Genomic DNA, 68,625 nt, shown 5'->3' on the forward strand with positions numbered 1-68,625 from the left:
TAATGAGTTTCTATTATTTATTGTGTAAGTTCTTTAAAAAAAAAAAAAAAAAAAAAAAGACAAACCCTCATATCTTCCCCTTCTAGATTTTCAACCCACGAAAGTGCGGCCCATGCCATTGTTTCGGTGAACGGCACTACAATTGAAGGACATGTTGTTAAATGCTATTGGGGTAAAGAATCTCCTGATATGACTAAAAACTTCCAACAGGTAATTCGATTTTTCACAGCACTTTTTAAGGTTTCCATCTTACATATCTACATAAAAGCTTTAGAAACTCTGTAAAATAAACAAACAGAAAATAAAGCATATAGCTGCTTTCAGTTTATTTTTATTAATGCTTTTTCGAAAGTGATTATTTTGCGGTATTAACTGAATCTTAATACTTTCTTTCCACAGGTGTCACCACCCCAATAAACTTAGACAATGATAAATAACAGAGTCCTATTCACATAAGGGTGCTTACTTAGTTTTTCTCTTCCTTGTCTCCCACTTTCTTCAAATACTGTGTTTCTTACTTACTTCCTAAAATGGTGATTTGTTTTTTCCTAGGTCGACTATAGTCAGTGGGGGCAGTGGAGCCAGGTTTATGGAAACCCACAACAGTATGGACAGTATATGGCAAACGGGTGGCAAGTACCACCTTACGGAGTATACGGGCAACCGTGGAACCAGCAAGGATTTGGAGTAGAGTAAGTTGTCTGGGTTTTTCCAGTGTGGAAACTGATACAGTTTTGACAAAAGAAATCAAAAATGTGTTTTTCTAGGGGGAAATCTATTTAAAGTAAATTCATCAAGCTATTCATCATGGTGTTACAGAAACCTTACGAAAAGTGATTTATAGTGCTAAAAATTTGCTTTTTATTACCTAGGTGAAAGGTGAGGTTGTGGTAACGTTTGATGCTTTCTACTGTCTCTATAAGCTGTTGGTAGAATTTCATTTACATTTCTAATCTATTTTATCATTTATTTTTGCATGGAAAGGGTCTTTGTCTAGATGTGTTTAGAAATTTAATGACTTGTGTCTGTTGGCTTGCGGGAGAAGTCTACAAGATTTATGTGGTACAAAGTAGCTTGCGTTTTTTTCCTTTGTTCATAGAGTAGGTTGGTCCTTTGCACGTTTCTCCCCAGGCCAGCCCAGATCTTTATTTTTACTGGTTCCTTCTTCCTTCTCTTTCCAACATGAATTTTGTGATTTTTAAATTTCTTATATTGATGTACAATGTGTGCAATACATGATAGGTAGGTGATTTTTCATTTTTTAAAAATCAGTTTTGAAATGTTCTTCAGAGAAGTCATTGTGTTGTGATTACGTTAACCAAAAATTTAAGACTATTGTTGGGATACGTATTGTACATGTGTGGATGCGTGTCATTTGTTTCTTCGCCCTTTGTTGTGGGTGTGTTGATTTCTTGTTGTCTATTCTATGATGGGGCTCTGCTTGTTTTTGTATAAATGGGTGGATAATATTTTCTTCGTGTTTGCTCAAGATTTTTTTTTTCCCCCCCAAGTCAATCACCTTCTGCTGCTTGGATGGGTGGATTTGGTGCTCAGCCTCCCCAAGGACAAGCTCCTCCCCCTGTAATACCTCCTCCTAACCAAGCTGGATATGGTATGGCAAGTTACCAAACACAGTGAGCTGGGACTCTAAACAAAATTGTAATTCATGATAGCTTCAGTTTCCTGTGACACTCTGAAGACATGAAAGTAGACATCGGAAAATGAAAATATTTATTTTAAAAATTGAAATGTTTGGAACCTTTAGCACAGCTTTGCTTTGGTGAAGGACACATGTCTTCTAGTTCTGCCTTTTTAAGTTTTTGTTCATGATGGATATGAACATGATTTTTCTTTGTGTACAAAAACTAAAATAAAGTCAATAAAGACAATTCTGACTACAAATTTTGATATAATAGGAGAAATGGGTAATACATTTTGATTCTTAGATACTATTCCATTTTTATCTTGCTGTTCAGTATTTTAACTCACTGTGTTTTTAAAAGAGCAAAAAAAGGGAGGATCGTGGAAAACTGGGAATCACATATAAGTTCATCCTGAACCTTGATACTCCCCTCCCTCCCCCTGAGGTGGACCACATTTGAAGTCAGCAGAAAAAAGTGTGATACTGAGAAGAAATTGCATGATTTTGGAGTCGCTTTGGAGGAAATAACCTTATGCCTAAAGAAACTGAAGCCAGACTGATAAAGGAATTTTACAAACTAAATAAGGAACAGCATTATCTGAGTTACTTGAGCGAATGTTGGTGGTCCACATAAAGACATGTTTTTAAACCTTTAAAAAGTGTTGATTATTAAAACTGTAGTAAATTACATTTCATTTTGGGGGAAATTCCAAGTATGGTGTTTGTATTAAAGTCAGACAGTCATACTTGTGCTTTTACATAAAGTTTAAATGATATACATTGTAAATATTGAATAACTACAGTGTTTAAAAAGCATGCTTCACCATAGAAGTAGCAGCAATGTAATTATTTGAAGTAACACTTAACACACTCCACTGCATTGAATGCCGTGGACTGATAAGAATGTTTAAGACTGACACTTCCAAGGTTGGCTACTATGTAAAATTAAAATTATACAAATTACTATACAGAAAAAGCCTTAATTTTAATTTCATACAAATCTTTGATGCATTAGTACATTTTAAAATGTCATTGGAAATCAGATTTCTTTTTTTTTTTTTTTTTCCTTTACATCACTTGGTATGTAAATACCTTGATTAAAACCTTGTAAACCTATTCCAGGGTTCCTATAAGTTGTATAGTACAAGTGTTTTTAAAAAAAAAAAAAAATCTTGGGGTGTTTTTTAAAATTAGATCTATTTTGCCCGAGAATTTTTTTAACAAGATTGCTAAAACATCTTATTTAGACAGTTTGATGTACCAATTTATAATTGGATATTCAGCTTAAGGTAGTACACAGAGTTGTGACTTTTATTTTTATTTAACGTTTTTCTTGTGGGTAGTGTGCATGGGATGGCGAGCCTGATCAGAGGCTGAGTTGCACGTGTGCAGAGTTTGTAAATGAACCACTTGGGTAGATGGAGAAGACAGAAGTTTGCTTCAGAGGTATTTTTCTGGCTATGTGGATAAAATCTGCCTCAAATTTCTCTCCTAACAAGAATGTACAAGAAAAAATCCTATGTATTCGAATTCTGACAGCTAGAGGGTGCAAATGTTTAGGGCAGTGTATTTGAAATGTTGCTTTGAAGCCTGGGCACCAAAATGAGAAAACCCTTACCAGAGTAAGATGCAATTAATACCCACAAAGCACGATTTTTTAAACGTCTAAGGTCTTAACAGTCAGCTTTAAAATAATGATGGGTTTATAAATTGGTGACTACAATAATTTTGGTATTATTCTTCCCCCATTTAGGAAAACAGATGTATTAAACATGAATATTTGCGGGGTCTGAAATTCATCTTCAGGCCAGGTTTTTTTACGGCACTTTAGTTTTAACCACAGGAGTCCTCTGTGATCCTCTTCTGTACAAAAGTTACCCTTATTTCTTTGTTTATGGCTAGTGTCCTTGGGGGATGTTATGGTAAAGTTACTTTATATTTTATAAGGAGAACACTCAAATTATATCAATTATGCCTCCTCGTTTAAAATTTCTTGAATATATGTGAAACTTGAACAACTAACGACTTTTTTTTTTTTTATATATCAATATTCTCAGTTTGCCTTTTTTGGTCTGCCAATAGATTAAGTAGCTGACTGTGGTAGCAGCGAACTATAGCTGCAGTGTTTTCCTGGTGGTTCTAGGATTTCATAAGATGATCCAAGCTAGTTCTAGCGCCATAGAAAACCTATTTCTAAAGTGTCCTTCGTCTCAATCTGAAACAAAGATTTCATGATCAGCTCAGTTAATGGAAGTTATTTCATATTAAATGGTTTTTAAAATACAAAGCTACTTATCCAAATGAAACGCACCATTTAAAAATTCAACTGTCAAGCTAACACAGACTCAAGTCTATTTTATAACAAAGTGAAGTCAGTGCTATCTTGATCAATTTAAGCCTAAGAATCGTTGCCTTTTCCATGTTCATTAAAAACAACAGCAGAGATTCTTTGGCATGCGAGAAAATGTTTCTTACTAATATTTCGAGATTTATTTTGGTGATGTGTTTCTGACTGCCATCTTTGCTCTAATAATCTCTTTATTAGTATTTCCCCCATACCATTCCCACGTGATTTTTATGTCTGCTGGCAGTGAGAGGCTAAAATGACTGGCCAACGTAAGCCAAAGCTGTAAACCACAGTTGAAGTAAGTCTTTCAATAAAGACTAGACTGTCTGATAAGTGGTTTTTTTCTTATTGTCGTTTATTACTTAAGTATTCCTTCCAGGCTGCCATGAAATAAGCAATTTTGTTTTATTAGTAAGGTATGTGGAATAAACATTTATTATTCAGGATCTGTTGCTATGTTCTGTGTGTCAAAAGTCCATTAGCTTTGTTGAATTAAAAAAATTTTTTAATTAAAATTTAATTTCTGGATATGGAACAGCAGAAATTTGCATCCTTCTAAAAAAGTATGCTCTACTGAATATTAATATAGTAAAATTTCATTAATTTAGAGTTCCCAGATCATGGAAACCCATTGTTTTACCACAGCTAGGTTGATCTTTGGTAGTATCTGTGAGTAAAGTTTGCACTCAACAAACAAAAAAATAGGAAAAGAATTTATCCTGAGACTTTTCTAGCTGGTGTGCCCAAATTAAATCTTCCTATTTGTTAAAAATCAGCATTTGGACTTCAGCTTAAAACATTTTGAACTTTGAAATTGCATTTTTAGTATGCATTGGAAAGCTGCAAAATGATTTAGACTTTAGTTTAGCCTTCTGTTAAGTGGTCCAAATGAGAAGGTTTTGTTAAATACAAATTCTGCTGTGTATAGTAGAGAAGTGTCCTACTTATGTGTCCAAATAGGTTACTATGAATTAGATTGCCATCTATTCTATTTTGAAACAAGGAAATTATGTGAATAATTACAACTTCAACAAATGTGTTAATAAGTACAGGTTGATAGGAAATCGGGGCTCCAGTCTATTTAAATGGATCTGCTGTGACAGTTAGTATGGAGGCTAGAAACTGATTCACAAGGTGAATTATTACTTTGTGTAAATATCTCTTTGCGGGGCAAGAATGATTTTTGGTTTTTAAACCCTAAATGTGAAAGAAGTTCAGTTTATATCTAGGAAATAGGGGAGGGGTGGGGAATTATATATAGTGGGTTTTTTTGTAATCTTGGGCAAAAGAGGGTGCTACTGGTAATCGACTTTTTGATCGTTAGGATTTTGTTGGAGGGAAGAGAGCTTAATCCACACAGGGTTCACAGTTTGGTTTTTAAACAAGAATGTCCATGAAAGTCACAGTTTCTGACAAAAGGTATGTATCAAATAAATGATTTCCTTGATGTTCTAACTCAGTTTAATACAGATACTGAATTTTAACTTTTCCAGATTGTTGTGTTTTTTGCAATTCAGCATTGTTTTGCTGGAGTGTTCCACTGGGAAAGTGATCCCCATATTCTAATATTTTGAAGTCAGCTTGGAAAGTCTACCAGACGAATGTAGCTGGAGAGCCGTCTGCTGGCAGGCAAGCAGCCCGGTGGGAAGTAAGCTCTTGCAATGGAGCTGTCCACTTGGTCTTGTAGCTGGACTCAGCTTGCCTGCAGATCTCCTGTTTTCACTCTGCTTCGTTCTGGTGAACCGATGAGCATTTGCAAAGAGCCTAATTCCCAGCTGATACTGGAAACTTGCATTTTTAAGGTAACCCAGGTTCTGCTATAAACCATTCAAAATCATAACTTGTGCAACTGTGATTTTTTCGCCTCTGTTCTTTCTTCCTTGGGTTTTGGTATACCAATGAAGAGAAGTCCAAAACCATCTGAACAAAATGGGCATATGAAGTATGTAGCCAGATGCAGCGCTGCCTGTTCTGAGAGGTGATACGTTGTATATGTTTTAAATTTTCATAGTTCATTTTACTGGGTAAGAGTTCGGAGTTGAATTGTTTGGTATGGGGTTTATATGATTACTTTTGCTCACAGAAGTAAAAGTAATTCATAAATCTTAACCTACCTAAACAAGATTGAGAATGGCCATGTAATCTTAGTTTGCTTTTTTTTGGAGAAGACTAAACTTGTAAAAACATTAGTTTCCTTTGACTAGGTTGTATTTTAGCCTGTGGCCCTGCTCAGCCTTGGTTATCTGTTTAATGAGAATTTGGACCTGGAAAGGGGTGGTGCCAAGGATAAAGAAGGGGGCAAAGGTCGTTGATGTGGGAACAGACCGGCCCCAGGCAGGTGTAGCAAACCTTGGTGATCAGGGCTTCAGTGCTGCTATTTCATGTTTCTTAATTTAAGATGACATGCACATATCACCAGGAAGACTAGGACACTTAGCAGGTCCTTGAAAATAAAATATTACCAACACCTTTGTCTTATTTACTGACCCTGGTCTTTTTTTTTTTCCAGTTTCCTTTAATAACGTGTATCTATTAATGTATCTAGAAGGCTCTTAGAACGTTGGGCAGATGCTGTGATTCCAAATACTGCCTTTGAGCATTTTCAGTAAAATGAGATTAAGATAGGATTCAAAATCCACATTTAGTTTATTATAACCAGGAATCTTTTATTTTTAAAAATGTTCAGCATTTCCAGATTGCTTTGCTACTTTTGTATCTTTGGTTCTGTCATCCTCCACTAGAATGTAAGCTCCGTGGGGGCAGGGATTTTCTTTCGGTGATGACCCAAAGCCTAGGACTTACAGATCAGTGCTTGGCACATACTAGATGTTAAGTAAATGTTGAATGCCATGACTATGATGGAGGAAGTGAAGGTAAACATATTTTAGTCTACCTTTTAAAAGCAGAACACCGGGCACCAGGGTGGCTCAGGGGGTTAAAGCCTCTGCCTTCGGCTCGGGTCATGGTCCCAGAATCCTGGGATCGAGCCCCTCATTGGGCTCTCTGCTCAGCAGGGAGGCTGGCTGCTTCTCGCTCTCTCTCTGCCTACTTGTGATCTTTGTCTGTCAAATAAATAAATGTAAAAATCTTAAAAAAAAAAAAACAAAAACAGAACACCACCTGGTGTTCTGCTGAACTAGAACTTGATCAGAATCAAGTGGGTGCTTGTCAAAATGCAGATTCTGAGGATCCGTAGTTGTGGATGAAGGTAATCTGAAATCAGGTTAATTGGTGTGGATTCCTTTTTTCCTCTTCTAACTCTTGTCCAGGAAAGAAGTCCCTGTTGCCATAGTCACACGTTTTCAGAAAAAAAAAAAAAAATGGTTTGGGGGGAGTGTATCATCTTTGCAATTGCTACCCACTATAGCTTGTCAAGCATCTTTGAAAAGTGATTAGGATGTACCCCTTCTGCTAATTCCCTGGGGTGCACCAGGTAGGAATCATAGCTGCCCCTGCATAGCGCGCTTTCAGGAATGTGAGTGATAACTGGGCCGTGGGGCCAGATAGCTTGGGGAGGATTACTTCTTTAGGAAGAGGGGCTATCAGCAAGGCAGGAATTGGGTTTCTGGACAGGCACCATTGGAGTGTAACAGACAACCTGGAAATAGCCATGGGAAGTGACACAGATAAGATTCTTAAAGTGGCAATTATATATATAGCACATAGACTAGATCTAAAGTCAGTGTGTGCCTCAGTGTATTTACTGATTAAACTGGTTAGAGCAGAAGGCAGTTTCTTTGTTGGTTAAGTGAGGATGAGAAGACAACTTACAAAAGACTTGTACAGTGTTGGAAACCAGTTCACCTGAACAGGTACTGGTCTTTCATGGCCTGGTGTCTGCCACGCAGCGCACAATTAAAATGGTGTCTTGGTTAAAGTTTGGTTTGCCCTTCAGTCCTGAAGGGTGAATATTTATTGAAGACTTTGTATTCTTTGGTTAACTCTTAAATGTTCTCTGAATCTAGCTCTTCTATCAAAGAGAAAGGTTTTAAATATTCATAGCTAGAAATTACTTCCATTTACTCACAGATACTTACAGTCTCACCCTAGTCTCCTACCTCTTTCAAGCAAATGCTTTGTTTTGACGTTAGATTTGCTGATGATTTTGTTAGACTTACTAGGCTGGTGACAGAATGCAAAAATGGAAATAACAAAAAGCCTGTCAGTTTATAGCTCTTGTCTGCACCCATCCCTGTCCTCCCCCACCGCCCGCCCAGTCCGGCCACCGCCCTTCATCTGCAACCCTGCAGGACCGAGTATGTATCCGAGCATTCCGCGGAGGAGTACACCTGTGTGCCCAGCTCCACTCACAAAGTGAACTCCGTCACACGTCACACGGTGGCAGGAGATCGGGCAACAATGTTGCCAGCGCCCAGAAGCCTGCCTGCTCTTCTGGCTAACGCCACTCCTCCCCTGACATAACTGGTAGCCTGATTTCTGTGACCATGGATCAGTTTGCCTTTTTTTCAAACTATATAAATACAAAGCTAAGCAGTTTATATCCTTTTGTATCTGATTTACTTAATGCTCTGAGTTGTCGCATGCCCAGCTTTCAATGCTGTCTGTAGTGTTGTGTGAATGGGTGCCGCGGTCTATCCATTCTACTCTTCGTTAAACATTTGGCTTTCCATTTGGTATTTACGTATAGTGCTGTAATGAATTTTTATAAATGTCTTGGGGAACAGAGGTACTCATTTCTGTTGAGTCTATATCTAGGGATGAAATTTGGCCTTCTACCGTGTGTGTCTGATGGGTTTCAGAAGATGCTGCCCCGCATCTCCCAAAATGGTTACATTAGTTTGCACTTGGACGCAGTGTATGAAAATTCCACTTAATCCCCACGTTGCCAACAGTAGATAACATCGGTTTTTATTTTAACTGTTCTAGTATCTTTCCTAAGTTTTGGGGTTTTTTTCTTCTTTCCTAAGAACAGCCAGTCACAACAGCCAGCGTGACTTTTTAATTTTTAATTTAGTTTACTGTTCTGTAGGTAATTCTTAAGCATGATACCTATTTCAAAAGATAAAAAGGTACACAGTAAAAACTTCCTCCCACTCCTCTCTCCTAGCCATACTATCTAGTTCCCATTTCAAGAAGCATAGTGTTACCGGTCTCTGGTATTTTTCTAGAGATATCCATTTATATATTAACGTTAATTTTCCCCTTCCTCCAGAAACGATAACATGTTGTATACACTGTTCCGCACCTTTCTTTATTCACATAACAAATCTTAGAGCTTATTCTATAACAGTTGCACTATTATTTTTTTTTAAACTCCTATTAACATGAATCTTGAAAATGCCTCAGTAACTTCGCATTGCACTTAGCATGAAATCCCAAGTGCTTCACAGGCTTCCCAGCTCTGCAGGACCAGCTGCTGCCTCTCCATCCAGCTTCCGCCACCCCTCCACCCTCCTCTCGGCTAGCAGGCTCCAGGCTCCAGTCGCCCTGCCTGTCTTTCACTTCCTGTATTCCCGGAGGTGGGAGGGCTCCAGGGAGGGCCCTGGCATATACCTTCTTAACCTAGAAGGTGCATCTACCACCACCTACCTGGCTGTTTACATCAGCCTATCATTGTTCTCAGAAGTCTGACAACGCCTGAGCCCTACATGTAATTTAAGGGTCCTTCATTTTTGCTTTCATTATCCCTGTATTTTTTTCTTTATGATCCTTGAGATTCTAGACATGTATTTATGTGATTATTTGATTAATGATATTCTACTAGATTATAAATTCCACAGGGGTAGAGATTTTATCTCATTTACCACTCATGGTGCCTATGTGCTTAATGAATAGTTGAGTGAATAAATGGATTTATAGGAGGTTAATTTGTAAACTAATACGAAGGGCTTAATGGCAAATAATAAAGTAGGACTCGGACAGAAGGGAGAAATAGGTGCTTGTGTACATTTGGAATAGCAGTCTGATGGTTAGAATAAATGAAGCAGTACAGGCCATTCTATTTTCCAAGACATAGTTGCTGTGCCTCCCACCTGCTGCTTAGGAATCTCCCAAAGTCTGGGGGGCCACTGGTAGCCTAAGAGGCTGCTGCTGGTGGTGGGAGCCGCAGTTCTTAGCTGTTCCGGGGAACAGGAAAGTCCCCTTCTTCCTAAGAGCTCCCATCGCTGTTCCCGAAGGTGCTGTTGCCAGTGACTGGGAGGGAAATCCCTGAGGGTGGCCAGTGCAGGACAACACCTTCCTTTCTGCCCTGCTCTGCCATTGGCAGCCCTTCCTGTGTTTACTGGTGAATGGGTCCTTCCTTGTCTTCCCGATGGACTAGAATAAGGCAGGGGTTCAAGAGAAGTTGAAGTCTAAAATTAACAAAAAGATTTTAAAGTTAAAATTTTTAAAAGTTCTGGGAACAATGATTCAATCAATGATGTGCACTTTTAAATATTTGAAAAGTTTTGGACAACTGTTTCCAAGTTCTTTCAACATTCAGTAACTTAACTGAAACCAAAAACTTTTCCATGGATATAAAAAGTATATCTGTGTGTGTGTGTGTGTGTGTAAGTGTTACTGTAAAGGGAACCCCACCCCCAAAACTAATAGGTGTTGGTGACACTGTGGAGAAAGTAGAACCTTGTGTGCTGCTGGAGATATAACAAGGGTCCGGCCACTGGGGGAAATAGCATGGAATGTTGTCGAAAATTAAACCCAGAATTATCGTAAGATCCAGCAATTCTATGTCCGGGTGTATGTCCAAAAAAGGGCAGATTTTTGGAGAAAGTGTTGTATACCTATGTTTATAGCTGCGCTGTTCACAAAAGCCAAGACGGAGAAGCTCCTCATGTACATCACCGCGTGAATGGAGACACAGAATATATATCCACACATGGGCCAGCTCTCAGCCTGGAATGGCAGGGACTTCTGACTCGCTGTGACCTGCATGAACCTTGAAGATCTTAACTAAATGAAGTAAGCCACTCTACTTTTTTTTTTAAGATTTTATTTATTTATTTGACAGGCAGAGAGGCAGGCAGAGAGTGGGGAGTGGGGAGAAGGCTCCCCGCTGAGCAGAGAGCCCGATGCGGGGCTCGATCCCAGTACTCTGGGATCATGACTTGAGCTGAAGGCAGAGGCTTTAACCCACTGAGCCACCCAAGCATCCCAAGCCGCTCACTTTAAAAAGACAAACACTGAACGATACTACTTACATGAGGTTTCTAAGGTAGTCAGATTCAAAACAGCAAATCATAGAATGGTGGTTACCAGGGCTGTCGTTTCTGATTGGCAGGATTAATTGTTCTGGAGATCTGTTTCACAACCATGGGAACGGGCACCATATACAATTATGCTGAACTGTATACTTAGAAATAGCCACGATGGGGCACCTGGGTGGCTCAGTTGGTTAAGTGTCTGCCTTCAGCTCAGGTCATGATCCTGGAGTCCTGGGATCAAGTCCCGCATCGGGCTCCTGGCTCCATGGGGAGTCTGCTTCTCCCTCTGACCTTCTCCGCTCTCGTGTTCTCTCTCAAATAAATAAATAAAATCTTTATTTAAAAAATGGCTGCGATGGTAAATTTTATGTTGTGTATTTTCACCACAGTAGAAGTACATGATTTTTAAATCGTATAGATCACATTTAAAAGTAATAAGCCCGAAAACAACTCCTGCCTGAGGCTAGTTACTTATCTTTCAGGTTCGTCCACTGCTTACCACATCTGGGTCTCCATGCAAAATTTATCCAACTTTTCTTTTGTTAGGCGACTGTTCTTAGATATTTTTCCTCTTGAGAAATACTATTCTTCCACATCTTTGCCTTTATATTAACTGCCCGTTTTATATGACAGAATTTAGACATTTGACATTAGGGAGAGTTACAATCTCAGCTAGTCACCAGCTTATTAGTGAATTTCCTCTTAAATTGCCTTACGGTGGCTTTAATCTGGCATTTTTAATCCAAAATATATCCATATCTAAAATATAATGTATCAAAAACACTAGACCTGAAGAAAGAAGGTGGGTCCATTACCAGGAAGTTCCAAATGTCTGCAAAATGTACCAGATAACAATCTTTATTCCTCAACTGCCCTGTATCTGTTTAGCCTGTAAAGTCACGAATGGTATGTTTGCACTTGGAGAATTTACTGCTGTTTATGTTAAGGGTGAAAAAACTCTCTGGTGACCATGACTAAAAAAGGTTGAGGGTAGTGGTGGCTGAGAACAGACTTGGCCTCAGCTGGACAAGATCGTGCGAGGTTGTAAATGATGCCTGGCAACAAATTTTACCTGTATCTATAAATCCCTTCAAAATATGGACTGGAGCCAAAAGGGCACTTTTATAGCCTATTATGTAAATGTGTGGGACTTAGAGTTATTAAAGAAAGTGTTTTGGTATTTATGACTGGAAGCATATGAAATGAAGTACCGTTAATGGGTTCTCTTGGTTTTTTTTTTTTTTTTTGGTCGATCCTGGCTATCTAATGATGCTAAGAATGAAGCTAAGAACCAGACATTTGTGGTATTTGCCTCCCCATACAGGTAACTCCTCCTTATGGAAAGATCTTTGGGCTTAAACTTTGGGTCTGATGATTGTCAGACCTCTGTGTGGAATTAATGCCTGCCCTTGAGAGATGAAAGCTGTACAGAGGTCTCTAAAATGCATTTAGCTGTGGGTTGCTGTCTCAGGTGGGAGAGTATGAAATGCTTGATCTCAGGGTCACAAGTTCGAGACCCACTTTGGTTGTAAGAGATTGCTTAAAAAAAAAAACCCACTTTAAAAAATGCATTTAGCAGCTGTGCCAACAAACCTCACTGCTTTTCAGCTTGCCTACATGCCCATTTAAGTATGTATATATGTACATACATATTCATACATGTTCACACACCTATATACACACACACATATTTTTCCACCCCAATATATTAAAAATCTTGAGTTATGGCTTTGTATATTATTTCAGCTTTTTTTCCTCCAGTGTGCAAAAATTCACATGTAACACTGATAAAAAAAATACCAAGTTTGTGAGCCTAAGAACACGGTCATCAATTCCGGAGAACTTGGTGAATGTATTATCTAGAAAGCAGTGATTCAAGAAAGTTTCCATTGAGCTAAAATTTAAGCAAGAACAATATGATTTATAGTCCCTGAGTTTTTGTCAGATGGTTTTCTTAGATATTTACTACCTTTTCTGATGTATTTTTTACAGCCACATATAAAGCAGTTATTAAATAGCTTTTTGGTCAAACTTGGTGGCTGGGCAAAAGGTACTAGGAAATTGCAAATGGGAGCAGTTTAACAAGTGATCTATCTTTTGAAGATGGCTTTCTAATTACCTTGGTTGGGTTTTATGATTTAAAAAAGCATTTTAAAGAGTTTTAGAGATTAATTTATAAGCATAGATGAATAACCAGAAGACAGAATAAAAATCATTAAAACTTCTGCATTTTTTAAAAATTTTATTTATTTATTTGACAGGCAGAGATCACAAGTACGTGGAGATGCAGGCAGAGAGAGAGGAGGAAGCAGGCTCTCTGCTGAGCAGAGAGCCCGATGCGGGGCTCGATCCCAGGATCCTGGGATCATGACCTGAGCCGAAGGCAGAGGCTTTAACCCACTGAGCCACCCAGGTGCCCCAAACTTCTGCATTTTTAAAATATCAATTAGACTTGGGTTTAAAATGATTAAAAAAATTTTTTTTATTGAATTCTGTCTTATGGGGCTGATTAATTCACAAAGTATCCATTGTTTTTATTGAGTAGTAAGGAACATTTGTAGGTATATTGTATGATGGCCACAAAATTTAGTAATGTAACTTTCTGCTTTTGTAAAGTGAATCTCTTTTAACCATGCCAGATTTCATATATCCAAGATGTGAAATATGTCACATTTTGGGGCTCGGCCTATAAGGCACACCGGTCAGTTGCGCAGCGATCTTCCAGCTCTGTCTCCTGTCCGCACCTTGGCCCCTCACTGTCCTCTCACACGCCCCAGTCCACAGGTCTTCACCACATAGCTTTTGGCCATTTCCCACAATTGCAAGATAGGTCCTTACGGTGGCTTCAATCTGGCATTTTTAATGTTCACGATAATGTTTAGTGTTCACGATGAGAAATACCCAGCAGCATATGACATCCCAAAGGAGAAGTTTTTGAAAAGGTCTCAGCAGGGACGGCTACCCAGTCGCCTCTGCAGGGTGTCTGTGATCACACTGAATGGGTTGTGTGTTGGCAGTGCAATTGTTCAGGAACCCCAGAACAGTCTTACGGTCCGGTCATGCCTTACATGAGTGTGTGGAGGCGTGCACCCATGCACTTTTGTTGTTTCTATTGTTTGCTTTTCAGAGGACGTTTTTGAATCTAGATTGGAAGGAAGGTCCAGGTTAAGAACTCTGGATTCTTTAACATTTAAAAAGAACACCCGTGTATAGTGTTCCAAAGTAGACACCTGGAACAGGGATTTTTTTAAATCATTTTTTCCTGGGTGGGAGGCAGTCGTGCAAAGAGCACTAGAAGCCAAGAGACCTGAAGTCCAACCCTCCTCTTGCCCCTGGACCTAGGACATCGAGCTGTTCTCCAGACCTCCTGGACCCGGTTTCTACATTTATCAACTCCCCATCACCCTGTTAGTCAAGATTGAATGAAAATATGTGTGAATGTGCTTTTTAACCCATGAAGAGCTACAATTGACTTGCAGTTAGTTGGTGGTCTAGCTGCCCGCAGAGACGGTCTAGAATTGAGGACCCTCTGAGTGCTTGCTCAATGAGAAGCGCCTTTCAAAGAGCATTTAGAATGGAGCTGAGCGTATAGTAAAGGCTCCCATCTTTGGTGCAGCATATCTTCCAGTAGCTTTCCAAGGAGTCTGATGACTGTTCAAGTTCTGAACTTTTGTATGTGATCTGTCTTGGATCTTTGTAAATTAAACAATTTTGTTGAGATATTATTTGTATACATAGAGTTCACCTAATTGAACATACAATTAAATGATTTTTGCTGTATTTACAGAGTTGTGCAACCATCACCCTAATCTAATTTTAGGACTTTTTCATGATCCCCCCAAAGCAAGCTTGTACTTATCAGCAGCCCCTGCCCACTCTCTCCTTGCTTTGGGTTTAGGTAACCACTGATCTTTTCCTTCTCTACCAATGTGCCTATTTTAGACTTGATATAAATGGGATTATATGATGAATGCTATTCTGTGATGGTTCTTTCACCCAGTGCAACACTTTTTGTTTTGTTTTGTTTTGTTTTGTTTTGTTTTGGTTCATCTGTGTTGTAGCACGCATTAGAACGTCATTCCTTTTTATTGCCAAATAATACTCTAGTGTAAGGATATGGCACAGTTTATCCGTTTGTCAGTTGATGTGCATTTGGGTTGTTTCTACTTTGGGGCTTTTAACCATCATGTTGCTATGAGGGTGCCTGGGTGGCTCGGTCAGTTGAGCGTCTGCCTTCAGCTCAGGCTCTCTCTCCTCTCAAATAAATAAATAAAATTTTAAAAAAAATGTTGCTATGAACATTCAGGTACAAGTTTTAGTGTGGACACTTATTTTATTTCTTCTGAGTGTAGGATAGTAAGAAGTAGAATTTCTGAGTTAATGGTTTCTGCATTCCCATCAGCTGTCAGTTTGGTTGAAATCTCTCTTCCATTATTGCCTCCTTTCCCATACACCTTGTCCAGGTGGGTTTGTACCTTACTATAAAAATATACCTTGTGTTTAGCAGCTTCTCTGTCATCTGACTGGGGATTTGGGAGAGAGGGTGTAAGGATTCTCTCGGGTCCGGACGCCTGGGTGGCTCAGTGGTTAAGCATCTGCCTTCAGCTCAGGTCATGATCCCGGGGTCCAGGATTGAGTCCCACATCCCGATCCTTGCTCAGCAGGGAGCCTGCTTTCCAACCCCCCCCGCCCCAACCCGGCTTGCCTTTTCCTGTGCTTGTCTTCTCTATCTCTGACAAATAAATAAATAAAATCTTAAAAAAAAAAAAAGGATTCTTTTGGGTATCAACACATTTCATTGAGTGATCCTTGTGTGACAGGCCCCCGTTCAGGAGCTGGGACTCCAGGGAGAATGCAAGGTAGGGGGAATGCAGGGGCCCCTGTGGAGAAACAGCAAACATAACAACTAGAATGCGCTGTGCTAGAAGGTGCTACATGCTCTGCGGAGCCCCACGGCGGGGATGGAGGAAAGGGGCCGCGGAAGCACCGGAGGTGGGCTTGCCAGCTTAAACACGGGCGAAGTAACTTCTGGATAAAGACCTGAAGCCACAGAGGGAGTGTGACATGCACACTGGGCGCGGGGGTGGGGGAGTGTTCCAGGTTCCAGACAGAGGGACTAGCCAGTGCAGAGGTCATGAGGTCGGAGCTGCGGGGGTGTTTGCGGGGTAAGGAGGTGAGGTGGGAGCAGATGAGCTGCGGGGCAGAGGAAGACCCGGAGAGGGGTTCAGAGGGGACTGGAGGTCTTGGCCACGTGGGGCCTGCTCCGTCTTTATCCTGTGGGCTTTCTCCTGGGACAACGGGGCCCCAGAGCAGTCTGAGCAGAGGGTTGATATGCGGAGACTTCCCGTGTGTCAGTGCCCCCTCCGGGCGCTGGGTCTCCCGCAGACCGCGCAAGGCAGAGGCCGGGCCTGTGGGCAGCTGCTGCCCGTGGCCAGGCCGCAGGTGGTGCCGTGGACCGGAGGGAAACCGTGAGCGCGCGGACTAACGCGTTCAGTCCCAACCGCAGGACGCCTCGAAGGAGGACATGGGAGGTACGAGGAAAACAATGATCAGAAACGACTCCCAGTTTCTTAGTCTGAGCAGCCGAGACGCGGAGCCGCCCGGAACAGAGGAGGCGGCTGGAGGGGGCCGGCGTGGGGCAGCCGCGGAGGCTCCACTCCCGACACGCTCGGTCCGAAGGGGCCATCAGGCATCGGAGAAGATCGCAGGCCGGCCAGCCCCGGCTGGAGAAGGAAGCGTGTTCTGCGGTGTCCAGATGGGATTTCGTAGGGACTTCGGGGACTGTTGTGTCATATAGGTCCATCAGTTGTAACAAACGTACCGCTCGGGGGGGAGGTGGCTGTGGGGGGCTGTGCATGTTGGGCGGCAAGAAGCACATGGGAACTCTTCTGTATGTTCTGTTCAATTTTGCTATAAACCTAAAACTGCTCCCCCAAAAGTCTATTTTTGGGGTGCGTAGGTGGCTCAGTGGGTTAAAGCCTCTGCCTTCGACTCAGGTCATGATCTCAGGACCCTTGGATCAAGCCCCTCATCGGGCTCTCTGCTCAGCAGGGAGCCTGCTTCCTCCTCTCTCTGCCGGCCTCTCTGCCTATTTGTGATCTCTCTCGCTGTCAAATAAATAAAAATTTTTTAAAGCCTATTTTTAAAAAATGGTATCAAAAGGCTTTAGACTTGAGATGGTCAGGGGAGTAAGCGTGCAAAAGAAGAGCTCCAAAGACTGAGTGTGCAGCGCCCACTTGTATGAAGGAAGGGTGGGGGGGGGCGCAGGTAGCAAATGTGGCAGAAAGAAAACTAAGAGAGGGGTTCAAGAGGCCGGAGTCGGCGGGAGTGTGTGTGTGTGTGTGTGTGTGTGTGTGTGTGTGGAGAACGGGCTCAAATCTCTCAGGAGACCTAGTAGCACATTGTCTCCAAAGTTCTCTGGGCCTCAGTTTCTTTTCTTTCTTAAAAAAAAAAAAAAAAAAATTTATTTGACAGAGAGAGCACACAGCGGGTTGGGGGGGTGGGGGAGGAGGGCAGCAGGAAAAGGGAGATGGAGAAGCAGGCTCCCCACAGAGCAGAGTCCTGCTTCGATTTGGGGGCTCCATCCCAGGACCCTGGGATCATGGCCTGAGCTGAAGGCAGATGCTTAACTGACTGAGCTATCCAGGCGCCCCAGGCCTGTCTCCTGATCTGCAGGGTAGTATGCTGACCTCTGGCTGTGCTATGCCATGAATGTGTGAGTTGAAGTGCAAGGGAGATCAAAGATGGGAAAGGCCATTGGTGTCTGCTTGCTCCCTCCATGGAAATGCAGAGTTTAAAGACAGCAAAACTCATGTTGTAAAAATGTGGGTTTAAATATTGGTGGATTAAACCCCATAGAGATTTTGACCAGTTTCCAACCACTGATTATTGGTGGATTAAACACCATAGAAATTTTGCAAAACTGGAAAATGTAAAAATGAAAATTAAAACCACTGCTTATCCCATCTAGATACAAATGCTAGTAACATTTTGGTATAGTTTTCTGAAAGATTTCTATACATAAATCAACTATATTTCCTCTCCTTGCCCACTGAAAAATTCCTGTATATGTTTCCTGAAAAAACAAAATCAGTTTTTACAACTGGAAATATCCCATCATAGGAATATATTGTCCCTTAGTCACTCCATTAATGAGTACATATAGAATTATACACAGCACCCATGAAAGAAGAGTCCGGATGTTCAACAGTACCCAGAAATCTTTGCCTCTCTTAGTCTTTCTTTGGGATAAATGACTAGTTGTGGAAGTATTCACTGGTCAGGGGGGTATAAACATTTTGAAAGCTTTTATACATGTTGCCAAAAATGTATCCTAACATACCTGCCTCTCTTGGCTTCTGAAGAGGTTGTAACAATTTACTTGCTTCCTTTCTCTGTGCCTGTCAGTTGCATCACTGTTCCCAACCCCCTGCAGATTCCTCATATTTTCTTTTAAAAATGCCACTTCTCACTGCACATAGGATAAAGTTTATTTAAGCAGCACTGTAAGGGGGAGCAAGAGTAATTCAGATTCCAGTACATTTTTGTGAGCTTACATGTGCAGGGCACCTTGCCAGGTGACTTTCATGTTTATTGCTAGTAAACACCACACCCTTAGAATGTGAGTGGCATCCTTTCCTTGTCCAGTCCCGTGAGGCTGTTTGAAGACACTCAGCTAGGCTGCTCTATGCCCAGGACTGGTACCCAGGTTTCTTGACTCCAACTCAGGCCACTTCTTTATCTTACACTGGGCTAGAATATTCTTTATGAATGACTCTAAAATACAACATATATAATAAAGTATTAGAAATTCTATAATATATTCAGAGCTCAGTAATTTTTAGAAGTTTTGAGTAGAACAAAAAATATTGAACTTTGAAGTCAATGATCCCTCTGACATCCTAGGCTCTTTCTCCTGGCCAGGCTGAATACAGATTTTTCAACAAAAGATGGAATCAACAGGGGTAGGAAGAGGCCAAGCTGCCTGTCCTCTTCCTGTCCAGGTTGGTTATCATCATTTGAGAAGGCCTGAGATGAGCCACACAGAGTAAGTGCTGCTGCCCGGGTGGTGGGCAGTGTCAGCCCACATGCAAACCCCAGGCAGAACTTAATCATGTGTGTGTGTGTGTGTGTGTGTGTGTGTGTTTTCTTTTGGCAAACTTTAGAAACCATGAAGCTCTATATTTGTATATTTGGTCTTTTACACAGTGCCTGTTGAAAACTGGCTTTTGGATCTTTAGACACTTAGATATTTAAAGCAACTTTACTGAGACAGTCTCTTAACCTTCCAAAACAGAAATTTAAAACTGTGTACATTAAACCTTGACCCTGGTCTTTATTTTTGAACTCACTATCTGATACGCTAACAAGATTGCGAGAGTGGCTTGAAGCTGTGCTATTTCCCCCTTATTTTAAGCCCGGCTGCCTTCTTAGTTCCGGAGGCATTCATGGGTATGTCTTAGGCCACACCAGGGCATTTCAGGACACTGTGGGGTGGACCTGGCAACTGGTATATTTAGCTATGCCTGATGCTTCCCCACTCTGCCAGTCTCCTGGTTTCCTGTGTTAGGATTACCTGTAATTTGGTCTCCAGAGCGGTTTTCTGGGGAGATGTGCTGCACAGACACCCTTGGCGTTGCTTTGGGAAAGTAGCGATCTCGTTTGGATCCAGGACTCTGCCTGAGTTTCCAAGTCCGGCTCCTACAACGGGGGCAGCTGCTGCCTGTGGTTGCAGTATGTCACAAGGGTGTAGAAGCAGGTGGGGAGCCCACCCCCAGAGTTCGCCCAGGACAGGAGGAGGTGTTTTTAAATTGAGCTTTTGAGCTGGGTTCTGAGCTTGTTCCTGGTCCCCATAGTGACCATCCTGCGGTGCAGTTCAAAACCCCGCGCTCTTCACCATCTTCAGGAGCCAGGAAAACCTCTCCTGGCAGCAGGGGAGAGAGCAGGCTCTGAAATGCTGGGAGAAAAGTGAGTTTCAGAGGGCAAGGGTAGGGACAGCACTGAGAAGCAACCATGGAAAGCCAGAGATGGGGTGGAATTGGGACTGAGCGGGTGAGTAGAACAAGGGAGGAAAAATGAGCAGAATGGGCAGCTCAGAATAGAAGATATAAAAGAAAGTGCCAGCTAGTGAAAACACTGCAAAAGGAGGGTGGCAGGGCCCGACGACTGGGGAGCGGTTTAGAAAAATAGCAATTAGCACAGCTAAAAATAAAGACCAATTTGGAGACAAAGCCGGATACACAAGGAGAAAAATAAGACTCGCCAGAAAGACAATTCTTCGCAAACCGAAAGCTCAAGAAATGAGGCTAATGACACCCCTTTGGGGGCTGGTTTGCTCAGAAATGAGACAATAGATAGAGGGGGGCGCGGCGGGCCGAGCAGGTGACTGCTGGCGGGAGAGGGGGAGCGCAAAGTGGACCTGAGTGACTCCGAGAGTTGAGCAAAGGCCCTGCCGGGAGCCGCACCACGTGTCCCCAAAGTTAGAGAAGTGTCCCCAACCAGTCGCTGTGAGGGACAGAGGCATCTCTCGGCGGTGGAACCCGAAGGGTTCCCGCAGAACTGCACCGAAGCCCGCCCCTGGAGCCTCCAGGACTTGGGGAGAAGGTGCCCAAGTTCGCCCGCGCAGCGCAGCTCGGCTCGCTCCCCGCGGCCGGGACCCTGGCGACGCCCCACGAGCTTTCGCCGCCAGGGGAGGGCCGGGCAGCCCCGGAGTCGCGGGGCGGGCAGGCCGGGGCCCGCGGGGATCCTGGATCCCGGGGGCGAGGAGGCGAAGGCCGTGGGCCTCACCATGGGTTTGCAGAACCTCGAGGCCTCGGCTTCCCAGTCCGTGTAGCGGGAGGGGACCCCCGCCTGCCGCCTCGCGAAGGCGCACAGAGCCACCGAGAACGAGAGCGCTGCGCGCGCGGTGCCGCGCCCGTTTCTCGCGGCTGCAGAAGAGGGCGGGAGCCCGGGATGGTCGGAGAGCGGCGAGGCGGGCGGCCGGGCGGGCCGGAGGGGCGGGGCGGGGCCCGGGGCGGCGGCTTTGGCGAGCTCCGCTGGGCGGCGGGGCCCCCGGGGTCCGCGGGCAGGGCTCCTAAGCCACAGGCAACAGCGCGCGCTCCTTCCAGGCCAGCGCACGCCATCCCGGGCGCGGGGCTGGGACTCGGCGTTTGGTCACTCGCGCCCGCCCTGGGCCACTCAGGCCCCCGAGGCTGGAATGCTGGGCTCCTGCCGGGGCGGGCGGGCAGGGCGCACCGAGCGCGCCACGCGGCGCCTGGCGGTGGGGAGGGCGGCGGGGCGGGGGCGGGCGCGCCGGGGCGGTGCTGAGCGGGCTCCTCCTCCTCGGCCTCCTCCTCCTCTCCGTCCTCCTGCTCAGCCGCCCGGCTGCTCCTCCTTCCTCCCGGGGCGACCGCGGCGATGTTTAACCGCGCCGTGAGCCGGCTCAGCAGGAAGCGGCCGCCGTCAGGTAAGCGGCTCCCCGGCACGCGGGCTGGGGATCGGGGCGCCCGGAGGAGCCGCCTCGGCCGACGCTGCCCGCGCAGGGTCCCGGGCATCCTTCCCTCCCTCCTGTGTTCGGGCGCGGCTCGGCGATGCCACCCGACGAGGGTCCCCGCCGACCGCGCCAATGCTCGTTGCTCCATCCAGCGTCCCTGCGGTCACAGCGGCGGCGGGAGCGCAGAGCCCCGGGCGGCGCTGCGGGGAGGAAGTTTGGACAAAAGGAAGAACAGCAGCAGTTTTCTTTTTAGTGATGGTCTGGGAGAAGAAAGGAGATCCCATGCACCCCCAAACTTTGGAGGGAGTGTGGGCTCTAGATCCGAAAAGTCGCACGGGTCCCTTCCCTTGGGGAGTTCTCCGTCTCTCTCCGCTGCGGGCGTTGGTGCGAATGATGCCCGCGAGGCGCCCGGAGGTGGCAGGGCTGGACCCCCAGCATCGGACTGGCAGCGGGGCCCGGGCTGCCCAGCGCCTTCATTTCTGCGCTGCGGAGCCGAAATGTGAGGCCGCGGAGGAGGGTGAACACCAGGGTGGAGAGAAAGCACGTCTGTAGTTCGCTCCAGGGGAGCGCTGACATTACAGGGACTTGCCCTGGCTGCCACAATGGACCAGGCTGAGCCACAGTTTGCAGGGGTTTGATAGGACAGAGAATCCACGGTGAAAATGAGACCGTGCCTTTGACGCCAACCGCCTTACCCTTTTCGTTCACAGTTACGGCTGTGCTCCTTTGAGCTCTTAATGTGGGCGCAGGTCTCTGTTCACCCAGTTCTGCGTTCTCTCTCCACCCTTAGGGGCGCCCTTGTAAAACAGGTACTGTTAAGGCTACTTTCCAGAAGAGGGAACCGAAGCTCGGAGCTGTTAGGTAACCAGTTAGGGGGGGTGGGGTGGAGAATCTTTGAAACTCAGGTTGATCTGACTGTGGAGTTCAGAGGCTTTTCTGCTACCTCCCACTCTGACGGTGCCTGCTTTAGTGCTAAGAGTCTGAACATGTTGGTGGGTCCTGTTTTCACTAAATATCCTATTTTATGAGGGACACTGCAGTTAAGAGGAGGGACTGGGTGGGCGGGTGAACCAGACCCTCTGGGACCAAATCCCACCTCCACTGTTGTAAAAACTTTGTGTCTCGTGCAAATGAGGTTCTGCAGAATGGGAATAAAACAGCTATCCCTCTTTGAGTCCTTGAATGGAGCTGGTTTCCTGTCCATTGCCTTATGCAAATCATTGCATTTAATATTCAGGACACCCTTAGTAAAGTAGGACTTCACAGGGTTATTGTAAAGAGTTCTTATTGGTGTCAATGGGCTTGTACTTCTTTCTGGGTTGTCTGTGGGTCCAAGGATTCCTTTGGGTGTTCCTTTTAGCTGTTCCCTGTTGGTGCCTCTTCACAGGCCTATGGGACAGTAAGCAGAGCCTGGACTCCAGCTCAGCTCCTGGTTCCCACCTTGACTCTATCATTCAGTGACCTTGAGCAAGTTACTTGACCTCTGAGCCAATTGCTAAATTATTGGGAAATTTGAGAACTGGGTGCCAAATCACAGACAGCTTGAAACTGGCTGTTGGTGGATACTTTTACCATGGAAATGGGCAAAGACTGAAGATCAAGCTTTTTTTTTTTTATCTAGGAGAGCTGGTTTCCTGGCACACCTCTGCATCTGTTTTCCCATCTGTAAAGTGGGTTTCATAGAGTCTTGGGATTAAATACACAACATACGAGGTCTGTAGTGCAATGCCTGGCATGTAATATGTGAGGAATAATGGTTAGTTTCCCCCCTTTCATGTTACAAACAGAGCTGTTCTGAACACCTCTGCCTGGGTATTCATTGCTTCGCATCATTTGGGGGTATCCCTGGTTTGGGGGTGTTATAGGGATGAGGGTTGTACCCCAGAAAGATTGGGGCAATTTAGAGACACTAGTGGAGTGTACTTCTTTTAGGGTTGTCACTTTTCAGCCTTACAACATGAGATTAGGTGACAGATAGAAAGATTAGTAGCTAAGCACCATGGTTTGGCATTGGGTGCCTCGCCGCTGAGAGCCCAAACAGCAATGGATCTTTAGATTTAAAGTGTACCCCACCGATGGGAAAGGGCAAATGAGGCCCTGCCCTTTGGGCATCACCATCCAGCAGTGCGAAAAGAAGGGGTCAAGTGAGAAAGGGCATGTGGGCCCCGAGGCAGAGGTACTGGGAAGCTTGCCAAGTGATCCGTGGGACCCTGTCCTGCATTTTTACTTGGTAACTTTGAATTATTTTCCTTAAACTGGCTCTCCAAATTGTATAAGCTTCCAGCCCCACAAGTGCTGGATTCAGCCCTGCAATCGCCTGATACAGGCCCAGTTTCAGTCCTGGCTCCCAGAACCTTCGATTGTATAGGCTTTTCCTGCTTTTCAGCAAAAACTTACCGGAGACCATGTCTTCAAGCTCAGAGTTTGGAGTTCCTAAGCCCTAATTTCAAGGTTCAAAGTGGAATTCCCTTGTTTTCCTTAAGGGGATTTCTCAAAGTATGTTCTTGAACCCACCGGGGATGCCAAGGCCGTGGATAAAATGCAGCTTTCCAGGCCACACCCTGGACCCACTGATTCCATCTTGGGGACCCAAGGTCGGGGGAGAATAAGCTGCATTTTCAACAAATGCCTTAGTTGATTCTTGTGCCACTGAAGTCTGTCCACCCACTCGCCCCCTACAAGGACTCACACAGTCGGTGGTAGTTGTGATGCTGCTCACCTGGAAAGCAAAGCCGAAGCCACAGTCTTCCCTCTGCGAGCAGACCGAGGGGCGATCCGTGGAGGGAATCCCCACCCTGCCAGGCAGGCTTGGCTCTCCCCCCGGGGGCCGGTTGTACACTAGCCCGTTAAACCCTTGGGACCAGTTTTGGATTTATTGCTGGGCTTAAGTTTTTATTTAAAGATGACAGTCAACATAGCAACTTAAGGTCTTTGTTTTAACAACCCCACAGCCGGCAGTCTTGGCCTCTGGGAAAACTTTCCCTGCGGAACGTCATGGGCCCTGTTGGCCTGTGGCTGCAGGGAGAGCAGTCTGGGGACAGGGAGGCCGGGCTGGGCCCAGGGGTGTTGTTTTAGACTGGTATGGTTAGCCTACAAGCCGGCTGTGTCTGGGATGTCAGCTTCCAGTGCCACCAGCTCTGAATGCCGCCAAGGGCAGCCCGTAGACCAGCGGCACAGGTGCTACTACAGCTCTGCCTTCTTCATTGGCTTTGCATGTGACCGATGTCTCCTTCTTGCACTGTTAGAAATTTGGGGAACCCTGGCAGGTGCCAGGCAGGCTGTTTCCTGGGGGCTTCCTGGGTAGACTAAGGCACACGTCCTGCTGTGCTTGAGTAATCCCCTCGGCCTGGGGCGCTGGGCTTAGAAAGTTGCTGTTTAAATTGTACTAAATTTACTCTCACTGGTTGTCTTCTGCTTCCCCCAGATAGCTCTCCTCTGGAACAGCCCTAAGAGGGGTGGTGGGGGCCGAGGGGCCCCGGGGCAGGCGACAGCAGCAGTAGCTACCCGATAAGAGCCATCAGGAGGCATCCCCTGCGGGGGGAACAGCCCCTTGCAGACTTCCGGGGACTCATTTCCCTTCTAACCCGGTTCCCATCCCTCCAGGGATTTGCAGGGTGCCTGTGGGTCAGCTGTGCTGTTCCCTCTGCACGGTGCTCTGGGACCCCTCCTCGGGCCTGCCTTCTGCCCCAGGCCCATTCCTCCTGCTCTCACTCTGCCCCTGGGGGCTGTGCGTTCCCGCTTCTGCCCCTTTGCTTCCCAGGGGTGTCCTCTGTCCTGAGCCTTCTTCCAAAGCTGGGTCTCCCCCGGCCCCAGCAGGGCCTCTCTCCCCAGACTCCTGCCTCCCTCCCTCTCTGCCCCCGAAGCGCAGGCTGTTTTGTCTCTCTGTGGACAGCCACAGAGGCCAAGGGGCAGGGTCTTGTCTGGAGCCACCACCCATTTTAGAAGGGACAGACCAGAGAACTCAAATTTCTGACCCAAGCCCAGAGCTACCTGCATGAGTTCACACAATGTCCACTGAGTCATCTTGTTAAAATATATTTAGAGTTAGGATATATAAATGAATACGGAGCCGACAGCTTTTCTCTTTCCTCTTCTCCTGCCTCCTTCTTCCCTTCCTCCTCCCCTTTCTTCCTTTCTCTTGTCAGGACATTACAAACAAGGCCATCATCAACCATCTTTATCATTCCATAAATGAAAGGGCATTTGAATACCCAAGAGAGTAAAGACAGAATTTCATGTAAGGAAATATCCTGATCCACGGAATCTTCTAGAGGTTGTTGTGTCCAGAGAGAGGCACTGGGTGACTGAGGGACAGAGCTGACAGGAAGTCATGCTCCCCTGTGCTCCCACTGTCTCTTGAATTTTGTACCATGTAAATAAATATAATGATCTTTTTCCTAAAAACAACCCGTGGCCGCCTTGACCCTATCAAGACAGCTTACGTGGTGAATATTTTTTTATCCTTATTTTCATTTCTTTTTTTTTTTTTAAGATTTTATTTATTTATTTGACAGACAGAGATCATAAGTAGGCAGAGAGGCAGGCAGAGAGAGAGAGGAGGAAGCCGGCTCCCCGCAGAGCAGAGAGCCCGATGCGGGGCTCGATCCCAGCACCCTGAGAACATGACCTGAGCCGAAGGCAGAGGCTTTAACCCACTGAGCCACCCAGGCGCCCCCTTATTTCTTCATGAACTGGTGAAAAAAGCTTCCCGGCGCCCTGTGGCACTGTGGGCAGACAGCCATCTGGGAACTCCTGGTCTGGTCTTCTCAATTAATTTTAAGTTCCGTGAGAAAAAGGGCCTCGCCTTTCCCTTACTGCGTCTGTCACTGTTCTTCTTGACTTTGCAGGCTCTGCAGCCCGAGGACGGGGGCTGAGCCCCACCTCATCCACTTCTTTGCTTTCTCCTTGGAGCACAGGACTTAACCTCACCGTGCCTCAGTTTCCACCTCTGTAAAATGGGCCCCTGATGAGCCCAACGTCAGAGGGTCGCTGTGACTCGGAGACCAGATCCATATAGCGAGCGCTCAGTCCGGAGCTATTTTCATAGCCGTCCTGCTCTCTGTCTCGCCCCCAATCTATCAGAAAACATCCATCAACATAAACGTGAACATGAGCGCCAGACACGGCGGACCCCCGGGGGGACTCGGCTCCTCCTCAAGAAGTGCAGAATGTCACTGACTCGCCCAGCCGTGGGGGCCCCGGGGGGAGTGAGGGCACATTTGTGCGTGAGTGTCAGGCCCTCCGGGGGGGTGGGGGGGGCACAGGGCTTCTGGAAAGTGAGGGAAATGAGGACAGGGTCTTCGTTTTCACCCCCAGAGTAGGGCTCCTGGGTAATTTTTATTTTTTCTGGGCCTTTGCCTAGAAAGTAGAGATCTAGGGAGGCTACAAATAACAGTCTGGCGTTCTGATTTCCTTCCCTCTGGTAGAAACTGGAAGCCAGTGGCCATCTGTTGTTTAGTCCACTCAAAAGAGGATGTGGAGTCTTGTTTTTCCTCCAGACCCAAGGGTGCTCAGGAGCCCCACAGCCCCCAGCCTGTCTCCCACGAACCGTCTCTGAGAAGGCAGTGGGTTTCTGGGCTTCGTGAGACTCCTCAGGTGGACCCCAGAGCATGGAACGTAAGGAGCGGCCCCCACCCCCTTTGGCAGATGTCCTCCGCTTAAAGGTGCACCGGCGCCCCGGGAGGCACCGCCCCAGCCCTTGGCTTTCTCTGAGGTCTCTGGCTTCTTGTAGAAAAACGCCACGAAGCCTTTTCTGAGTCCAGCCAACCCTCTACAGCCTGCTCGCCTTCTCTGGTCTTTGATGCTTGCTATTATGATTATTTTAAAAACTTTTCCAATTTTTATTATTATATTCTGCTCCTTGCACTTCACGCAAACCTCCCCACTAAGGGAACTGCGTGCTCGAAGGGTGGTCATTCTCTGACCTTAGATGCTGGAGCCAGTAAACACTTAAGTAACCTCTAGATAGAGTGTCTCCGTGACTCACTTTCTCCGGAGCCCTACATAGATCTCCAGTTGTAACGAACTGATTCTCTGCTTCTAAGTTTGGATGACTTTAAAAAAAAAAAAAAAAGTAATATGTTTGATGCGGAATCGTTGATATGAGGTTTTAAAGATTTTATTTATTTGTGAGAGAGAGAATGAGGGGAGGGGCAGAGGGGGAGGGAGAGGGAAAGAACCTCAAGCAGATTCTGTGCTGAGTGCAGAGCCCGACCTGGGGCTCGATCTCACAACGCAGAGACCGTGACTTGAACTGATCCCAAGAGTCAGACGCTTAACTGGCTGAGCTACCCAGGCGCCCCTGATGTGAGGTTTCACGTAAGGTTCTTGGGGTGTGCACTTTTCCTTGAATGTTTATGGGAGTTTTGGGGTGTGTGTGTGTGTGTGTTGAACCAGACTGCTTTAGAATTGGGAATGAACATTTCTGCCTCTTCCTGGGCGTGAATATTTCATATGTTTTCTTTAATAATGCTAGAAGTTTTGGGGGGTACTTAGGATAGGCTCTTTGATGATGTACCCTGATTCTGCTTTGAGGAAGGTGGGTGTTGAGATTTTACTAGGACATTATCTGACTTGGGAAAATTGTCTATGCAGGATCATTAACCTAGACCTTCCTGCAGACTATTAGCAGGAATCCACGCTGTAAGCCTTTAGCTCTGATGAGTGTTACAGATGTCTTTTGAGTATGGATTTCCAAGGAATTAATGTCTGGAGAAAGTCTCTGGTAGATATGACATCATAGCATCTATAAATAATGCATTACGAAATATGCTGCAAGCCACCAGCCTCAGCCATCTGTATCTGTGAAATAATGGCTTTTGCTGAAGTCAGAAACCACACAGAACAGCATAAATGTAAATGGAAAGCGTATGTATGTTGTGTTCGCATGCTAGATGGTTCTAGCGGTCTGGTGTGGGTTTTTGTCTGTGCTGAATTCCCTCTTGGTTTTCTCAATCTTTTCCCACGGTGCAGTTGTCTTCCTCTTCAAGGCCGTTATGTTCTGGCCTTTGTGAGTGTGGAGATCGGCTCTTATTAAAAACAAAAATGGCAGTAGAACCTTATGATAAAGTGCATGGGCTCTGGAGCTGTGCTCGGAGCATGGTCTCCGCTCTCCTTGCTGGGCGACGCTTACAAGTTTCTGTGCCTCGTCTGTGCTTCCCCATCGGAAGTGGGGATATTAAGCACACCACAGGCTCATTGTGAGGTGTGAATGATCGAACCCACAGAAAAAGCTTGAAGCAGTCCCCAGCACACTACAAACAATGTGTTAGTGTCCCCTGTTGTTACTAGCTAATGGTAGATTGCTCTGAGCATAAATCTATTGAAAAACAAGTATTGTTAGGGCTCCTGGGTGACTCAGTGGGTTAAGCGTCTGTCTTCAGCTCAGGTCAGGATCCCAGAGTCCTGCGATCGAGCCCCACATTGGGCTCCCTGCTCAGCGGGAAGCCTGTTTCTTCCTCTCCTCCATGCTCGGCTCTCTCTTGCTATCTCGGTCTCTCTTTTTCAAATAAATATATAAATAATATCTTTAAAAAAAAAAGAAAAATAAGTATCATGCCTACAAAAGTCTGATCTAAAATGTTTTAAAGACCGCAGGAGGTTAAAAAAAATTTTTTTTATTGCAAAAATATTTTAATAGGTAAACTAAACAACAAGACAAGATAAACAGAGCTGGACAAAATTGAAACAAAAGTCATCAGTGATAGCTCCTTACTAGCTTGAGTGATCTTAAAGTTGCTAGATAAGTATGTTTGACTTTTTTTCCACCTGTGCATTCCAAGTTTAACTTCTTGTGTAATCCATCTAAAATGGCAACTTTTGTCAACAAAAAAGCAAAGAATATTGTTATTTCTTTATGGCTCCAGGTGCCAGGAGTTGGGAAGCTGGGAACTCTTGGCTTTGCTTTATTCTTAAGTTCAGAAGTAAACCTGCTTTTTATAGAGAAAGGTTATTCCTTTTTCTTACAATTGCTGGACTGACTGTAACATTTCAGGTGAACTTGTCTTAGGAGCCTTTACTTACATGCACTGGGAAGTAGGGGAAGTCTCCTGAGATAATAGAAATGGCCCGCGTTGAGGGATGATCTCTAGGGCAGTGCCAGATGGGGGGTGGGGGGGGGGCACACCGCTCAGTCTCCCTGGTGGTCAGGAGCATGACTTGGAAAAGAGATGCACCGTTAAATGAGTGGAGTTGCAAATGTGGTTCTATTTAGAGCTATCTGTCTATACTGATACCAATCAAGAAAGATTAAGGAAAAAAGGTGTAGCCAAAAGCTCTTATTGAAATTGAAGGGCAGTCAGGAAGTCTTGGAAAAATTCGAACCAATACTCCTGAGAAAAACAAAAACACACATCAGACAGAGTGCGCGTAGATTCCCACAGTAAAGGTAGTGGGGGCAGAAGGTGGGCAAAAAGGCAAGAAGGGATCTGTCTTATCCAGGGCACCAGAGCCAGACTCCAGTGGCTGTGGCTGTGGAGAGTAGCTGCATCTTGGTGGACTTCCTGAGCCAGCCCTGGAAATTCTGTGCCCTTCTGTAATCCTGTCGGGGTCAATGCAATTCATGACTTTCGAGGGCAGGGAGATGATAGCCCAGTCAAGAACCAAGAGAAAGGGCCGTTTATTTGCCAGGTACTATGTTCTGGAGCAGACCTGGGGTTCTGCGAGGGTGGCCCTGGGTCGGGGGACGGTCACTTTCACACTGAAGTCCCAGTACTGGTTCCATCGAGCTGTTCTCTAGTTGGGTCACCTTGGGTAGGTCACTTTACCCTCTGAACCTCTATTTCTCAGTCTATAAAATACAGGGACCTGACCAGACTAGTGTGTATTGAGTTATAAGAGTTTTCGATCAAGTGAAAGTTGGCACAGAAATTCAATATGCAAAGTAATTTGAGTATAAATTAAGGGTTGGGGGAGGTGGCAGTTATCAAATGGTGGGGTCAGAAAGCTTATCTCCTATTTAACCAAAGGAGCGCTCTTTTGGATTTTTAAATGGGAATCCACTGAGTGAATTTATTTGCAAGATACGTGTGGCAGCAAACACTAAAATGTGGTCCGTTTTTTTGTTGAAAAGAATGTCAGGAGCTTTAAAACCCTTTCAGACCAAGGTTGGAAACTTACAGGCAGAGTAGGTGTTGTGTGACAGCAGGAGAAATTTCTGGCTGCCTAAGACTGCTCCCGGGAGCAGCCTACTTGTGTCTCTGCATGTAAATACAGAGCCGATCTCCTGAGGGAGGGTAGCAAGTCGTGAGACTGTACTCACGAGCAGGATTAAGTTGGTGAAATGCTTGGCCGAATGAACCCTCTTGCAGATCTTTTTTATAATGGTGATCTCTTGATTCGATTTATACTCTGTCGGGAAGAAACCCAGTGTTCATTGTGTTTAGAGGCTTGCCGTTCTAGCATTTTCAAAGAGAGCAGGGGAAGTAATGTAATATCCACGGACTGAAGATTCACTTTAAAGAAGAATCAGGTCCATTTGTGCTGTGTTTGAGTGAGTTTACTTCTCCGTGAAAGGAATAGATCTGTCTTGAAAATTCTCTTATGTGCTCTATCACCAGTGCGCATTGAAACACAATCCCCACTCCCTGGCAGGCTTCTGGCTTCTGCTTTTCAGCCCCAGTCAGCCATCAAGTGTCTACAATCCAGGTGGTTCTCCCAGACCCTGGGGGACAGAGTCTCAGCTGCTCGAGAAATTAACACGTGGATTGACCCAATAGAACAGGAAAGATCATGGCAGCTGAGTTACTGTTAAGGCCAATGTATCCGGATACAACTTTCTTCCAAAAACGTTTAAAACTCTATGGCATCCTAGTGGTTTGCAGCAATTAATATTCATAGGACTTTTTTCATTTGTCCTTTTCAAATGGTCTGCTTTGCTGATTTTTAAAATTAAAAGCGTATTTTCTCCTACAGTCAAACTTTTCTTTATAGAAATAGGCATCTACGGGATGCCTAGGTGGCTCAGTGGGTTAAAGCCTCTGCCTTCAGCTCAGGTCATGATCTCAGAGTCCTGGGATCGAGCCCCACATCAGGCTCTCTGCTCAGTGGGGAACCTGCTCCCCACCCCCACCCCGCCTGCCTCTCTGCCTACTTGTGAGCTCTCTCTGTCAAATAAATAAAATCTTAAAAAAAAAAAAAAAAAAGAAAGAAAGAAATAGGCATCCACTTCGAATGAGAAAAGGCAACGGAGAAAAGTATTAGCTATAAAAAGAGTTCACTTGATACATCATTATTTTAGGGAAGAGGAGAGAGGAACTAACATTTGTGAGGGTCCTCTGTGAGCTTCTAGATACCCGATGAGCTTCCCGTTTTAGTCTTTTGGATAACCAGTGAGACAGGAAGATTATCTTGCACACAGAATTTTGCCCCTTACCACACAGTCTGAATTTGCTGAACTGGGTTTGGAACCTGGGCCCATCCGAAGTTACATTCAATGTTTTTTTTTTGCCCCTTGACTCCAGGAAGGGACCAAATTCTGTAAAATGAGGCATGTGTGTGCTGTCACTTCCTCTCAGGCAAGTAGTCAAAGTGTGTTAGTTGGAAGTCTCCTGTCCCCTTTCCTATAGTCAAGAGACTTTTCTGCTCTTGAGGAAGAGAAGGCAGCGGGTGTGCAGGTAGAGAGTCATTCGTCCAATCTATACACGTAGTAACGGTGTGATGCTGAACTGTATTGGAGACAAAGGAAAAATCAGTAATACCAATCCTGTTTTTATTCACAATTTTGTTATTTTGTTTGTTAAAGAATTCTTTTTCTTTTTTTAAGATTTTATTTATGTATTTGATGGAGTGAGAGAGCATAATCAGGGGGAAAGGCAGAAGGAGAGGGAGAAGCAGGCTCCCCACTGAGCAGGGAGCCTAACATGGGGCTCGATCCCAGGACCCCAGGATCATGACGTGAGCCAAAGGCAGACGCTTAACCAACAGAGCCACCCAGGTGCCCCACGTTATGGAATTCTTTGCATATTTTGATTTTTCAAAATCTTGCATGAAAATACCATTTATCTTGATGCCTGAGTTTTTTAGCAACCCCCTAAAATCATGTACCTGCAGCCAGTGTCTCCCTTTTCCCACCCTTGGCCCAACCCCGGTGCACACTTTTATTTATGTGCCGGGCAATGAACTACATGTGTTGCGGATACAACATAAAGATAACACAGAAGCTTTCGGACCAGTGCGTCAGTCACGCAGATCATCACAAGACAGCGCGATAATTACCAGACTGTGCCCAAAGCACAGTAATGGGGAAGCAGCCGCCACGGTGGCAGGGTTCCTGGGAGGAAGTCCTTGGGAGGCTTGAGGGCTGGCCAGAGGACACGTGGGTGGGGGAAGGATGGATGGAGAGTGGTGGGAAAGGACAAGACCCCTTGTCATGGCTCTGAGCCTCAGTTTCCCTCACATGTAAGATGGAGGAAATGGCAGTGCCTCCTTTCTAAGGTTATCATGGGAGCTAGAATGGGTTCCCCGTGTGAAGCGCCTGCCGTAGATTCTGGCACGTAACCTGTATTAGCCACAATGGTGATGACAGTGACCATTACTTGCAGATATTTTTACGTGAAAGTATCTTTGGGCCAAATTCACAGTCTGAACTTTGCTTTGCAGACATCCACGGCAGCGATGGGAGTCCCAGCAGCAGCCAGCAGAACCCCAAGAGCACAGCCAAATGGGCGGCCTCTCTGGAGAATCTGCTCGAAGACCCAGAAGGCGTGAAAAGATTTAGGGTTTGCCTTTTTCATTGTTGACTGGGATCGGTGCAGCCTGTGAAGAAGGGTAGACACCTGTTGGGGGGAACACGGACTGGTTTTTCCCCTCTGTGTGTCCCAACCTGAGAATTAGGACTTCTCACTTGCTATGGCCAAGGGGGAGACTCTCTCCCAGATCGCCTGGGGCCAGAGCGGAGGGGCACGCACAGGCTGTTTCTGGGTTTTATGTAGTTGGATGGGAGGGGGAGGGGGTGATGGGCAAAGACGTGCTTTGCTCATTGGCAGAATCCCCAAAGCCTTTCCAGCTCTGGGACCCCTGGGAGGGGGTGGTCTGGGTTTCGGATGTGAAGGTTGGTTCTCCGGGATTCTCGGGATTCATTATGGACCCGGGGAGAAAGGAAGACAGCGGCTGGAGAAGTGAACATGAACTCCCAGAGGAGGGCTGATGCATGGGGCGTGTCGGCGCTGCCTAGAAAGAGCCCTCTGGCTGGCAGAAACCCCAGGGGTCGCATAGAAGAACCACATGTGAATTTCAAGAGGGCCCTGTATCTGACCGAGTCCCACCGCCTTCTGCCTTTAAGTTTTGGCTCAGGTCAGCGTTAGCCCTGATGCTGTTGGTCCCTGTTGCAGCGCCGGGGGAGGGGGTGGTGGGCTGCGCTCCTAACATCCCTGGACATCCGGCCCCTGGGGACACCGGTCTAGATCTCAGGGAGGACCCCATTCTGCACCCAGTGGGATGGCAGACCGTGCTGCTCACCCCCACTGCTGCCCAAAGAAAACACACCTCCAGCTTAAAATAGTTTTCATCGTGGCATTTTTAGACATGCTTAATTTGTTTCTTTTCTTTTGTTTAAAAAAAAATGGGGCTGATTTTAGAGGAATGTACTTTGTTTAAACACTGTCTGGAAGGAACTAATATATCTCCCACTTAAATTTACTCTTTGGTAATTTATTGTTATCTTAGACTTCTGAGTAAATTCTTGCTTCATTTTTAGTCTTCCTGACGATGTCCGAGTCAGTAAATTCAAATGCATATGAAATTCTAGCTTTAACATTAAACATTGCTTTGTTTTTTAGGATGGAGTTTTCGAAGGGTGACAGAACCATATTCGTTAGTCCCATTTTGCCAAACTGGCCCTTGAAGGAAATTACTTGTTATTTTCTTTCCTTAAAGTAGAACATTGCTTGATATTTTCTCCTCTTTTTATCTATAGGAATTTTTAAAAAAAGAATTCAGTGAAGAAAATGTTTTATTTTGGCTAGCCTGTGAAGATTTTAAGAAAACACAGGATAAGAAGCAGGTATGTCTTCGAGTCTGTAATTAGTTCTTGAATTCTTTGAGTTCTTGATCATTTTTTTCTCTCTCATTATGAAGTTACAGCTTCCTTTCCAACAGACTTTGAAATTGCCTCAAGAAATCTGAACCATATTGGATTTGGGGAAGACTAAAGCTTCAAATTATGCAGTGATCAAATATTAATAATTTTTCAAAGTGTTAATTTTAATTTTTTTAAAGATTTTATCTATTTTTGAGAGAGAGAGAGAGAGAGAGAGCAAGCATACGGGCTGGGGGGAGGGGCAGAGGGAGAAGCAGACTCCTTGCTGAGCAGGGAGCCTGATGCGGGACTTGATCCCAGGACCCTGAGATCATGACCTGAGCTGAAGGCTGACACTTGACTGAGCCACCCAGACACCCCAAATTGTGTTAATTTTTAAATGGAGCTGTTCCAATGGACAAAGAGTTTAAAGTAAAAATAACAATTTCTGTCATTTCAAGTTTATCATTGCACATGATTTTTTTTCTTCATGAATAAGTTATGAGGATGCTTCCCCAGAGTTTGACATGTCGGCATTTTGTACGGATGTAGTAAAATGATAAACAGATGTGTGGCGATAAAAGCGCAACTCGAATCAGATAGATTGTCAATTATTCAACGTATCTTACAAAACATCCTGTAGTTGGCAGGCGTCCCGCATAGAAAGTTTCTGACTGTTCTCCTGGGTAAATGTGTGCTCTTTGCAGGAGGTAGCCTTTAATTCTGATGTCAGCAGATTTTCTGTCCTTGAAGATTGGGTGTAAGGGGGAGGTGGAGGAGATTATGGGGACGAAGGCCTGTGGGTCGGGTGTGTTTATGAGGCCTAGGCATGTGTATTTCTAAGAGGCTACCAGCTACATGCCTACAAGGGCCAGTGAGTAAACACTAATCCGTGAAGCTTTTGGTGTGAAGCTATAAGGAGTGGTGGGGACTGGGGCCATTGTGGATAGCCGGCCCCGCCTCCAGGAGCTGTGCCTGATGCTGTAGCTGACTTTGGCAGTGAACACTTTGGGGCCTGTGGCTGTCTGGGCTTTCTGTGCTTTGAGTTCTGCCCACTTAGGTCTTCGCTTGCTCACCCTTGCCCCCCAGAACCCTAAGGGTCTGGCCTCTTCCTAAGGCATCTTTAGCCCAGTGCTGCCTGGTTATCCAGAGAAGCTGGATGTTTGGATTCTTAGGAAACCATTAGATTTTATAAATGTTGGAACTAATTTGTAGAAAACGTAAAACCTTGCCTGCCAAACAAAACATATCCATGGGCAGATGTAGCTCGTGGCCTGCCAGCTTTTGAGCCTCTGTCTCTAAACCTAGACTCTGCGAAGCCAGCAGCCGGTACATGTTTGTAGACAGCAGCTTGGAAAATGTTCATCATTGATTTGTTCAGAGTCTTTTCCTGACGCAGACACACTTCCCCCAAGATGGAGCAGGGCGCCTTCCTTCTACGGTCTTCCTCTGTGTGGAGGCAAAGATGGGTGCTAAGATAGATTCGTTTTAGCTCAAATTTCCTAGGTCAGCCTAGAAAGGCTTCCCAGGGAGGACCCTTGGTATTTGATTCCTTCAGGCTTCTTCTCGTCCCTGGATGACTTTGTTTGAGCCTCCTGGGCAGTGAATGGCCTCTAGGGTAAAGCGAGCGGGTGGGTCTGCCAGTCCTGGAAAGCTGGGGTCCCGCCCTAATGACAGGAGTGCTCACTGTTTTCCCTTGGCCCCAGCACTCAGGGCAGGGCTCAGGGGCCACTGTCCGGAAATGCTGGACTGTGCAATTTGATTTGTCCAGACTCGGGCTAAAACCCTAGGTAAGAGCCAAGCAGGCAAACAGATATCCGTTCTTCTGCTATATTCTTTGTGTGTCAAGGGTGAGAGGGACCTCCGGGTCGGCGTCTCTCCCTCCACCACTCTGCCACCATGGAAGCTGAGGCCCCCACAGCTGAGCTGGGACTTGGACCAGCATTCCGAGGTCACCTGGGTGCTCTCCCTGCACACCAGGCTCATGTGTTCTCGGGTTCAGCAGAGTCCACCAGATCTCTGTGGAGGGCCTGCTCAGGGCCAGGCCTTGTAACGAGTGTGGAAGACATGCGGGGACAGGACAGATGAGCTGCTTTAAGGAACAGGCATCGAGAAGGAAAGCAGCTTGTTAATCAAGCTTTTGCAAGTGTGCTGAGCAGAGAAATGGAAAGTGGGGGTTCTGTGGGAGCCCAGGCGGGGGTCGATGGAGAAGCAGACACCTGAAGGGGAGTTTGGGGGTGGGGACAGCCTGGGGAGAAGAGCCGAAGGAAGGCCAGGTGGTGGGACAGTGGCGCTTGAGACACAGGCCAGCTCTGCTGGGCTTGAGGCTGGGAGGGAGGTGAGGTCAGACGCGGAGAGCCTGAGTCCGGGTAAACACTGCAAGGCTGCAGGGTTGGGTTCGACTGGCCCGTCCTCATCCCACAGACAGTGTTTCCAGAATCTGAGAACCCCTCGCTGTAGCCCCACCCCTGACACCCAGCATATGACCCCGTGAAGGTTCGTGTCTCGAAGCCTAGAATGTGAAGTGAGGGCCTCACCCCGCAGCCGCCTGAGAAGGCAGCAGTGCTGGGAAGGAAGCAAGCCTCCGTGGGGCCTGTGGGGCCCCGATCTCGGTCTGGGTTATCGCGCTCAGCCTCATGACCGCCCCCGTCCTTCCAGAGGTGTGGGCTGTGGTTTGGGAGAACACGCAGCGGCTTTGCCTACGCTGCCTGGCTCGGTGCCGTCGGGGCCAGAGCGCAGACCCGGGGCTCAGACTGCAGAGTCTGTGTGTTCTCTGGTGGGTCTGGCTATAGGGGAAGTAAAACCAGGAGTAAGCTCTGAAACACTAATTTTAAAAAGTGGAGGAGGACAGAGGCAGGAGGAGAAGTGAGTCCAACCGAGTTTCACAATAAGACGTGCCTCGTCTGGTCCGGCGGGGAGTCTGTCGAGGGGGGAGCTCTACAGTGAACGGAGGTGGCGGTGGACCGGTGTGAACCTCATGTTGCCTCCATTGCTTTATTTCTTATTTTTTGAAAAAAGATTTGTTTTAGAGAGAGAGCACGAGTTGGGGGGGCAGAGGGAGACAGAGAGAGAGACTCTCAAGCAGACCCCGTGCTGAGCGTGGAGCCTGATGTGGGGCTCCATCCCACGACCGACCCCGAGATCACCACCAAGAGTCGGACACTTAACCGACTGAACCACCCAGGTGCCCATTCCTTACTTCAAAGAGGCCTGGTGCTGGCTTGTTTTTTCATTCTTTTACTAGGATTATCCCGCTGGATCTCTCCAGAGTCCTTACCAATTTATCTGACCTCTTCTGGGTAGAGTTTCTTTATTTCCTCTCTGTACTGTCTTGTCTTCCTGCTACCACGCAGGCTCTGGGGGTCTGAGATCTGGGTCTTCTCCCCACTGTATCCAAGTGCCTAGAGCAGCCCAATGTCATTTACTTCCTGTTCTCCCCACTCAGGTCAGCAGACACCTGAGGACCCACTGGGGTGGGTCCTGGCCCCTGCCCTCCTGCCACGGTGATGGCCCTAGGGACAGACATGTTTCTCAGAAGCTCCAAACAGTGGGCCCACGCTGTGTCCCTGCTGCCTGCCCTGGCCCGTGCTTTCCCAAGGGAGGGAGAAGGTCTCGACAGGGATCCGGCTTTCAGGAAGTTGGGAAGGGTGACGTCCTGCACCCCCGCCCTCCTTGGGGCTTCGGTGATGGCTGTACCTTTCAGGGGGTTCATACCCAGCAGGCAGCTTTCAAAGCACTTCTCTCTGTTCCCAATTTCTTTATGGCTTGAAATTTTTCTGTAAAGTGCCTTTCCCTCATGAATTAACACGAGAGATGGATCTATCTTCTCAAACCGAGTGGTATTTATGAGTGATAAAGCCTCAGGACAAGCCCCAACAAGGTTTTGGGTATCCATGATTCATTCATTCATTCATTCATTCCAGCTGCATGGGCATACTGGGCTTGTTCACTCTGTGACATTGTGTAGAGGGATACAGCAGTTTGTACAGATTTATAAAAACCAAGCCAGGAATGGGGGTGGGGAAGTGGTGGGGCAATGCAGGTTTCTTTTTTTTTTTTTTTTTTAAGATTTTATTTATTTATTTATTAAGAGAGAGTGCACAAGTAGGCAGAGAGGCAGGCAGAGAGAGAGGAGGAAGCAGGCTCCCTGCTGAGCAGAAAGCCCGATGCAGGGCTCGATCCCAGGACCCTGGGATCATAACCTGAGCCGAAGGCAGAGGCTTTAACCCTCTGAGCCACCCAGACTCCCTTCCTTTCTTTCTTAAAGATTTATTTATTTGAGACAGGAAGGGGGAGAACATGTGGGTGTGGGGAGGAGGGGCAGAGAGAGAGGATCTCCGAGCTGAGTGGGGAACCTGACATGGGGCTCTGTCCCATGACCCTGAGATCATGACCAAGAGCTAGATGCATAGCCAGCTAAGCCACCCCGGTGCCCCACAGCGCCACTTTCTAATAATCATACCTTCGAGAAGGGCTTGCACTGGCACTTAAATAGAATGGTACCTTGCCTTTTTATAGTGTTTTAGAATTAACAGAGTTATAGGGGGAGGGGTCTATGGTATTTATGATTTTTATTACATAATTTAACACTATAAACTGTTTCAGGATTTAAAGTGTTTGAGGTTCTTATTTAACGTACCAAAGGGCAAACCTTCGTGGCTCAGTGGGTTAAGCCTCTGCCTTCAGCTTAGGTCATGATCCCAGGGTCCTGGCCTGGAGCCCCCATCAGGTTTCCTGCTCAGCGGGGCGTCTGCTACTCCCTCTGTTCCCTGCACCCCCCACCAAACTTTGCTCTCTCTCTCTCAAATAAATAAAATCTTTAAAAAAAAAAAGTACTAAAGCAGAGGTTTTCCTAAAAGGCTAAAACACCATCTTCTTTGTTTAAAAAAAAAAAAAAAAAAAAGTATTCAGACCTCCCCACGTGACCCACGCTTCTTCGGGAGTAAGGTGGGCTGGTTCCCTTCCCCCCGCAGCACCCTCCAGATTTCACTCGCCCCCTGGTTCGTGCTGCGCGTCTCGGCCTGGGTCCGGCTGGGTCCGGGCTGGCCCGCGTGGGGCTCCGCTGCCCCCGGCGGGGTCCGGACCCAGCACTGGCCGGCCGCGCGCCCCGGTGGCTTCCGAGCTACCGCGCCGCGTCGAGATGTTATCTCCCGGCTTCCCCTCGCTGTGACGGAGCCCGCACTTACCAGCCTCCTTGTCACTGTTTTCTCACCAAGGAGCCTCTTTTCTCTCCTGTTTGCGGCTGAGCCAAAGAGGATGCCTCCGTGACGTTTGCTCTCCTCGGACCCTCTTGTGCTTTTCTTACTCTTCCAACCTCCAGCGGCCTCTGAAACGCCTCCCGACACGGTGTCGCGTGGGCTCAGGCCTCTCGGTTCTCCTGTGCAGCCGGGGCTCCCCCAGGGACCTGCCTGGGGTGCTCTGACCGCAGTTGCCACCGGGGCGTCCCCAGGCCTTCCTCGGCCCCCACAGGCCTTCCCTCGGCCCCTTGCCTGCTTCGGGGACCCAGGACATCCTCTGTCCTGAGTCGCTCCCTGGTGCTGGGGCAGCGTGGCCAGGAGTAGCCTCCTGAGGAAGAGGACGTGGCCCGTGGACATTTCAAGAATGGTTGAGTGAAAATGCTATTTTTCCCTACTCTCCCACTTTACTGATACTGTGATGGAACGGAATTGAATTCTAGGTTGACACGGCCTTAGACCTTTGAACGCACTGCCCCGTTGTCTTCCATTTGTATTAGTATTTTATATGTCAACTCTCCTGTTTCATTGGCTCTTTTCCCTCCGGAAGAGCATACGCTCTTCATCACAAATATCCTACAGCTGTAGAGGCAGAAGCTCTGGGGGGTTGGGGTTCATCCCCTGTGTGGGCGTTTTGTGGAGCCTTTTAATCTGGAAATGTAGAGTTCTGGGCAATGTTAGGGTGTTAGGATTGTCATGACTTTTGGTCACTCCTTTCCGTCTGTTTTCTCTGGCCGCTTTCCCAGGGACGGCCCTGCTCCCCCGGACGGAGCGAGACCTTCACTTGTACCTTGTTTCCCTCTTACTTTTTTCATCTCTTTGGCTTTTGGTTCCTACTTCTCCTTCGGAGATTTCAACTTTATTTCCACATCCTTCTGTGGAATTCTTTTTCTGCTTTTGTTTTCTCTAGACGGGGGCCCCGTCGTCTCTCTGCGGCGGCCGCACGCCTGATTTGCTCACAAACCACACGGACGTCCAGCGTGTGGGGCTGGGAGGATTTTGCGGGGGGTCCGGGCCGTGGTAGGGCTCCCCTTAACCATTTGCTGTCTCATCCTTGCCCTCCTCGTGCCTCTGTTGGGCAGCTTCCCCCAGTTGGTTTCTTTAGTGGAGAAAACTCTAGTCTCCCATGGAGAAGGGAGGGGAGAACCGCTCTGGGTTGGGGGCATCAGGGCTCGGGGCGGGGGGTCTCATGGCTTCTTTCTGCGGCTCTCCTCTTCCCTTCCGTCCGGGGTACCTGACACCCCCGAGTTCCTGCTGTTGGCAGGTGCTCCCGTTGGCACGCCCTCCCCACCCCTGCAGGTGCACCTTTGTTGTCTCTGCTCTTGGCAGAACCATCCCCCGTCCCTCCAACTGCTTTCCATTTCCTGAGCCACTTCTCAGAACTATGCTTGCATCGTCTACTTGATATTTTCTTTGCCTCCTTCTTTTTCTGAAGCTGATATGAGTAAAGGTAGTGGCTCGATCCTTAAACTTTCCCCTGTGCCCTCTCCTGTCGTCTGTCTCCGGCTGAGGGGCAGGAGTGGACGGGCACCGGCTGTGCAGGCGTGTGCGGGAGGCCGGGTGAACCGGGTGCACAGATCTTGGTGACAGGCGCGGTTTTGGGGTGAGACCGGTGTTGGGGACTGTGCCTCCCTGCTTCCTGGGGTAGAGATGGCACTGGCCAGGAGGGGCCACTTTGCTTTTTGGTGTTAAGGTGGAGGTGTCTGTGGGACATCCAAGCCCACATTTCTAGAAATCTCCATGGTTAGGAGCTTGGGGAGAGAGGGTTGGGATGAAATCTTGGGAGAGCCCGTGGTTAGGAAAACATCCTCGCTAGGACAGAGGACTGGGAACTCCAGAATTCATGGGGGAACAGAGAGAGAGGAACCTACAAAGGAGACAGAAACAGGAAGGAGTTGGAGGACGCTGAGAGGGCAGGCAGGAGCCGGAGAGCGGATCAGAAGAAGGTCTGAGGGACTGAGGCACAAGCACACGTCTGGGAGCTGCTGGGAGGCTGAGCTGGCGGTTGTGGGGGGGCAGGGGGGTTGTGGAAGCCAGACTGAGGAGGCCAAGGAGGGGGTCACGGAGACGATGGAGATGGAAAGTGCGCACTTTTCCTCTGAGATGTGTCAGGAACAAGTCAGGGGGTGGGGAGGTCATTAGCTATAAGGGCACGTGGAGTGGAAGGAGCTTTTCTTTTCCCCAGGGAAAAAGCTTCAGTGCCCTTAATGGATGGGGGAGAGGAGTGAGGCAGTCAAAACAACGCTCTTCTGAGCTCTGGAATGCTGATGCTTCTGTTGTCCTGAGTTGATTGCTGTGTCTAGGGCCGATACTCAAGCGGATTTGCTTCTCAACATGCATCTGCTGAGGGAGCAGCGTTTGAGCGCTGACTTCTGCCTGAGTCTTGTTAGGGCTGACGCATCACCAGGCGGGAAGGAAAGCCCCAGATTCAAGCAGCGTCTGGGAGAAGCTCATCTGGGGGCAAACACTCCCACAGACAGGCCTCAGGTTGATGCCAGGAGTCATCACCTGGGCCCCGGGGGCGGGGATCCTTTTCCAGCACCTTCTAGTGGGGCAGGGTCGGACGCTGGGCCTGTCTGCTCTCCGCGGAGCAGGTGCCCTGCTGGAGGCTGGCAGGGCTGGGGAAGGGCAGCCTCCTTCCAGCTCATACCTGGAACCGTAGCCCTGGGCCGCTCCACCATTTTCTGTTCTCTTCCCGGCGGGAGCTAGAATAGGGTTAACAAAGCTATGGAAACTCTACCAAAATAACTCAAGAGACCTGGTTCTTCTTTTTTGTTAAGAGTTCTCGGCATGGGCATCAGGCCTTCCCGTGACTGGCTTGTGGTCTGCAGTCTAAGGGTTTCCCTTTTTGGTCACGCTTCCTATCCCAGCGCAGATAAGCTCTGGGGCTGAAGCCAGTCCCCTCTGTGTGTTCAGCCGGGGGTGGGGGCAGCCATGGACCAGGTTGGCCCCAGACTGTGTGCCTCGGGGACCCCACCATCTTTCCAGACAGACTCAGGAGGGGTGGCTGGGGACCTCAGGGTGGGTGAGGCTTAGCACCCCAGAGGCTAGCGTACCTTCAGGCCCCCAACCTGCTTCCTCTCCTTCTGCTCCGCCCCCCACCTCCAAGCCTCAAGCTACTCATTACACTTCTCCTTTGCGGAACCACCCAAGAGAGCCTGGATTCATCTGGAAAACATGTGTGTATGTGTGTGTGTGTGCATGTGTGTGTCTGTGTGAGTGTTCAAGGGGAAAGGGAGCCCCAGAGTGATTTCTATTTCCAGAGCTCTGCATGGAGTCTGCTGATCAGACTAGCTGAAATTGTATTTTCATGAAGTATTGTTAAGACAGGAAGTGGTTTCCAAAACTGCTCCTCGCGGACAGAAGGGGTGGTGGGAGTGAGGCTCTTGACTTCATGGAGTCATGGTGGGCCTTGGAAAGGCAAGAAGCTCCAGAGCGCTTGGATCTCTGCGATGGCCTCCAGACATGTCCCTTGGAGAAGCCCCGAGAGGCTACTGTGTTGCTGAGTTGGACATCAATTAATGGTTCTTGGCAATAGTTGATCCAGAAATGACACTGTGGCCTGAGACGTTGACCCCATACTGTCAAGACTTTCTTTCTGGGGGGGTAGGACCGTCATGGTGTCTTTTATCAACCAGTCCCTGGAACCAAAATCAGTTAAACTCCCCTTGTTTCAAGGCTCCTTTGGAGTCTTCCGGTGGTTTCTAGAAGTCTGAATGTTTCCAGAGCTTGGGCTTCCCTGAGCCGAGCTCTGCAGCCTGTGAGGGGTCCCAGGTGGGCTCTCTGAAGACAATGGCACTTTTCTGGGCCTCAGGAAGCCCCCCTGTCCCCACCCCCAACCGGTCATGGCTCCATGGCTGCAGGTCAGAAGCATTTGTCTCCCGACTTGCTGTGGGGCGAGGTACTGGGTAAGTCAGTGATGTTCAGAGAACCGACCCCCATCTTCGTTGCCAGTGAGGTGCCTCCTTTCTCTAGGAGAAAACAGAGCGCTCTGGGGTTGCCCTGGAGGACCACGCAGCAAGCAGGCGTGCTGTTTTTAAGACAGAGCACTTACGCTAAGTGTTTCTGCTCCAGGTTTTTGCAGCATCCTGAGTGCACGTGGGCATATCTTTTCCAACTGTGCTTAGAAGAATTTTAAGGGCCTGTCTCCACTTAGGACTGATGCTTTCCAGCAGGACTGCACTTGGGACTCAGGGCAGCAGCAAGCCTTTTCCCTTTTGCTTAGACTCATATCCCGGCACCAAAACATTCCCTGTCCTGGAACGTGGACCGACTGGACCCCTGGAGGGGGTGATGTCTCTCACAGGTGTGAAACAGGGACAGGGTGGGGAAGGGTAGTCAAGACTGGAATAAGCCACATCACCTCCTCTGTGTCCTCATCAGGGAAGTGGCGTCACCAGGAAATGGCCCTTTGCTGGATGCTCAGGGGATTAGGGAAATGGGGTCATGGCTATAAAGGGCATAGTAGGTTCTCGAAGACTGGTTGGCATACTGTGCATGGTTTAACTTGATGTTTTTAATGTTTATTTCTATGTTTAATTTTAATTTTACTTTTTCAGAGGGGGGAGGGGCAGAGGGAGAGAGAATCTTAAGACTCCACACCCAAGATAGAGCCCAACGTGGGTCTCCGCCTCCTGAGCCTGAGATCATGACCTGAGCTGAGATCGGGAGTTGGACACTTAACTGACCACGCCACCCAGGCGCCCCAAACTTGACTTTTTTTTAATTGCACTGTTACACTCATAGCACAAATCTTACTACTTAACCATTTTTTTAGGGCTTTCATTTTTACTGCTTTAAATCATTTTAAAGTACACAGTTCAGCGGCATAAGGTACCTTCACACAATCCAGTTCCAGAAATCTTTTACTGCCCTGCAGAGAAAGCCCTTACCCGTTTGCCACCAACCCTGGGCCACCCCTCAGCTTTCTGTCTCTGTGGATCCGCCTCTTCTGGATATTTCATGGGAATAGAGCCATGCAGTGTGGGGCCTTTAGGGCCAGGCTTCTTTCTCCTTCATTTGGGGACTTCCGAGGATGGTCCTGAATGGCGCAGACTACCATCCACTCTGGCCCGGGATGCTTTCTGTCATCATTTCCGAGTGGATAGTGTTGAAGTTTCCTGACAGGACAAGTGGCTTCAGATGTGTGGCAGGGATGGCGGCAGGGGCTGGGTCCAGCACGAGCCTCCCACACAGCGCTTAGCCCCGGGACGGCAGCCAGAGCCCCAAAGGGCTATGGGGCTGCTTTTCCTGCAGCTTCTGGGGCTGGCTGGTATAGAGAACTGGGCTCAGGCGGGAAGGGCTGGGCTCCCAGATAACAGGCTCCCCCTGTCTCCTCCAGATGCAGGAAAAGGCAAAAGAGATCTACATGACCTTTCTGTCCAGTAAGGCCTCGTCACAAGTCAATGTCGAAGGGCAATCCCGGCTCAATGAGAAGATACTAGAAGAACCACACCCACTGATGTTCCAGAAACTCCAGGACCAGGTAATCTGACTGCCCTATCTGCCCCCGGATGTGACACTTATTCCCAGGCTGGAAGAATGTTAGGTTCCCCAGAAGCTATCTCTCCGGCTGGGCAAGTTGAGGCGCACTGAAGGGCCGTGGTTGGTGAATGAGAGGGGACTGGAATGCCAGGCTTGGGATTTGACCCATAGGAGGCTCCCTCAGGCCTGCCTACTTTTGGTCTACACACAGTTTGAACCAGCAGGGTTATCTTTCTTCTCAACCCAGATTAGAAGGGAGGCTGGAGCTATTTGAGGGACCCACACTGAGGAAGCAACACGTAGCTGCTGCAGGTGGGAACAGAGAGAAAAATCTAGAAAGTAAGCGCAAGGACTCACAGTGGTACTCATCCTGGGGCTGTTTTTGTGCCAGTATCTAAGCACAGCCACCCACTTCTGGGGGCCCTAGGCTGTGAGTGAGTTCACAGTGAGGCTCCTGAGTTTTAAGGAAAAGGTTAATGTTGGGCACTCTATTCCACTTAAAGCAGGACAAATTGAGTTTAAGAAATGGACCTCTAAGGGGTACATTAGTTTTCTGGCAAGTTTTTTTATGAGCTATGCCAGTGGTAATAGGAAAAGGGACGAAACTACACTCCAGAGATTTTAGACATGAATTTGCAGATGTGACTCTTCAGAGTGTGCTTACGAAATGTTACCTATACACTTGTCGATGAGGGAACACGGACCAATATCAAACTTCTGCTGGCCCCTTCTGGGGCGAGGGAGCAAAGGCCTTCTTTGACTCCCAGGTGGAAATTGGCTTTTAGCTTCATTCAGCAGCCCTCCAAGGTGAGCAAGCCCAGACCCATCTGGAGGGCTTGATCAGACAGACGCTGGGCCTCACCCCCAGAGTTAATCTGCCAGTGCGATGGTTCCCGGGTGGCCTGAGACTTTGCCTTCCTAACTAGTTCCTGCTTCAGGTCCTAACACCACACTCTGGGAACCGGTACAGTGCCTCGGTTGGCCTTTTGTGGATCGTCTGGAGTAGAGAGCCCGGAGCCTGTGCCGGCATCCATCCTTACTCAGCGTCAGGTTAGGAAACAAGTATATTGGCACCAAATCCAAAGGCAAAAAGTGGCTCGGGAATGTTTTCAAGTTGACGTGGCGGCGACAGGGCGCGCAGTGCAAACTCCGTGCGAGTTGAATCCTGAACCAAGTTTAGGTGTTGAAGGAATTCCAGTGGGTGTGGGTGACTTGGTGAGGGCTTCCTGGAGGCGGTGGTTTTGAGCCAATGGGAAGGAAGCCATGGACATGGATTTGTGGCTGGAAAGGAAGTAGAATGGACGGTGAAAAGGCACTTCTTGTGTCCATAGCTGCATGAGGATCTTTGCCCCGACCTGGACCGCTGAGTCTTTTTTTTTCTTCTAAAGATTTATTTATTTGCGAGAGAGAGAGAGAGATCGAGCTGGGGTGGGGGAAGGGCAGAGGGAGAAGGAGAAGCAGATTCCCTGCCAAGTGTGGAGCCCCATGTAGGGCTCGCGTCCGATGGACCTCAGAGTCTTTTAAAATTTCCCAGGGAACTTGAAAGTACAGGCAGGGTTGAGAACCTGGACTGAACCCCCTGTGTCCTGGATATTTTCACTAAGAGCAGTATTTATTGTTCAGGGTACCTTCAGCGTCTCATGTCTGCTTGGCTTGTCCCATCTCATTAATCTTCTTTTTTTTTTTTTTTTTTTTTTGTCATAGAGAAGCGAGAGCAAGCACAGGCAGACAGAATGGCAGGCAGAGGCAGAGGGAGAGGCAGGCTCCCTGCTGAGCAAGGAGCCCGATGTGGGACTTGATCCCAGGACGCTGGGATAGTGACCTGAGCCGAAGGCAGCCGCCCAACCAACTGAGCCACCCAGGCGTCCCCCATCTCATTAATCTTCTGCGTGCATTATTATTACTCCCATTTTGGTGATGCAAAAAGCAAGGATCAAGGAGACTCAGTGGTTTGTTAGTACAGAGTCACACAGGTAGCAGGAGGTGCTGGAGGCCAGATGTGTTCTTGTCCACCTGCCTTCAAAGACCACGCACTCTCTGCCACGCCCACAGCCTGGATCCGTGGGGGCCCCTCATGGCTCTTCAAAGCAGCTGGAGCAGAGGGACTGGAAAGGCCAGGTGAATACCGGCAACCCCATCGTCCAGGGCCGCAGAAGCCGAGGTAGTAGGGAGGAATGCAGTCCACTGACATCACTCCACTCCCTGGGACCTCGGGCTCCCAAGGACCCAGATGTCCTGCAGTTGGGCCTGAAGCACGTCTCAGGGTGGACTGGAGCCCTGTGGCCGGGCACGCTCCACTTGCCGCAGACGCTGGGGGTTTTTGCTGAGACGGAAAGGAGGAGGCACAAGGGACAGAGGCCCATCTTTTTCTAAACGACAAAGAAAAAAATATTTTTAAAAGATTTTATTTATTCATTCGAGAGAGAGAGAAGGAGGGGGAGACAGACAGAGAGAACACAAGCAGGGGCAGATGCAGAGGGGGTGGGAGAAGAACATACCTGCTGAGCAGAGAGCCCAATGCGGGTCTCGATCCCAGGACCCCAAGACTGTGACCTGAGCCGAAGGCAAATGCTTAACTGGCTGAATCACCCCCAAAGAAAAATATTGTTTAAATTACCCTCATTTAACTATAAAAAGTCATACATGCTTAACAAAAGAAGCTTGGAAAATCAAAGTATAAAGATGAAAAAATTCATAATTCTGTACTTGGAAAAAAAGCCATGGATAATGTTTGACTTCTAGATTTTCCATCCTTCTCTTTCCTGTAAGTACGCATGTGCCACAGTGCAGTTCAAAGTGCTTAATGTGAAGAAAGCACTTGTGTCTCCTGTTGCTAAAATTCACTTATTTGAGAGGGAGAAAGAGGCACCATCTTCCAAAGGCACAACAGGGTGGAAACAAGGTATTTGGAATCTGAGCTGATGCCACAGGGAGCCCCTGGGGAGGGCTTCTGTGTTCTGTTCCACTTTGGGAAAACTCTGCCCCTCAAAAGCCTTGCTGGTGACCATCAAAATGTGTGCTCAGCACAGCCTGTGGCTCTCTGCTCCCAAAAGACGCCCCTGGAGGACGCTGTTTTTCTAAGTGCAGGAGTTTGAAGCCAGGAGGAACCTATGTAGAACCAAGAGAATTCACCTAACTCAAGCTCTGCCCCACTTGGTGGCTCTGGCTTTGTCCAGCCACCTGCTTCTGGCTCCCCGTCCCGCAGGGAGACCTCAGGGAGCCTCAACCCTCCTGGGGTGGGGGGAGGGCAGGACATTAGTTCACAGCCAGAGCCTAGAAGGGTGGCAAGATCCTCCGTGAGCAGTAAATTAGAAGACCCCTGTGTCCGTGCGTCTGATTTGAAGCAGGGCTTCTTGGGTCTTCATCCAAGTCCTGTTTATTCTTGCTGTACACACGGTTCCGGCAGGCTCAGCATCTTAGGTCATGGCGAGCTGGAAATGCGGGTGGAGGCTGTGCAGGGATGGGCAGCAAGAAATGACAAGTGACAGGCAGAGCGGAGGCAGAAAAAGGAAACTGAATATGAAACTGTAGCGATATCTGGAGCCACCGAGGGGGCCCTGAGCCCCACGCACTACACCAAGGGCATCCCTGTGCCGTGGGACGATGACACCATTTGTGATCCTGATCCCCCAAAGCATCAGGCCAGAATTGTGGTCGGCGTGTTCTGTGAAGGATGTGTTAGACATTTGACATCTTTTTTTTTTTTTAAATTAAGGTTATTTATTTATTTATTTGACAGTGAGACGCAGCGAGGGAGGGAACACAAGCAAGGGAAGTGGGGAAGGGAGAAGCAGGCTCCCCGCTGAGCAGGGAGCCCGATGCGGGGCTCGATCCCAAGACCCTGGGATCATAACCCGAGCCAAAGCAGACACCCAATGACTGAGCCACCCAGGCACCCCAACATTTTGACATTTTTTTTTTAAGATTTTATTTATTTGACAGACAGAGATCACAAGCAGGCAGAGAAGCAGGCAGAGTGAGAGGAGGAAGCAGGCTCCCCACTGAGTAGAGAGCCCCATATGGGGCTCGATCTCAGGACCCCGGGACCATGACCTGAGCTGAAGGCAGAGGCTTTAACCCACTGATCAACCCAGGTGCCCCAACATTTTGACATCTTAAAAGAAGTTTGGGGGCTTAAAACTCCATCCCTTTGAAAACTTAGGGAAGTAGAGAGATCTTTCTCTGATTTAGCTCAGTTCATGCAAACATTGTGTGCTCAACACAATGCTGGGATGGCCAGGAGCGGGCGGCAGCCGTGGGGGTGGGGGTTGGTCTTGGACTGTGGCTGTTTCCTTGGAACCTTAGCCTAGAATCAAAGGACAAATTTAAGTTGTGGGAAGCAGGAAGGAGGAGGCGACCTTACAAAGAACTGGTTTTTTCAATGAACTGCAATTTCCTGCAGTGTCTTTTCTTTCCCCCCCCTTTTAAAAACCCTCTGCTGGAAGGTCTATTTCCGTTCTGGTTGGTTTGCTGGTATTTGTTCTTTCATTCACTCCCTTATGTTACCATCTTGATGGAGAGCCTACTATGTACCAGGGACCATGCTAGGAGCTGTGTGTGCAGAGAGGAAATCAGCCGCCATCCAACCACAAAGACAGAAAAAAGATAAAGGCTATGAAGTAAATACAGCAGGTGGTGGGCTACGAGTGACTGGGAGGGGCCTACTATGGATCTTGTGGTCAAGGAGGGCTCCCTGAGGAGGTGACTGAGACCTGAGTGGCAAGGGGAAGCCAGGTAAGACCTTCCAGGGAGAGGCAACAGGAAGTGCAAAGGCCCTGGGGTGGGGATCTACTAGAGGAGGTCAGTATGGCTGGACTATATAGTCAGTGAGGAAGATGGTAGAAACTAAGTCAGGAGGGACTGGCTGGGGTTAGGCCTTGAAGCTGTGGTAAGCAGTTTATTTCCAAGGATTTTGATTGGTAACTATTTATAGAATGTGCCAGTCGGGCTAATAAGGTTTGGGCCTCGAGCTGTGCAAGAGGATGGTGATGACTCGGTGCAGAGCCATCTCTGTTCGAGCTGTGACCCTGCAGCCTCCTGACCATGGCTCATCATTCGTACCCAGATGGCCTGACACCTGCCTTCGTCCCCTCCCGCACTGCCCATCACTTCCTGGATGCTGAGCTCAGACTTCCCGTCATTTTCTCTGCATGTCAGGTTAGCTGGGAGGGGCACGTGGGGGCTCTCGTCCCAGTCCAGCCTTCCCTTTTCTTAGGGTGACCTCTGTGTCCACCTCTGTACCATGGGGCTTTTGGCCGGCGCTGCTGCCCCTCGGACCTGCACCGTGACGCCGTCTACAAAGTCAGTGCCCTGATGTTACGAAGTTGCTCCCTGCCAGCCACATCCTTTTTCCCTTAGACCCAACATTTCCCCCTTTCCTTGGACTTTAGAATTTGGTAGCTGGGAGGCTTGGGGGAAGATGCAGTCCCTCTCTGGGCGTCAGCTTCCTGTTTTGTGAAACGGAGGTTATGATAAGACACTTGGGAGGCGAAATGCATTTGTTATCCTCGGTGTGTTTACTCAGGACCCTCTGTGGGTGGGGCTGTGCGTGTCCTTTAGAATGTCACATGAAGATAAACTTGAACTTCGTGCAGTAGTTCTTAACCAGGGACGATTTGGCTCCTCCCTGCCTCCCCCCTGCAGGGGATCCTGGGCAATGTCTGGAGAGAGCTTTCTGGCTGTCACAACGGGGGTGGGCCGAGGGTACCACCGGGCTCTTTGGGTGGAAGCCAGGATGCTGCTAAATGGGACACATGGGACAGCCCCGCACGACCCAGAATTATCCAGCCCCAAATGGCCACGGTGCTGAGGTTGAGAAACCCGGGCTTGATGGGACTTCCGGAGCCGTGGCAGAGTGGCCGTGCCTCACCCTCCCCGAGCCTCCGTCCCCAACTGAAAGCAGCCAGAGCCGGGACCTGGAGCCTTGGCTCTTAAGTGAGAAAGTTCACCCCAGGGGCAGGTGACCCGACTAGCCCGAGGTCTCCACGCTGGGCGAGGGGAACCCGCGTGGGCGTGGGGCTTCCTGGGGGCCAGGCCGTCCTCCTGACCCTCCGCCTTGCCGCCTGGCCCTGCCGTCCTCCTCCGTGCCTGGGCCGCCACCTTTCTTTCACGCGGGCCTCACAGCAGCCCCGTCTTTGGCCCTGAAAGACCTGCCAGGGCTCTTGCCTTCTCCTTTCCCACATCTGTCTCCCTGGCCCTGCCGGGCTCTTCTGTCCCGCTGGCCTAGCTGATTCTAGAACATTCCTGTCAGTCCCTCAAGTACCAAGTCAGTTACAACACGAATTGGTCACAGCAGCCTAACATGTTTTCCTTTGTACAAGACATGACAGCGTCCGTCCCTGCTGGGCTTGTCGGCTCGGCGGGCTGGACCCATGGCTGTGAGCTCCAGGGAGGAAGGCCGGGCCAGGGGTCCACTTGGCCAGCAAGAGCCATGAGCGCAACCCGTTACTGTGTCACCTAGGATTCCGAGCACGTTCATTTAATTTAATTTTTAAAGATTTTACTTATTTATTCGACAGAGACACAGTGAGAGAGGGAACACAAGCAGGGGGAGTAGGAGAGGGAGAATCAGACTCCCCCCTGAGCAGGGAGCCTGATGCGGGGCTCTATTCTAGGACCCTGGGATCATGACCTGAGCCAAAGGCCGATGCTTAACGGCTGAGCCACCCAGGTGCCCCTGAGCAGGTTAATTTCAAAAATTAATTTTAAAAAAGATTTTAATTAATTAATTTAGAAAGAGCACGAGTGGGGGTGGGGCACCAGAAGGAGAAAATCTCAAGCAGACTCCGTGTTGAGCGCAGAGCCCGACATGGGGCTCCATCTCACGACCCTGAGATCATGACCTGAGCCAAAACCAAGAGTCAGACACTTAACCAGCCGAGCCTCCTGGGCGCTCCTGAAAATGATTTTTAGTAGATAAATAACTACGTTTGTTGTTGAGAAGAAAAGAAAATTCACATAACCCAGGAGGGGCTGAACCAAAGCGTTAAAACCCCTTAGGCCGTGCCTTCCCTCTCCCTAGCAGTAACACCTGTGTGTTCCGTATCCTTCCAGACCCTTCCCTGAAGGGGTAAGAATGGTGTGCCTTGAAATCTGCTCAGTGACTTGAGATCGTGCCATGTCAAAAGATTTAAAACACAACTCTGCTCCTAGAAGTGTCTCCGCACCATTTTACACACCTTTCTCGCCCTGAATCCTCTGGTCTGAATTCCACAGAATAGCCAGGTCGGCTCCCCCTGGGCCAACGAGGAGACTAGAGGCAGTGGGAGGGTCAAGTTCATTGCACGTGGCACCTTGAAATCATGGTTTCCTGGGGCCATGAAAGAGAATGTTCCTGAGGGAGCCAGTGCCTATACCTAAAGCAGGTTTCAAGTGCTGCCAGGACCCTCTCGCCCAGGCTTGGTGCTAAGTCTAGTCTGGGGAAAGCAGGAGGGAGGTGGCCTTCTCCACAGGAAAGGAAGCTCTCAACCTCTGATGCTTTAAAAAAAAAAAAAAAAGTAGAAAAGACTTTAGTGAGATGTCAATGCTCCCAGCCACATCCTTGACAGAGAAAGGAACCATGCGTCCGGCCGCTTGTTGGCAGTGTCTTTACTTTGAATTTCCCCAGAACCCAAGAAGAGAGAAACACTTCCTTTTTAGACATCAAGACGAAGGGGTGGGCCGGTGGGTGAGGACCTGGCCGTGGGGGGAGGGGCTGCCATGCTTCCGGGGGCAGGTCGGGGTCCACCCCCTCCCCCATGCCCTGGATCTCCAAGTCCACAGTGATGGCTGGGCCTGGCGCCTCTGTCTCGTGGGTGCCAGCTGACACCTGCCCCTGGATTAAATCCAGTCCCCAATTTGGCATTTTCCAGTGAACAAAGCTCGAAAGGGCAGGTTGTGGGTTTTCATTCAAATGGAAGAAAAGTTGGCTCCCTGAATCTCCCACAGCTGTTTGCCTCAGGAGGGCAGGAAAGACAGCCTTTGAAATACTTTGAGGTTTTTTTTTTTTTTATACCTTTAGAAAGGTATTTAGGGGAAGAAGGTCGGGTGGTGCTTTTAAGTCTCCTCCTTGGCAGAAAGCAAAAGAAAATACTTTCTCTCCACGTAGAAAGCACATCATTTGGGCTTGGGATTTGAGCGTGATGGACCCCAGGAAAAAGTGGACCAAGTGCCCCCTGTTCCATGGGACAGCATCAGACCCATGGGCCTGTGAGGGGTAGCGCCCTCCAGCAGGGGGCGCTCCTTCTTGGTCCATGCCCACCTTCTTTCTGGAGCTTCGATCCTACCCGTCTTGGCGTCCGTCTCTGACAGCCTGTCCCGAAGCAGGAGAGAAACTTCCACAGCCTGGTTGGTTGGGACAAGAGCTGAGCTGAGCTGCTCTCTGCCGGCCGCCCTCAGACCTTCTGAGTGGCACCCCACTCAGAAGACAGGGAGGGGGTCTTGAACTTGCATGGTATGGACATCCCTGTGTGTGCCCTGCCCCACGGCCTCTGGTCATTCCATGGCCTGAGGGCTAGAGGGAGGGAGCTTGCTTTCTTCACGCTTTCTGTCTGTCCACGTGGGTAGGAAAGCATGTCTGTGGTCTGCGTGTGTGGGCAGAGAGCGCGTTCCAGAAGGTGCAGTTAGACATGGCGCTTGCTGCCTTCTTTCAAGACCCTGGTTCTTGAAGCAAATACAAAATCTCACTACAAGCACTTCCTGTTGCATTGAAGGCTTTATTTCCCCCTTGCATCCAGCTGAAGTAACATGGCAGAGGGGTGTGGAGAGGGGGGGGGGTGCGCACCGAGGTCTTCCCATGCCCCTGCTGTCTGAGCGGCGTGCAACGATTAGCTTTGAAACGTGCTGCTGCCGACAGTGATGAAATCCCCACCGAGGGGCCTTCAAGCCTGGTGAAGTGTCCTGTCTTCTCCCCGGACGAAGGTGCTTCTGGAAGGGCGTCCTTTCTCGGAACGGCAGATTCAGAACAACCTCCAGTTGGAGCACCGCGTGGATGTTTTCCCTCGCAGAAAGGCCAAGGCTAATCAGTAGCACCCTGGGACCTGGGGACAGAGGGGCCTTGGTTGGGTGGCGTGACCTGGCCCACCGATGCCCGTGGGCAGGAGGGCTCCCTTTGCCCGGATCACAGAGAGCTCCTCCTCCAGCTGCCTGCAGGCGTGAGCCCAGCACAGCGGTGCTGGGTAGTTTACTGTCGCGGCAGGCTGCAGACAGCTGCATCGCTCTGCTCGGATGCCGTCTGCCCACGGGGGCCCCAGCCCCAGCCCGATTTGTCTCCACCTCCTGCTTTCTCTCCCCCGAGGACAACTTGAGGTGTGTTGGAAGGTGATACTCTCTGTTCAGGCCCCGTGAGGCCAGTTCTCCCCATCAGAGAGGGACCTTCTGGAACGCCAAGAGCCATTCCATTTTCTGCGCTCAGGTAGGAGCGAGCGGAAATCAAGAAGTCGACTGTTGGTTTCCAAGGGCTGTCTTAACAAATGGTTCTAAACGGAGTTGCTTAAAACAACAGAAATCCATTCTCTCAGTTCAGGAGGCCAGAAGTCTGAAATCGAGGTTTTGGCAAGGCTGTGCCCCCCCCCTGCGGGCTCTACGGAAGAATGCTTCCCTGCTCCCTCCTGGTTTCTGATGGGGGCTGGCGTCCCGGTGTTCCTTAGCTGGCGGCTGCTTCGCTCTGATCATGGCTTCTGCCTTCATGGGACCTCGTCTCTCTGTGTCTGTCCATGTCCTCTCCTTGTCTCAGGAGGACACCGCTCCTTGGAAGACGGTCTCATCGTGAGATCCTCAACGAACCCTATTCCAGCTAAGGTCACATTCTGAGGTTCCTGGTGGACATACACTTTGTGGGTCCCCTATTCAACCCACCACACTGACTTTTAGGGATATTTGTTTCCCATTACACATACAAATACATTAAAAAAAATTTTTTTTAAAGTAATCTCTTCACTCAACATGGGGCTCAAGCTTATGACCACGAGTTCAAGAGTCACACACTCTTCCAACTGAGCCAGACAGGTGCCCCCACAGATACACTCCTTTTTTTTTTTTAAAGGTTTTAATTTATTTGACACAGAGAGAGAGATCACAAGTAGGCAGAGTGGAGGGGGAGAGAGAGGGGGAAGCAGGCTCCCTGCTGAGCAGAGAGCCCAATGGGGGGCTCGATCCCAGGACCCTGAGATCATGACCTGAGCCAAAGGCAGAGGTTTAACCCACTGAAACACCCAGGCGCCCCTACACAGATACACTCTTGAGGAACATGTTTGGGATCATTGTTTTTCATTTCAGCACGTTTTTAAAATTGAGTGTTTAGACATGTAACATTCACATGTTGCATTCTTTTCGCGTCTAACTCCTTTCGCAGACTTCATTTTCAGTGACTGCCTCCTGGTCTGCCAGCTGAGCGGTGGGACAGCCTAGCAGTTCCGAGTATGGGCTCGGGGCAAGGGGACCAGCATCCGCATCCCGCCCATCTCTCTTGGGTTGCTGCCGACCGGGTCCTCTCCAAAACCTGGTGTCGGAGTCCCAAGCCCCAGGACCTCAGAATGCGACTGTGTTTAAAGGCCTTTTAGGAGATACTGAATGTAAAATGAGGTCATTGGGGGTGGGCCCTAATCCAGTATGACTGGTCTCTTTCTAAGAAGAAGAGTTTAGGACACCTAAAGAGTGTAAGGACACAGGGGGAAGATGGCCATGGACACATCTTCCTCAACTCAATATGGAGCTACATCCTGACAGTAAGTGGAAAATACTGCAAGTTAAAGAGGATATTAAACACATCTAACCTACCGAACCACATGGCTCAGCCTAGCCCCACTGAACGTGCTCTCAACACACATTAGCCCACAGCTGGGTGAAATCATCCAACGCAAAGCCTATTTCACACATGAAGTGTTGGATATCTCACGTCGTTTATGGATTACTGTACTGGAAGTGGAAACAGAACGGCTGTATGGAGGTAGGATGGTTGTCAGCGTGAGCCGTTGGCGCCCATGATGGCGGGTCCGCATCACCAGAGAGGGTCAGACCGCCTATCACTTGCCTGGGGAAAGACCAAAGTTCAATGTTCCAAGTACGCCTTCTACTCAATGTGTGTTGTATAAAGTCAAAAAATTGTAAGTTGAACCACCCCAAGTTGGGGCCATCTGAATAAGTCCGGGAGAGAGGCCTCAGAAGACGCCCGCCCTGCCAACTCCTTCGGTTTAGAGTCCCAGCCTCCAGAACCGTGGGAAAGAACTTTCTGTTGTTTGAGCCCCGCAGTCTGGGTTACGTCTCACAGCAGCCCCAGTAGATGGACATGCCGCCTGTGGCGCAAAGCCCTGAGTCTCTGAGGCCTTGTCTCTTCTCTCTGCAAGCAGGTGTCAGAGGGTCTCGGTGAGGGTTCGACAGAAAGGATGCTCCGTGCATGGCTGGAAAGTGCCCCCTCCCCATGTTGTCAGCCCTCTGTTGCTGCACATTAGATAGTTTCTGTTCATTCATTGAGTGAGGATTTACAGGACCCCAGTCACAGCCATTTGCTCTGTGACCAATGAGGCTGGGGCCTGGGGTCCACAGCTAGAGACACTGCCTTTGGGCACTTTCTGGGAAGGGATTTTTAGGAGCATTCTCTTTCACTCAGCAGCCCCATGGGGGGGTGGCTGGGACTTGAGCCCCCTGTTCCTGTGCACTCTGAGGCCAGTGCCCAGGATACCCTTTGCTGGGGGCAGGGATGAGCTGCTAGGCAGCTTGCAGCCTCGGAAAATGTGGTTCCTTCTCCTACAGGGGTCTGATGCCCGCGGCCACTGCATAGCTCCAGGAGGCGGGCGAAGGCTCCTGCCAGAGGCAACCTGAGCCCAAAAGCCTTCCTGGGCATTTCACACCTGCCCATGGCAGGAGTGGCCTTTATGCTCCTGTTAAATAGTTTGTAGCCCTGTCCCCTCGCGTTCGCTGGCACCATCGAGTGCCGAGAGCCTGTGGCCTCTGGGGATCTTCTGGAGGCCGAGTCCTGCCTGCCCTAGAGCAGCCCCCCTCAGCCGAAGAGACGCCCTGGCCTCCGTCCCCTGCCTGCTCCGTCCCTGGGGGCTTTTTTCTTCTCTTCTCTGAAGGGTGAGCCTCCGAGCACGGCAGGCAAACAGGATGCTATCCTCCCACACGCGGAGACTTCAGACGAGACACTTGGGTCCAACCGCATCCTGCTGGCAGTGCTGGGTCCCATCTGCTGCGGACCTGGAGTGGGAGGGGAGCACAGAGCTGGGTGCCAGGAGGGGTCCTCACGAGGCGGCGTTCGTGAGTCACTCTGAGCCTCGAGCCAGACCACCAGGGCGGGCACGTCAGGGGGCCCCCTGGGAGCTCTGTGCCCGGGAGAGCAGAATCAGGCAGGTGCCTCGGGGCGGTCCCACCTGCACAGCACACTCGTGGGAGGCCACCAAGCGATAATGGCATTCCTCATCCCCCGCCTTGCCCTTGACTCTGATTTTTGTGTTTTCTGGGAGGGTTTTTTTTTTTTTTATTATTGTTGTTTTAAAGTGAATGATTTCTCCAAACGTCAGCCCATCAGTCTCAGATTGCAAGGTTGCTATAAAAGGTGACGGTCTCGGAGAGGCACAAGGTGGGGACTCACGGGGGCGTGTCCTTCCTGAACAGCTGCAGATCCGAGGCAGGGCTGGAGGGCACCCCGGGGACGGGCAGGCCATAGTGCAAGAGTTTAAGGAATACACAAAGTCCTAAATCTTTCCCTGAGCAGTGGACTCAGACGGCAGCAGAGTGATTCAGGCGCTTCTCCTGTGGGTGAAGCCGTCTCAGGAAAAGGAAGGTATAAAGGCAGAAGGTTCCAGGTCTCCCATCCCCCAGGCAGACGTTCTGAGTTCTTCGGCTCTATCCGACATTCAGTTTTCAAAATAGTTTGCGTGTGTGTTGGGAGAGGTCGAATTTAAACGATGTCAGGGTTTTACCACCCACTTGATAACCCCGCCTGGCAGTGAGCGACATTCTAGACAGCCCTGGAACTTCCCACTTGTTGAGCCCATCGCAGTGCAGGAAGCAAAGACACCAGGGTGCATGGTGTGGATTTTTCTTCTGCAGAATGTCCTGAAAATTCAGTTGAAAGGTTTGAGAGAGAGAAACAGAAGGAGGATTTCTCAAGAGACTGTATTCTGCAACAGCCGGAAAATGCTTCTCTTTTTTCCCACCGGTTTCGTAGGGCAAGGGAGGAGGGGGGCAAAGGATCTGGTGGGAGTGGAGGGGAGGGAGGCTAGAAACAGGGACCATGGCTAAGAAGAGGGGGCAGTTCTCTGAGGACCTTCCGGGGCAGGACGCAGCCTGATAATCCAGGAGAGTTAGGCTCCGTGAGGGGGTCCTCCCTTCGTATCTGAGAGTCCTCGCTTCCCCAGATCAGTGTCCTGGGCTGTGTGAGTGTGCTGGGGTCCGCCTGCCGTAGCCAGCGGCTGCTTGCTTTAATTAGGGCCTGTTCCCGGAGCCTCTCCTTGCTAACACTGTCATTTCACTCCCCGGCCTGCGTTCAAGTAGCCCCATTTTGTTTCTTGGCATCCCAACAGGCTCATTTGAGATTTTGGATGCCAGACTTCTGGGGTGGGGGTTCTTAACAAGGTTGGCATCATCTGAGATGACGGTGGCCTTTCCAGGCACCACCCCCTCTACAGGAATGGTTTCTGTTCCGCCATCTCAAGTTTCTGGAGAAATACAGCCCTATTTGTTATCTATCTGTGTTATCTAACCAAACAGAGTGGAGTTTTGTAACGGACCTCTTGATACAAGGGTGTGAATCAGTGTTGTGTGCATTTGTACTTCCAAGGAAGATAGAGGTAGATTCGTTCGTGTGGCTAACTATTATATTCCGCGGAGTCTGTCTCCTAATGACCAAAACCACCCAAGAAATCTTCCTTGCCCGGCACCAGACTTACTTGCTTTGTGGGTTTTGCACGTAGCTGCCCTCTTTGGCACACGATAGGAATTTGATACACATTTGAGAGAATGACTCACGGTCCGATTAGCCTCAACCTCAGATTCCTTTATCCATTTCTCCTTTAGATCTTCAACCTCATGAAGTATGACAGCTACAGCCGCTTCTTGAAGTCTGACTTGTTTTTGAAACACAAGCGAACCGAGGAAGAGGAAGAAGATGCCCCGGACGCCCAAACTGCTGCTAAAAGGGCTTCGAGAATTTACAACACATGAGCCGCCGAGGGGCTGGCAGGACTGGCGGCTTTCAGAGGCGAAGGAGCTCCCTCTCTTTCAGGACCGTGCAGGATTTATAATTGCTTTGTTTTCTGTAAGGACTGAAATGTACAAAACCCTCCCGTGGGATATGTGTATTTTATTAACTGCTTGACCAGTGAGTTTTGCATGATGACTAATCTTACATAAAAAACCAAATAGCTTTGAAGTTTTAGTTCACATACACACACACGAGCAGAAGAGTCCTTAAACACTGGATGCTTTGAGCATTTCGTAGTTTGATGAAACATCGTCTAAGGCCACCAGGTGAGACCTAGAACCACCTGTTACCCTTTATGCCCTTGCCCAGCCTCTGGGGGAGGGGCCATGCATGTCCACGGATTCCCTTGGCAAATCAGCTGGACAGTGAGTTGCTCTGACAAACGGAGGGCCCCAGGGGTGTGGGCTGTCAAGCGCCTTTTGGGTTAAGTACTTGTCAAGAGTAAGTTCACGGCTGGGAAGTCATCACTGACAGCCTCTCCAGATTTAGGGAGCTGTGTGTGCGCACCCCAGAGGGTTATTTCTTGTGTGTGGGTTTGTCTTGGTGTTGCCTACAGTCTGTGACATTTCATGCGACACAGATAAATAGTTCATCTTGACAGAAACAAGATCTCGTCTGGAAGAAAGATAAATGCAGAATTGCTCAGGGTCCCCATGGCAGCGCAAGGCACTGGTGAATGGGCTCGTGGCCTGTGCCGATGATGGAGTTGGGGCATGTCCTCTTCTCCCATAACCCGTCTGGGAACACACTGGAACCCTCTCCTCTGCCCTACGCTTTCCTGGACTTGTTAACTCCGGGCTTGACACTTCAGCAAGGGGAAAGAAGTGCTTTTTGAAAGTCTCTTTTGGGTAGAGAGGCTGTGAGGGAAACCCTGCTTGGCCCGGGCTGTCCCAGCCGGCCCAGGTAGCCCCCTCTTCGCCCCTTTGCGAGCAGAGCCCGGCAGAGCCCAAGTCAGGCTCGATTCCCTAGTGCCGCTTGCTCCCACCATCTGCTGCCAGACCTCTCCAGCCCGTTCGCCAAATCTTCAACTCCTGTTTGTACAAACACAGCGACCACACTAGGTTACTTGTGAGCCTTCCCACTCAGACTTTCCCATTTGCAAAACTCCCTGCTGTCGAGGGTGACTGTGCAGTTTATTAATCACACCAGGATCGCTATGAGAGAGAAGGGAACGGAGTTTGGTCATTACGGGATAACTGGCGGAGACAGGATCTGTCTGAGTGTGCCAGCTGGTGACGATGACCCACCCCTCATGTGACCGCTCTGCTGTCCCCCTGATTCCCCAGCCTCAATTGTCTACTTGCTGCAGTCGAAGGTTTCCTGTCCATCTCGGGCCTGGGGAAGGGGTGGCCTTCAGGGAGCCACTCACTGCTGAGAACCAAGTCCTCCGATCGAGCATTCTCCAGAAACTGCAAATGTTTGGTTCCCTTGTGGGGGTTCTCGGCCTTCCCCAGGACGTCCAGACAGGCCTGCTCTCTGCCCGGGACGAGGTAGTGACACTGAGACAGACAACCAAGGGACATGCCATCATCAGCTCGCAATTTGCCGTTTCCTAACCAGAAAAGTGCTGGGCTGCACCCCACCCCCCACTGTGGAGAGAGGGTAACTTGGGGTCACGAGAGAGTGGAGCGAGCAGCTCGGGGCTCCCTGTGGAGAGCCTTAACTGGGCAGGTGCCGGGCACTGCAGCGGGGCGGGAGCCCTCTTAACCCCTGGGCTCAGAGACCCCTTAGGGTGGTGGTTGCTTTGTAAGTGCTCGAATAAAGCAAACGGCCAGAGTCAGCCCCGAGACACTTGAGCAAAGGAAAGCCTGTCACGTGGGAGCCACCTGAAAAGCTGGGCGCCCGGGGGATGTGAGCCACGGACGTGTCACCGCCCGTGTGCTGTCCTGCCACTTCCTCCACCTGCTCCCGCCCGCTGCCCACGTCTCCGTCAGCTGCAAAGCTTCCTGAAGCCACGGTGAGAGCAAGCCGGAAGTGGGGGGAATCCAGGCAGCCAGATAGAAAGTTCTCCCCAGCTCTTCAACTCACCCCATCCGTCTGACCCCCCCCCACATGTTGATTAGGATCTCAGTTGTGTCTGCAGGGGGCCAGCGACTAGGCTGGGTACCCAGAGCCCCGGGGGTACAGCAGCCAAGAGGAGTCATAAGCTCGTGGCACTCGCAGGTGTTACCACATGGAGGCTTTGTTCTGACTCAGGTGTGGTGAGATCAAGAGATGATGACTGTTGCAAAGGGAGTTTGTTCCAGGTCCTGAGAGGAGGGGCGGGCCGTGCCACGCGGGGCTGCCCGGGGCACCACCAGGGCTGGTCAGGAGGCAGAGGGAGAGACGGGAAGCTGTGGGCAAAGGGCATCTGTTGTGGTTTCCTCGGGAGAGGGAAAGCGAGGCAAGCAGGCGTGGGATTGGCCAGTTTGAATAGCCTCCATGGGCCCTGGGGCCCCAGGGCTGCCCCTACCTGTCCAGTACCTGGGCCTAGGTGAGGAGGGCGGGTGGCCCAGTGGGCAGGAGCCCAGGGAGGACCTGAGAAAGGATGTGGGTGGGAGATGAGCTCTGGATTGGCTAGTTAGCCCCAGCGGCTTGCTCTCTCTAGGAACTGGCCAGCCCGGGGAGGGCTATCCCTCCAGGGTCAGCAAGGTCTCCCGTGTCAAGGCATCAGAAAAACATTTTTTAAAACATGCTTAGTACAACAGCCTGCAGGGTCTCCCACTCTCAGCCGGCAGGCCACAGATGTGGGTGACAGGGAAGCTGTTCTAAATCTTCCCATGCAAATGCCTAGGCAGAGCGTGAGTGTCCCCTCCAGGTGGCTGCCGGCTCTGTCACTCCCCATTGCCTATGATGGGCCACTCACAAATGCTCTGCCCGGTGCATAGTTTGTGCCCTGAGCTCCCCTTCCTTTGTGCAGAGAGCACGGTCTGGGGGATGTTTTCCTCTGTGAACTCGCAGTCCTTAGTGCTACCACAGGATCTACTCTCTGATGCACATGCCTTTCTAGGAGTGAGCCGTTGTCCGTGTCCCCTGCGTGGTCCCCACTACCCTGCCTTTCTCTCTTTTTTAAAAAAAGACTATTTATTTAACAGAGATAGAGAGCATGAGCAGGCGTAGTGGCAGGCAGAGGGAAAAGGAGAAACAGGCTCTCTGCCGAGCAGGGAGCCCAACACAGGGCTCCATCCCAGAACCCTGGGCTCATGATCTGAGCCAAAGGCAGCTGCTTCACCAACAGAGCCACACAGGCACCCATTACTACCTTGCCTTCTCAAGGGCAGCTCCCCCTCCCAGGCATGGGGTGGCAAGCTCACCTACATGCAGAGCCCCCTCCAAGTGCTTCTCTCCCACTGCCTCTTACAAGCAAAGCTTAAAAAGTAAGGGAACTTGGGGCACCAGGGTGTCTCAGTTGGTTAAGTATCTGACTCTTGATCTCAGCTCAGGTCTTGATCTCAATGTCATGAGTTTGAGCCCTGAACTGGGCACCATGCTGGGTGTGGAGCCTGCTTTGAAAAGCAAACAAACAAACAAACAAACAACAAAAAACAAGCGGAGGGGAGGGGAACAGCTACTTCCCCCATTTTAGAGAAGGGAAAACCAGAGCCTGTGATCTGAGTCAAACAGGCACGTGCCCGTGAGTGGTCGAGTCCGAGGCTGGAGCCGTGCATGCATTCTGGCCCCCGGGCCCAGCTCCCTTTCAGGCTCATCCTCTGCCTGGACAGAGGCTGAATGACACCTGTTGTATCCCAGCCGAATACTGGACACAGGAGTGACCAGTGCCCCCACCGTCCCCGGGAGAGGGGCCGCTGGGACCTGCCTGGCTGGTTGCGCTCCCTTTAGTCTGCAAACTCAGTGGCTTTAATCTTTCCCCTAAATATCAGGACGTCAGGCTTTACGTGGACCCTGGTGAAATGACTGCTTCCAAAAAGGCGAGAATGGCTGCTCTGTTCTTGGGAGCATCCGCGTTTCCTCCCGGGCGCAGGTGCATTCTGGGAAATGAAGAATTAGTTTGGCCAAGTTTCCCGTTGTGGTTTCGCTCACGAGGACAGAGGCCCCTTCCTGTGTTACAGCGTCACGGGCTGATGGATCGGTACCCACTGCCAGGTCCCGGCTCCGAATCTGGGAGCACGCTTTGTTTACGAGCTCTGTAAACGGCTAGGCAAGCACAGTCATGACTCACAGTCTCTCATTATTTACCTTCGTTCTGGCTGCAGATGTTCTAGAACTTGCATTTATTTAAGGCTAAATGGTCTTGTACCATTAGTGTCCAGGTTTTTAAATTTGTGTTTCTTCTCAAGTTAGTGGCTTCTATCTAAGGCAGTGGGCGCCGTGAGAGGGCAGGTGCCAGGGTTAGGAGGCCAGAAGCCTCATGCAGGGGGGCAGGGTCACTGCCCAGGTGCCCAGACCCTGGGTAGAGCAGGTGGGCTGTCCTCGGATTCCCATGGGCTCTGCACGCTTTGTGAGCCCAGATTTGCTCCAGCAGAAACCTGGGGGCCCCCTTCTTGGGGCCTCTGAGTGAGGGGTTTGTGGGTCATGCCCTCCCTGGGTGTTTGGCAGGGGGGCGGTCATGGTGTTGCATCTGTTTGGGGATGGGGGCCTTCACCTGTCCCCACAATACCTCTGGGTAGGGGCACCTGGCTGTGGCCTGAGAGCCTCCCCTTTCCTGAACTTCTGTGTCCGCTTCATCAGTTGGTCCTCTAGATGGTCTCCAATATCGAGCCCAAATGTGCCTCCCCGTGTCCACAGCTCAGCCCCAGACAGGCCGAGGTGCCTCCCTTCTCGCCAGCCCCAAAGCCCGGGGCAGCCTCCCTGGTGGTCCGTCCACACTGCACTCCTGCTCCCCGCTGGCATCCAGTAAAGGCAGGACCCTCACCGTGCTCCCTATACAAGCCCCTGCCGTGTCTCTCCTTGTTCGCAGAAGGAAAGTTCAGAGGCCAGGAGAGACGAGCCCAGCTCCCCTCACCTTCTGCCCCTCCATGGCTCCCAAGCCTACTTTCAGATCCGAGAGCAGGGCACCGATGCTGCTTTCCACAGCTCTCCTGAGCTGTGCCCTCGTGACCTGGGCATGGCTAGCTCTGTCCCTGGTGTCAGGCCACCTGTTAGCTCCTGGGAGGGGGCTTTCCTGAGGACCCCGCTAAGCCATTCTTCCCCCGCAGGCCCATTCCCAAACCCTTCAGAGCCTGGGACATGACTGTTTACCTGTTACAGGAGTGTGCTCTCTCTCCCGAAGGACCAGGACCCAGTGTGTTTCACCAGTGCCCGGCCCAGAGCAGCCGCAGAGCAGCAGGCCCTCCGTAAGTGCTTCCTGAATGAGCAAACGAAGCCACACGGAGGAGCATCTTGACATTTGGTTGACTTTCTGCACAGTCTGGCGCCTTGGTGTTGCCCTTGCTAATGGCCGACTCTCATGATTGTCATAAAAATGCAGAATTGGTAGGGTCGGAGAGACCCCCATGTCCTGGGCACCTCGCACAGGCTGGGGTGAGGCCTACTGGATGGTAGGACACCTCCACTGTATCCCGGGGGAAATGCTCTTCAGAGACGTGGAACCTGGACCGCAGCTCATGGCCGATAGTGGTGGGATTCGAACACGGGTCTTTCAGACACCCCCCTCCTCCCCACCCGGGGCACCACCTGTCACTGTCCCGAGTGGGGCCAGATTTCAGTTCAGGCCAGCCTCTGGCTATTCCAACTAGAGAAAAGAGAACCTCCTCCATGTTCTCCCAGGGAGCAGGCCGCCACCGGCTGCTCTTGGCCGATTCTCCCTTTCCTTCTGCAGGATGTGCAGAAGGGGCTTTGCCGCAGCGAGGAAGGTCGAGTCAAACGCTCCTTTCAGTGGACTGCTTTTGTATTTGTCACCAACTTTTTTTTTTTTTCCATTAGGGATACATCATGACCATCTTTCTATGCCAGTAAACATAATTATACACCATCCCCCCCCCCCAAAAAGTCCAGTTTCAAGATTATCTAGGGAAGATAAATGTTTCCCTTGAGCTAATTCCAGTACAGTTTATATGCTGTTTTGCAACACGGGCAAACTGTTTTCTTCTTATTTAAGCATTTAAACACTGTTTTTTAAACTGTTATGGCATACAGATCGCCTAAGAGTAACAGATGTCTGCTTGATAGAGATGTTCCCAGGAAAAGAATTTGCTGCTTCTTGGTCTCCAGAGGAAGGATGCCTTTGCGGATATGTGGCTTTTGGGCCACATGCTCCCCCCGCCCACCAACCCTCCTAAAAAGAAGGGGGGAAGAAATCCAGTGCTGAAGTCTGTTCAGTAAATATCTGTGTTCACAGAGCCTGGTGATGGTAGAGGCGAGACCCTGGTCCCCCCAGACAAGTTGATTCTGCCCCTCCCTGAGGGAGTATTTCTCTGAATTTTTTTTAGATGGATGAGGTCACTGTCCATGATCTGGAGATAGGAAAATGTGGGTCCATTTTTACTAAACTTGTAGCTTCCTCTAGAGTCTAAGCAGTGGAAGAAACTCAATGATCTCTATTATTATTATTTTTGTTGTTATTATTTTATGATTGGTTAGCAGGAGGATTTTGGTTAAGATCATGTCATGGAGTTTGAGTGCCTTAATTCTAACCCAAGCCCATCCCCTTTTAGCTGTGTGATCTTGGACAAGTCGTAAATCTTTCCAAGCCTGTGTCTGCACCTGTTTGATGGGGAAGCATCAGTCCCAAATGTAAGATTTAAGGAGATAATTCATGTAATGTGCTTAGCCGGTACCTGGTCCTTAACAGGTCAATAAATATTAGTGATCCAATAAATGCGGGCCAGGAAGTTGGATCTGCATGTCCTTAACGTGACAGAAGCTGAAAGCAGGTGGATCTCCAAGCCGGAGAGGGTGAGGCCTCAGGAAGAAGCCCCAGCGGAGGGCAGCCAGGAGAGTGAGGAGAGACCTGAGTGGGCCTGGGATTCAGTAACAAGGCCAGGAGATAGCTCCTTTGTCCACCTGGAGCCAGGTTCCTAGTCCTGCCAAGTGGCCAAGTGCAAGGGGAGGAAGACCGTGGGAGTGTCACTGCCAGCAGGGATTGGCATTCCACAAGGGAAACGCAGTGAATAGGGAGCCAGTAGTCTCCTCCGGAGGCCTTTTGCATCAGGAGGATGGGGAAGGGAGTCCAGGTATCCTTTGGGGAGCCTCTAGTAGCCTCGGTGACTTCCCCTTGGCGTGCATGCCAGGGAGGAGCTGTCTGGTTGGCCAGCGCTCCCCCCCCCCGCCCCCCCCAGTCCTCCGGGCAGAGGAACCCAGCAGGACAACCTTTCTGAAGTTCCTGGCTTGGGCTCACGGGGGAGCTGGTGAGCTGTGGAGGGAGTGAGTGGGCTGCGTCCCTGCCCCTGGAGTGCCCTCTGAGGCCCTGGGCACCAACCTCCGCCCCCTACCACTACCTTGGCAAATACACTGCACTCCTTCCTCCCCAGGTCCAGATATAAAGGGGTTTCTGTGCCAGAGCTTCAGAGAGCACAGACGCAGCGGTGAGGCCGCCCTGGAAATACTGGATCTGTGCCCTCTGACCAAGGTCACCACCTTGGGCATCCGGGTGTGTCACCAAGACTGGGACTGGGCAGGAAGGTAGGGCAGCTGCTCTACCCTTCTTGGCTCCCACAGTCCCATGGCTGATCAGGCAGGACGACGATGACCTCCGCCCACCTGTCCCCCATGCCCTCACCTTGGCCTCTGCTGGTTCTAGAGACTCCAGATAACCCCCCGGGCTATCAGTGGGAGACGGTTTTCTTCATTTCATTCATTTCTAAAGTCACCGCTAATATATATATTTTTTCTTTAAACCCTTGGTAAGAATATTTTGATGCAAGTTTATTACTTAAAGGACTCTAGGACTTGGTGGGATAAACGGCCCGCTACTTAAAGTTACATTAACAACGAGATCCGGAACTAACTGCCGTGTGCACAGAGGCTTAAAGGTTTAAAAATGGAGATATTAAGTCTCTCTCCCTCTCCCATGGCTGGATTTTAAATATATCTCCAAATCCCCGTCTTTCAGCTCTGGTGTTTGTTCTAAGATGTAATTATTATTTCTGAAGCTTCCAAGATAAGAGGCTAAAATTTTACTCTTTCTTCCCCTGTTCTCTGGGATGCATTATTATTGGGGGGGGGGTATTGAGATAAAACGAATGTTCAGTAGACAAATCTTAAGTAGGGGCTCAGTGGATATGGAAGCACCAGCAGCATCTGGGGTAGAGTTTTTAGGGGGACTTCAAGAAGTCCGTCCCACAGGAACACTGACCTGAGCCCTGGGACCAGGGGGAGCCGAGGAAGCCAGGGTCCCCACTCTGCTTCTCATCCTTCCAAGCTTCCATGTGTTCGTCTCTCAGCAGATGGAGAGTGTTTCTGCCCTGTCCCCAACTCCTTGTCTAGCTACGCAGAGTGAGGACTTGCACAGAGCTCCTTCAGACCTTCTTCTGACGTTTTTACCATTAGGGAAACCAGTCACGTGGCAAAGTCTTTAGCAGTCAAGGCGCCATTTTGCCTTTGGATAATGTGGTGGCCAATTTGGGAGAGATTTTCACGGGACTTGGCCCTGTCTCTTCATTCCTGCTTCTTCAGGGCCGACAAATTGTCTTGTTCAACTCACCACTAAACCATGATTTAAAAACATTTTATTGGAATAATTTCACAATATTTATAAAAGTTTAATTGTGATTATAATAAAATTGTCTACACTTAATAATTGTTGACATTCTGACGTGTTTCCTCTATCTGTTCATATTTTTTCCCTGAAGGATTTAAAAAAGTAGACAAGATGGTTCACCTAAAAGAGCATTTATTACACTTCATAAAATGAACAATTATTCCTGGTATCATCTAATACCTGCTCCGTATTCAAAGTTTCCAAGCTACAGAACACTTGGAAACGTCCTTTTTCCAAACCAGGATCCAATCAAAGAGCAGATATTGCAATGTCTCTCAGACCGGCCTCCCCATCTTTTTAAGTTTTTACAGAATGAAGAAATCAGACTAAGTGTAGTTCAAAATGCCCTACATTTCATTTCTTGTCTCTTCCTGGTGTCATCCAACTTGTATTTCCTTTACTCCCGAGGAGAGAGAACTTGGTCTCTCCTGACCTTTCCCGTGAGCCCAGAGGCT

General features: G+C 49.2%; 2 protein-coding genes across 12 annotated transcripts in view; both read left to right on the plus strand.

Moving 5' to 3' along the window:
• Positions 1 to 1,889, plus strand: part of TIAL1 (TIA1 cytotoxic granule associated RNA binding protein like 1) — an 18,157-nt gene extending 16,268 nt beyond the window's left edge. For 8 of the 9 annotated variants that reach the window (XM_045068443.1, XM_004751830.3, XM_045068445.1 and 5 more), the window contains 3 exons: positions 87 to 210; positions 553 to 692; positions 1,512 to 1,889. In XM_045068443.1, the coding sequence (XP_044924378.1) occupies positions 87 to 210; positions 553 to 692; positions 1,512 to 1,638 (391 nt within the window). In that variant the 3' untranslated portion in view covers positions 1,639 to 1,889. Of the gene's footprint in view, positions 1 to 86; positions 211 to 399; positions 459 to 552; positions 693 to 1,511 lie in introns of those variants that run through there. The other variant, XM_045068446.1, reaches the window with a different exon arrangement.
• A 19,547-nt stretch (positions 1,890 to 21,436) lies between these two features.
• RGS10 (regulator of G protein signaling 10) lies at positions 21,437 to 59,700 on the plus strand. Of its 3 annotated transcripts, none has more exons than XM_004751832.3 (5): positions 21,437 to 21,593; positions 33,219 to 33,337; positions 34,534 to 34,620; positions 45,211 to 45,354; positions 59,346 to 59,700. In XM_004751832.3, exons 1-5 carry the CDS (start codon positions 21,545 to 21,547, stop codon positions 59,490 to 59,492), a joined length of 546 nt encoding a protein of 181 aa, XP_004751889.1. In that variant the 5' UTR covers positions 21,437 to 21,544; the 3' UTR covers positions 59,493 to 59,700. The 3 variants fall into 3 exon arrangements, with proteins under 3 accessions (XP_004751889.1, XP_044924665.1, XP_004751890.1); XM_045068730.1 differs by lacking the exon at positions 59,346 to 59,700 and adding an exon at positions 50,569 to 51,885; XM_004751833.3 differs by lacking the exon at positions 21,437 to 21,593 and adding an exon at positions 27,093 to 27,236.
• Positions 59,701 to 68,625: the final 8,925 nt, after the last annotated feature.

Source organism: Mustela putorius, unplaced genomic scaffold (assembly GCF_011764305.1).
Source record: "Mustela putorius furo isolate JIRA1106 unplaced genomic scaffold, ASM1176430v1.1 tig00003909_pilon_pilon_pilon, whole genome shotgun sequence".
Taxonomy (NCBI): Eukaryota; Metazoa; Chordata; class Mammalia; order Carnivora; family Mustelidae; genus Mustela; species Mustela putorius.

Bases quoted from the DNA above. Each gene is read 5' to 3' on its own strand.
- RGS10 (XM_004751832.3), top strand. From the start codon at position 21,545: ATGTTTAACCGCGCCGTGAGCCGGCTCAGCAGGAAGCGGCCGCCGTCA. The intron at 21,594-33,218 runs GTAAGCGGCTCC...TTTGCTTTGCAG, and splicing joins CAGGAAGCGGCCGCCGTCAG to ACATCCACGGCAGCGATGGG. The intron at 34,621-45,210 runs GTATGTCTTCGA...TGTCTCCTCCAG, and splicing joins AAACACAGGATAAGAAGCAG to ATGCAGGAAAAGGCAAAAGA.